Genomic DNA, 72,089 nt, shown 5'->3' on the forward strand with positions numbered 1-72,089 from the left:
TTGAATGAATTTGAGCATTAGATAAACCCGGGTGATCTGTGGAGAGAAGTTTCTCCTATCCTATCTCTTGGTTGGTCTATACAAGAGGATTAATTGTAAATCGATCTGTTCAAGCCTTATGATATGGGAACATCCCTAACCTTTGTATCCCCTGTTTTTTTAGTTCTCTTCTGCAGTTATGGAGTTCTAGACACTTAGGTCATGTGATGCATTTTTTGGGGGTCAATTTCTGGGTGCCAAGAATCCTTTTGCTTGTATCTTCTAGTTTGAAAAGTTTTGATCTCTGATGAAGAAAGTGAAACCACCTTAAAGGGCTGTTTCTGTTCATTTGCAGTTTGATAATTTGGATGAAGCTTTACTTTGTATGATCGCTTGTCACCCTTTTTTCCAAACTGGTTGCTCAACTTTCATTGTTTCAATATTGAAGCATTAATGGGTGATAAGGTTTAGGTTTTGATTCGCTGGCATATTGAACTTGAGAGTCCTAAAACAACATGATTATGATGCATATCAGCTTGGGTCAACTAGTTAATTAAGCACTCTATCTACCTGTTGCTATGGTTTGAGGTTGTTTCCAACATATGTCAAAAACATAAAGAAGTGTAAAGAATTTTGTAGTCCCTGAATGAATGTAAGTTATGATTTGTTGTTAGGTGATGGCGGACAAGGTAACTGGTCAACCACGTGGATATGGGTTTATATCGTTTGGAAGTCGTAGAGCAATGGAAGATTCTATAAGGGAAATGAACGGTAGGGAATTGAATGGTCTAGTTATTACAGTGAGAAAGGCACATGATCGCAATAGTGGTGGTTATATGGAAGAAAGGTTAGTTGGTCATAGAGGTGGTGGTGGGGGCAGTTACAGCGATAGTTATAGAGGAGGAGGAGACAGACATGGGTCTGGTAGTAGTAGTATTAGTATCGACTGTTCCAAGTGTGGGCGTCACGGCCATAACTCTAGCCAATGCTCCTATGCTGGCGGTGGAGGAAGTGGTGGTGATAGACATAGATACGATTCTTACTCGGACAGGGGTGATCGTTTTGAAGATCAAAGTCGTGATAGGTATGTTGATAGGGAGGATTTGGGTTTCGGTTTGGGTTTGGGTTTGGGCGGCGGTGGAAGTGGAAGTGGAAGTGGTGATGGATATAGAAGTGGCGGCAGACAGGAGGATCGACATGAAAGAGGAAATAGGTACAGGGAGAGGCCGGGGCCTTATGACCGTTCTGGAAGGGTTGGAGGAGATAGGGACAGGGAATGGAACATGAGGGACAGGGAATGGGACAGGGACAGAGACAAGAACAGGGACAGGCCAGCTCCTTATTATGACCGTTAATGATGAGATATAATAGATTTCTTAATCTTTTTTCACACGAGATGGTTATATTCACGAATACTTGTTATTGTTTTTCTTAATAATTGACTATCCCCCAATTCTCTTCAACTCTTCCTACATTTCAGTCTATTTGATACTCCTTTAGTCAAACCATTTTGAGTATGGGATAATTCATTCATCTTCACTCCTCCTTGAAAGAATCAAAGTGTTTTAGGAGAAGTCGAAATGGTGACATTTTAGTTTTATTCGTGGTGGAATCATTTCGTAATCTTAAACGCTTCTCTTAATCCATTCATCTTCTCTTATTCTCGCCCCTTCCATTAACTTAATAAAATCTTCTCTATCTCTTACCCATTTCTATTTGAGTCCATATCTAGTTTTAGATTGTTTTTGATTGAAAATATATATGTAGTCAATAAAATAAGAACCCACCACAAAATATAACTTGGATCATGGACAGGAAGATGACCTATCAACATATATCACTTTTTTTAACATGTATTTTTTTTATATATAAATGATAGTAGTTGATAAATTAACTGAGTTTTAAATTTACAAAGTCCGAAATCTCATTTAACCCAAATAAGGAGACTCAATTTTACCATTCGAGATAATATATTGGGCTAGATTATATCTAAATTACTTATTATATAATTTAATTAAATTAATTAATAAATAATATAAAATAAATACAAATAATTAATGATCTATATATATTAAATGTAGGACAAATTATAAAATTAAAATTCTCAATAGTGATATAATTTGTTAATCTTAACAAAATATTTTGAAAGTAGTTGAATTTATCCTTAACCGAGACTTTATAAACAATGTCGAAAATGTTTATATATATATATATATATATATATATAACAAAATAATAAGATTTTCGTACAAATAATGAGAGATAAATTTAAAAGGACAATTCATATGGAAGATTAAATCAAATAACTCATTATTGAAAATATGTAAATTAAACAACATCGTATTTAAGGCTGACAATTTGAAACTGCCCCGCGAAAACCGAACCAAATTGCCCCATTTGGGATGGGGCGGGAATGATATTTGTGTCCCCGCCCCGATTTCACACCGATTCTGCTCCAAACACCATAAACATAATTAAATATATTAAATCACAAATATATTTATTTATTCACTATATTTTATAAGAGTAGGAAGGTTATTTCTTTATAATAATATAAAATTTTAATATATTACAATATATATTATATTACAAAATTAATTTATATAATTTTATTGTATAACTTTAATTTATTTAATTTTAAAAAAATTATTAACAGTGTCCCGTGGGATTCTCTGAAACCGAAAAAACTGAACGGGACGGAGATGGTATTAAAAAAATCCCCAAAAGTAAAAGTGGGGCGGGAATGGTAAATGCATTCCCCGCCCCGAACCGCCACATTGTCATCCCTAATCAGATCCGATAATTATGTGTCATTTGATGCTACGAAGGAGTTGGATACGGTTTACCAACACAGTCGAATAGTATAAGCAGTAAACGACTAACCGACGATTGTGAATTTTATTCGAATCACAAAAATTCAAGATAAAAATTTTGATCCAAATAAATATGATATCGCAACGATAAAAACACAAAATGTGAAAATAAAAACGAGACATCTTCCATGTTAGAAAAGTCACTAAAGAGGTGAAGAGGGAATGCATTTTTTTTTTATAGAGGACATAAAATATATATATATATATATATATATTTAAATTTTTTATTGTGTAAAAAAGGAAATAAAGAATTTTATTTAAGAGATTAAAATTAAAATTATTTAATTAATAAGCTTTTTTATAAAAGTGTTCCCTATCTCTAGATCTCTAGAGTGGAGGGTGGCAGTCTTGCGTAATCAAATTTATTTATGATTGTGTTAAAAAAAAATTAAGGTGTGGCTGAACAATTGAATATGCATTTTTTTAATCTGCATTTTTTTAATCTGCATTTTTTTCGGAAAATTTGAGGAAATGACCCTAAAGAGGGGTCAAATAGCCGATGGTGCGGGCCCATGTTTTTTATAGCGCTGGTGACCCCCAAAATTTTTTCTGCCGAAAATACCCTTATTGCGTCACGCACCCTCCAGTTGCGTGACGCACCCGAGCTATATAATTAAAAAAATTCTAGTTCTTCATATTTCTTTCTTCCCTGTTCTCTCTCTTCACCTCCTCTTCTCCCCTTCTCCTCCTTCTCTCTAAAAAGACCCCGACCCCGACGTCGGAATCCCAATGAAGACGTCGGAATCCCAACGAAGGAAGGATGTCCGCTGCTACTAGTATGCTTACTCCTTCCTTTTATTTCTTTCTTTGAATGCATTGTTTGTTAGGGTTTAGAGATTATGGATTCATTAGGTAAATGACACAGTTGCGGCGGAATACGGGTGCGTCTCGTGAATGCGGGTGCGTCACGTAGCTGCCTCACGCAGGTGCGCAAGCTTGTGAATGTTGATGTTGTAGAAAGCATAAGGAGAATAACTGTTCAAGAAATGAACAGAAAGGTGTAAAATAATTAATTCTTTGTAGTATCATACATAGGAATCTCCGAAAACTCTAATAATTGTATTCTCCATTGTCTGTTGAAAACTCAGGATAGAGAGATTGATGTGTTAAATGAGCAATTGGAAGAGGATGCAAAATGTGTTGAACACCTGGAAGCTCAGCTGTTGGAGAAGAGAAATAAAATGTCTCATGTAGAAAGAGAGAACGTGAGATTGCAGAGCCAGATCGACATGTTAATCAGTTTGGTGCAGGAAAATGACGAAGAAGAACCCTAGTTTCTGGATCTGATCGATCTTTTTTATGATCAACAAAGATCAGATGATATGTGTCTTTATACTGTCTTTTATAAATTGTTTTTTTCTTTGTAAAGAATTCATGATATTTTCATATAGATGGGTAAGTAAATATGTAATTACATTGGTTTGTAAATCAGGCATTACTCAATAATGATCACCTTATGTTGGGAATTTTATAAATATTTGAAATTTGATTTATACTGAATTTTCGAAGTTTTCGCGGACCGAACCATGAAAAAATCAAGTCGAGTTTGGTTCGAAATAGGTAGAATCGAGTCAGGTTAGAATCGTTAACCCTGCCAACTTAAATTGCCACCCTTATATTTTTACAATTGAAACTATACATATTCCTTGTACATTTAAAAGAAAGATTAAAGCAGAAAACAGTAGACCTATTATCTATACACAATTTATTAACGTCGATTTCAGAATCCTCTTAAGAACCATTCATTTACTAGAACAAGTTTTCCCAACAACAGATTCAAGGTTATCTAGTTTGGTTCATCTTGGAATCCTCTGGAATGTTGAACAAGAACTATGGGAGAGAAGCGATTTTCGGGAGATTAACCAGCAGTTCACCAAGTGAATCTATTCTCGACATCTTTTGAGCAGGTTTGGTCATATTTTTCTATTGCATGGTTGTCCATTACTGCATTATGATCAGAAATTTTCAATTAATGAAATGAAAGGACAACAAAATAATTACTTTACAAACTATAATTAGTTGCACTCTACCTGATGAACTATGAGAAGGCCCACAATGTGGAAAACTTCCCATATGTCTAGAAGTGGACTGTGTTTCCCCTCCTTTGCAGGAGAAGTTTGAACATGAAGAAATTATGATCCACAGTTGCTCAAATCTAAGTAGTTCTAGTTTGCCCATATGTAAAATCTGTAAAGAAATGTACACATCGTTGTCATACAAATCAAAAGTTCACCAGCAGTAGTTCAAAAGCCATTCAAACACAAAATCGAACCAACAACAACAATCAAAAGAAGCAAGTTAATTACCACTAAATCCCCTTCATGTCTTGACTTATAATGCATCCAAACAAAACCAATGAAATACCCACCTTAAAGTAATAACTAAATCCAAAAAACCTCAATAGTTTATATACCTCCCAGAAACCAATCCTCAATAGAGAACCAGTAAAATTAGAAGCTTTCAGCTTCTTAGATGTAGAAGATACTGCAGCCTTTTGCTCCTCCTTAGTTAATGATTCAATATTATTAATATTCTCTTGAGTAAGCCTCATCTGTATCAAATCCAGAAGCGAAGGACTCTTCCTTAGCCGTAAACCCAATGGACTCGGTTCATCAAGAGGATTGTACTGAGATGAAGGCATTAGAAACCCACATGTTCCTAAACTTTTCTTCTGCAAATAAACAGTACCATGACGATTAACGATCAACAGAATCAATAATTCCTCATCAAAACGAATCGTTCTAGTCAACCCAATTCTCTAATTAAAGCTAGAAATTGAAAAAACAAATGATAAATGAACTAAATCGAGTAATCGAACTGAAAGAGAAGAGGGTTACTTAGATCTCTTGCTGGGATGGCTGTATTCTTCGAGAAAAGCATCGTCCACAATTTCCCGCTTCACTAGAGCCATTTTCCGGCGCTTTGTATTGAATTTCTGCCTGGAATTCATCAAGTGAACCATCTAAATTAATAGAATTTCGAATTAGTAAACGGTCAATTCAACTAGAATCTGAATCGATAGTAACCCTAGTGAGAAGTTCGTCGTCTTTCTCATAGTAAATGAAAGAGCTTTACAAAAATGGCTAGATTTTCAATTGTCGCTGAAAATACAAATAAATTTGACACGTGCCAGCGTGACGCACTTGCGTGACGCACCTGCGTGACGCAACCAACCAACCGAAGAGCCCATATACGAATCAACCTACCAACCAACCTGCATTCAACGAATCAGGGCGATTCAAAGACGTTCTATAAACGAAATCAACACAAACAATCATATGTAAACGAAAACAACACAAAATATAAACGAATATAACGAATATAGTGGAAATTTTATCTTTTGGCCGTCGTCGTTCGTCGTTGGAGCCGCAGTTCGCCGTTGGAAGTTCTTCGCCGCTCTACGTCATTGAATATAGTGGAATGGTCCACGGTGCCTCTTCGATTTGTTCTTCACCGATGAAAAGAAGAGAAAATCTTCTCCGCCATTAGGGTTTACCGGCGGAGAAGACATAGATGAGAGAGAAAATGAATCGAAAATGAAAAAAAATTATGACTTTATAGGGTTTAGGGTGCGTCACGCATCTGGAAGGTGCGTCACACAGGAGTATAATAGTCATTAAAAAATTTGGGGTTCACCAGCGCTATTAAAATTATTGGGCCGCACCATCGGCTATTTGACCCCTCTTTAGGGTCATTTACTCAAATTTCCCATTTTTTTCAGGTATTTGAAATGGTTTGGAAACATTTGAATAATAATTACATTTTAACAATATTTTGATTTATTGATTTTATTTTAAAATAATAAGTAAAAATTATAATATATTTTAATTTTATAATTTTATTTTAATTTTAATTTTAATTTTTTTAATAAAAATAAAAATTATAATATATATATATATATATAATTTATTTATTTATAATGGTTAAAATCTATCATAATTTTGAGTAAATAATTATGTCATTTAATTTTAGATTGATCCAAATCTACATGAAAATCTTGATTGGAAACATTTAATTTTTTTATAAACTTTTAAAGGTGATTTTGGCGCCTTGTAAGAAGAGTTTCGAATCTTTTGTAATTATCATTTTAATAACTCATGTTAACTTTTATTCTATTTAGCTCTTTATTAAAAAAAAACTTACAAAGTTAAAAATTTAACCATTTGAGAAAACGCTACCTTAGTTAGTTAAAATGTACTTAAACCTACGATCAATATGTTAGATGGATGCTATAAGTAGGTCCATTATCATATTCTATTTTAAAAATAAAGTAATTGAAAGAAGAAAAATGATTGAGAGAGAAAATTTTGGTGAAAAAAATTGAGAAAAAATGACGTGGTGCAATTTGATTGGCCCAAAAAATAATAATTTTTTCCCCTCTTCACTCTTCTCACTTTTTATCATTTTTTCAATCATTTTTTTAATCAGTGATAGTGATGTGTTGCCACGAACCCCATAAAACAGGAAAAGAAAGCTCCCCAATTAATTTTGTAAGAATAAATATCAATTTATATAGATAAAGTTGTAGAGTTGGTTCTATTTGAGTTTATTAAAATAAACTTAGATTATTTAAAAAATATTAATTTAGGGTGATTTTATTGAATTTATATATTTTTTTATAAAAAAAACTTCAAATATTTTTTTTTTTTTAAATATAGGATATTTTAGTATTTTAATTTATGAAAAGAGTGATATATAATTGATAAAAGAGGGTATAGAATTAGGAATGACAATGAGTACTCTACCCGCAAGTAGTGAAGTACCTGTCCCTAATTCCAATTTCTATTTCACTAACCGACCCCGACGAGTATCTCTATTTATATTTTTACTTTTTATTTGTCGGGTACCCAATTCCTAACAGATATTATATTATTTGATTAAATACCTATAAGATTATAGATTTAAGAAGAAAAAACATAACTGTAAAAATATTAAAGATGATAAACCCGATTATTTACCAACTTAATAGATGTGGAAGGATATAACAACTTTATTGTTACTATCGTGAAATGAAAAGTTGAGATGGAAGTTGAAGAAAAAAAATTAAAAAGTCCGGATTGAAGATGAAGTGTGAAAATTGAAATACGCTTGCAAATATTGAAATAAAGTTAGAGTGGAGTATAGATAAATCAAAATAAAGTATTCATTTATTACGTTGTTTGTAATGATATGGTATGTGAAATGTCACATTAAATCTTAATAAAAAAATATATTTTAATTTTAATATTATTATAGTTGAGTATAGGAGGATATTAGGTTTGAGTTTCGCACCCTCCTCATTAGGGATGACAATGGGGCAGATAGGGGAAGGGGTGCGTTTACCATCTTTGTCCCATTCTAATTTGAGATTTTTTTTTCACTATTATTCTCAACTCATTCGATTTCGGGAAATTCCCGCGGGACACCATTATACTATATCCTTTAAAAAAAATTGAAAAAATTCTTTTGATAAAATTGTGTAAATGATTTTTGTAAAATTATATATATTGTAATATATTGAAAATATATATTATTATAAAAAATAAACTTAAAATTTTTTAAAAATATGAAGAATAAATAAATAAATTGGTAATTTTATATATTTAAGTGATTATTAGTGTTCAAGGTGTAATCGGGACGGAGAACACAAATATCATACATGTCACATCTTCGGTCAGCTACCGATCAAAACAGATAAAAACTTCTCCTTACAGGGTAATTCAAATAAGAAACCGGGGTGGTTTAGAATTGTCATCTCTATTTCCCATCCCCATGTTGACCGAGTAGCTTCTCCACTCCTATGTTCAATCCGACTAAACTCCAAACCCTATTTAAAATACACAAACTCGGAACATTGATACTAGTCAATATTAGGCCTACGGGTACGTCTCCCTATATAATATTCATTACTAATTCTAATATTTCGGTTATTATAGAACTGATGATGTTAAGTAGGACCGGCATACTAAACACTATTTTACTTTTCTAATAATAATGAAAGGTTGTTTTGCAAAAAAACAAATTACTTTCTAGTCCACACAATTTTAATTATCACTTTATTTTGTTAATTAGATGAAACTTTTGCATCAGTCTCACAAACCCCTAAAACATATAAATAATGGCTTAGCTAAAATAATTTTGTTGGAAGGATATATAAAACTTATCTTGTTAATTTAACAACAAAAATCGATCACAATAAAATTGTAAAATTCATAAAAATATTAAAAAAACAATATCAGTTCAAATTATGTTATTATTTATTATAAATATATAATTCAAGAGTTAACTCGAGTATAAAAAAAGAGTGCTAATATTTTATTCACAAAATTTATATATACTAAGACATAAAAAAGAAAAAAAGAAACCTCACCAAGTAAGAGCATCAAAAGACATGTAGAGCAATAGCAAACCCTAACATATATTAGATAGCATTGGGGATTCGATTGAAATATATAATGTTTTTAATAAAATTTCAGCTAAAGGTATATGGTATATCATGCATAGGTGGTCGAATATGTTGCATTACCGTGTGGTCAGCTTTCACAAGGAGAGTTGATAGCGACTTCCTTCACGATTGAATCGTCTATCGAGCTAAAATATTTTTTTTATTTTTGAAAATATCGAACTCATCCAAATATTTAAATTGTTTTGAGAAGTGAGTACTATATTTTCTTTTTCAATAGTAGATGGAAAAATCTCATTAAAAGTGAGAAAAATCCAAACTTTATTTAGCATGATTAATTCAAAATGGTACCATATAAAAATGAAGTCTTTATGATGACATTTATTGTCATGACTTCAATTCTTCACAGTCACAAGTCACATCATTTAAAAATATATATGACCTATAATTAGATACATAAACTTTAAAGTGACCTAAATATGATGAAAACAAAAACAAAAACAAAAACACAAAAGCTTACCAAACATGCAAATTATGAAGCTATTGAGATGCAAATAACTTCACCTACCTTTCATGTGGAGGGTGGGTATCTTTTACTTTATTTTATTTTTTGATCTTTTACCGTTCTTGTTTTTCGGTGGCTAACATGACACTTTTAATATTTTTAGTAAGAATTGAATATGACACCTTTAATTACTTATATATATATAAGTTTGTAGAATCATCAAATATTGATATAGAAGCAATACTAGCTAATACACCATGAAGAAGAAGAACAGCACCATCCTTGTCTTCATCTTTCTTACAATTTTCTTCTCCTATATAACATGTGATCAACAAGGTGTGTCAATTAATAAATCACGAATTACAAACACTTTTTTCAAATAAATTTTAATCTTCTAATTGTACATGCATGGTTTTCGACTTGATGGTAATAGAAGATGAGATCGAGTTTGAGTACAATGAGAAGAGCGAAAAGGGACCAAGCAAATGGGGTGATCTCAATAAAGAATGGGAAACATGCAAGAACGGCACGATTCAATCTCCTATTGATTTGTTCCCTGATAGATTAACAATTGTTCGAAACCGACAACATTGGGAAATGAATTACATCTCTACTCAAGCAACTCTCAATAACAGCGGCCATGATATTTCCGTAAATTATAATTCTTCATGCATGCAACACAATCATATATAACTTCATCATCTCGTGTGTTTTTTTTTTTTTTGTAATGTTTCATTTATATTTATATCATATTACATAATCCTTTAAAAATTAATTCAGCATCGTATATATACGTCCAGCTTCATTGGGTGTTTGGCGAGGCTGGATCAATCAAAATCAACGGCACAGAATTCTTCCTCAAACAAACACATTGGCATATTCCCTCCGAGCACACCATCAATGGCATAAGGTATATATATATAAATGGTCGATATTATGCCAAAAAAAAATAATATTAATATTTATTAAATGTTTATGTATCTAAATATTTTAAAATTTATAATAGACTAGCTAGTAGTTTAGTGATTTCTGTTTATGTATAAACAGGTACGATATGGAGATGCATATGGTTCATATATCGACCGATAAGAAGATAGCCGTTATAGGGATTTTTTACAAATTAGGTTTTACAGATCCTTTTCTATATCAGGTACAATTAATTATAACTCAATTCATTAATAAAATTTACATATTAAGATTAATTTTGATTTCAGGTGATGAAGAGGGCCTCGAATATATCAGAAAAAGGGACGGGTAAAAACATTGGAATAATTAACCCTAATTTGATTAACATTTGGAAAAGACACATGCATTACAGGTATATTGGCTCACTTACAACTCCTCCTTGCACTGAAGGTGTAATTTGGACCATTAAGAGAAGGGTATGTAAAACTTTCGATTTTCGAAAAAAATAAACTCGGGTCAAAACAAAAATATTTAAAGATTTTATTTGAAAAAAATATGTAGGTTAGGACAGTATCGGATAAACAAATTGAATTATTGCGAGGAGCAGTGCAAGAGGTAATTAACTAAGTAATTAAGCATGTATATTTATGATATTTTTATTTATTTATTTTGAATAAAAAATGGATTTGTTTGATTTTGTAGTATGCAAGGATGAATGCTAGGCCTATACAAGCTTTGAATGAGAGGGACATCAAGCTTTATGTATATTAGATAAATAAATAAACAAACAGAGGACTTAAATAATGTAAACAATAACATGAAATTTGTAATTGTTCTTATCTTTTAAGTAATATTAAATAAAGTAATTCAACTTCTATACATATATAAAAATGTATGTTCCAATTCTTCTGTTTGTGGTTGCTCTAATCTTTGTTGACATGTGATTACTGATTAGGGCTTATAATTTATAATGATTTTAGTATAAAAAAATTACTTTTTCTATCTAATGCAAATTTTGAAATTTATCCTTAAATTATAAATATCTTTAAAATAAAATATGCATATTTTGAAATATATAATTTTCAAACAGAAAAAAAAATAACTATACATAAATAAGCCCATGTTATTAACATTTTAATAAAAAAAAAATAATAACTTAATTTCTTTTTTCTATATACTGCCAACTCATTTTTCAAACTATAAAACTTTAATTGTATATTTTATTTTAGATTGAAAAAAATACTAATTAAATAATTAAAAAAGGTTTAACAAATAGTTGACTTGAAACTAAAATGTTATAGGTTTTATTTTCGGTGAGAGAGTTATTGTTCTAGTTCTTTTTAATTAAAAAAAAAGAAAATAAAAAATCTCAAACAAAGACTTTATTTTTAACATTTATCATTTTTCAAAACTTGGTCTTTCTATATTCTAATGGAATGCTATTATTAATTTATTCTTATTAGTAATTGAATATTCTTATTAGATTGTTGATAATTTTTTTTAACATTTTTTTAGTATAACAGAATGTACAAAAACTGATCTACAACAAATTAAATTTTCTTTTCTTATCTTTTAATTAAAAAATCATTCAATATGTTTTATAAACAATCACAAATGTTATAATCTTGTAATTTTTTCTACTAAGATTTTATTTTTAGTAAAAAAGTAAGGATAGAGAGGTACTAAAATATGGGTTGTGAGAAAAATTAAATTAGTTCAATACAAATAACAACGAAATACCATCCACATTAAGACCATTTCACATTTCTTCACCTAGTCAAATGGAGGGTATGAACTATATATCAACATATCAACGACAATAATAATAATAATAACTGCTCTGTTTTCATGGCTCTCCGTTTTGGAATACATTGCCAACAATAATCTCAGGTTCAGGCGACAATTGGAGGGAAAACCTTAGCCCGAATGAACTCCAAGAAGCGTTGAGAGTAGAATGTCGGGTCAACAGCAGATATCGATATGGAATCGAATTGAACTGATTTGTATGCATGCTCGATCCTCTTCCCTATGGTGTAGTCCTGCAATATGTCTATAATACCGAGGTACAGTACAACATCGTACACTTCGTGAACAAAATCGTCCTCTTTTCCTGGAAGAAGTTCTGCTCTTGATGGCATGTTCACTCCAAGTTGGATTTGAAGCCTGAAACAAGATGAACAAGATACAATAAGATTTCATTTCTTTTCAATTTTTCATTTTGTAATCATTTCCATACCTTGCAGTACCAGGAAGAAGTAAATCTACTTCTTCCTCACCAGTAGCCGAAGCAGCTCGCAATCGGCTACCTCTTATATGTGGGCCTACCACGACACTACCATCATCCGATCCCCTCGGAACCAGAACTAGCCCTTGCGGGTAGCTCGATATTTCGTCATCATTTGGTTCTTCTCAATTATCAAAAACAAAACAAATAATAAATAAGAGTTGAGTTACTAAATAAACAAGAATAATAAATATTAAAGATGGAATGTTTTGAATGTCGAAAATTCTATTAATCAAGAGATTTTGGAACAATACCTTCTGCAACACTTCCCAACCCATCAGCCGTTTGACCTCTGTTGTTAGAGAAGCGAGTCGACGTCAAGTGCTGAGGTGCCCGGTAATGAACACCCAATAGAAGACTATAATCCATTATATGTTGTGCTTCCAAAAACTTACTGTCTGTTTCGATCTGCCTGCATTACGACGCAGATCCTTTTATTAAAACTAAAACTGAAAATTAAGTGTTCAATAATTAAATGAAATATTTTCCAACTTGTGTTTGAATTTAAGTTAATTTAAATACCAAATTAACTTAATCAAATAAGCACCATAACCAGTACTTACTTGAAAAGAACCTCTTGCCATGTTGGTTCCAAATAAAAGCAATATTTCAGATCAAGATCTTTAAGTATTGTATTTTCGTCAATTTCAACTTTGTCAGCAGAACGTCCAAGGGAAGATCCTTTTAAATCAAACCTGCGATGGATCCGTAATTCTGTGCAGAACATGTTTCCCATGACCACAAAGCGAAACTGCAAGCATAAGAAAAAAATCAAAAGAAAATTCATCTTGACTCTTGAGAGAACAAGAAAATAAGTAAAAAATGAAGAATCAATCTGATCACCATACCTTTTGACCACTAGAAGGTTTGATCCTGTGTAGACCGAAGAATTTTGTTATTAGCGTGTTCTCATAGGTTCGCACATGACTATGATAAGCAGGAAGCATCCGCAATAGAACCTACACAACATAAGAACCTTCATTGTTTCAAAATTCCATTAAAAAATTTCACATTTAATTTAGTACTATAGATTATTGGTAATTGAAATGTCACACCTTTACTTCAGATTTTCTTAATGTCTTGATCATGAATCGATCGTCCTGAGACAGAAAGAACACACTTCCACTTTTTCCAGGAGAGGAAAGTTCTCTAAGAGCGTCATTTCCACAGATGGACATCATATAATCAGCAGCATCAATCTTAAACATCTCCCTCAGGTTCCTATAACAAGTAAAACCATTTTTTTCGTTTAGACAACTTAAGGAAAAACATTACTGCAGCCCAAAGAAGAACTCAATGAAATCCAAACAACTTTACCTGAAAACCATTGGGCAATAATCTTTCCACCTAAAATCCTCGGATTGATGAGGCGGTGTCAATTGTGAACCTTGACTAGGAAAGTTCATCCAAAAGCTTGCTCGAGGGGCAAAATCTGATGTCCTAACTTCTCGCCTTGGTATGGGTGTTATTTTCCCAACTGTATACCTGCCATGTATTGATGCATTCTCAATGTGTTTATTTAATCGAAAAACAAAGTGCAACTAACAGCATCTATGATGGTGGATTGGACATGGAATAGCTTCAGCATTTCATATGATGATACATCAGTCAATTTGAATGTCATCCCAAGTAAACAAACTTCAAAAAGCATTAAAGAAAACTTCTCAAATTTGAGAACTAAGATTTTAAGAGGAAAATCTTGTTTCACTTTAGTGTTTGATAATCAAATTATTAGTGCTTATTCGAATTAAGTTCATTTGATAATTGTCATTTAAAATCGCTTAATCATTTTGATTCAAATCAAATTAAACTAGCAAGTCTAGCTTCTTAACCCTTAAAAGAGCGTCCAAAATACAACTTTCAACCTACACATTAATTAAATTATAACATTGCAAGGGTAAAATAGTTTATAAGTACTTTCTCTCCTCACTCCTCGTTTTATCAAACCAAACTTAATTTTCAGTTTGATCAAAAGCTCACTTAATCACTCCTAAGATGCATTAGAAATATTAACATGAAGGAATGACCTTATCCAACATCAAATGCAATATTCATCAAAAAAAAGAGAAATAAACATATCCTCTAAAAATGAATAACCTGTGAAAAACAGCAAAGCAAAAATCAAGACCTGATTCCAAGCTGCAGATTGAGCATCAAGTCATAACTCCTATGGCCTTTGATAATTGCTTCACCGGGCCTCTTAACCTCCTTCGACAGTTTCCTTTGTCGCCTTCTCGCCCTTCTAGATGACGAAGAAAAACTATTATTTAAAACAACCTCACTAATCAAAACACCTTGCATATACTCCCTTTCGAGAATAGGCGCATAATCAGAGCTATTATTTTCACCACTTTCTCCATTTTCAGAAAAACTCCTTGATAAATCATGACCAATAACTTTCTCAATAGAAACCTCCATACTCCATCGCCGTTCCAAAGACACATTATTCCTATGTGATTGCTGAAGATTTATCAAGTTTCCTGTACCTTTTCCATTTCCAATATCAACAGAAGTATGTGAAACTTGACTATGCTTTCTCAAATCCGGTAACAAACCTTTTTTCCTCAATGCATTCAAGTAAACTTCTTGAACAGCCTGAAGCCTACTTCCTTTAGGATAAAACGCGCCTTTTCCATCTTTTAAACCTCTAGTCCAAGTTCCAACATAACAACCGCCATCACTCCAAGTATACGCTCCAAAACCATGCATGATTCCATTTAACCAAGTCCCTTCGTAAGAATCCCCGTTTACCCAAGTAAGTTTTCCTTTACCCGACATTTTCCCTCCTTTCATATTTCCCAAATAGACGTTTCCATTATCCCAAGTGTACTTGCCAGGCCCTTCCGGAGTCCCTTGAATCCACGAGCCCTCGAAAACATCTCCACTAGGATAAATTTGATATCCCAATCCATGTTTCCTATTCAATTTCCAACGACCCTTGAACAAAATGTTGTCAGATCCAATAAAGGTTCCTGTTCCATGCATATAGTTTCCGAAGAATTCACCTTCGTAATTGGCTCCAGAAGGCCAATGGAGTTTCCCAAAACCCTGCCTCATCCCACTTGTCCACTCTCCTTCATAAGTACAACCGTCAGACCAGACATATCGACCTGAACCCTCAGGCATGTTACCATTAAGGGAACCGGAATAAGATTCCCCATTGGTGAGTAAGACTTCTCCAACCCGAAAGGCAACTGTTTCTGAGGATTCAACATTTGTCAGTAGAGATAAAGAATCTCTGTCGAATGAAATGGCGTCAAGAGATCTTGTTCTGTCGGAAAAAGAAAGTCCGCCTACACTACCATCAATGGCCACGGGGCCAGACATGCATAATGGCAACAGAAAGCTAGAACTTTCACAAACCAGAAATGCTCCTATCATCGGAATGGAAACAGAAAAACATCAAAAGATTAAATGAAGAGTAATATCACAAAAAAAAGGGCATGAAAATTCTCCTACACTTGTTCTAAAAGGTTTTTCCTTTTCTCATAAAAGAAAAAAAGCATGTAGTTTTGTTTATATCATTTGCAGAACAATCAGGCAGGTTAAAGAACAAACATAGCATAAGCAAGTTAAATTAATTGGATTAGGTAATCCCAAAAGCTATCTATTATTGAAGAACTTGATCATCTGTTTGTTGACCATTTCCATCTTCACAAACAATGTTCTCAATAAAGGAATCATGAACAACCCAAGATAGAGCATCTTATTTACAAATTTCTAATCTGATCTACCGCATCAAATTCCTCAACAACATGCTCCTCTTCGATGACTACAAGAATCTTTAATTCTTCAATAATGAATACTAAGCTAACTAGAAAACAGATGTCTGAAAATGAATTAGAGTATACCCACAAACTTGTTACTCAAAGATCAGAAAAACCCAATTTCTACACATTCTTCCCTATGCACAATTCATAAAAACATAAATGATTCTACACGTTCATAGAATTAAAAAGCACGGGGAAGAGAAGATGAAAGAATCCAAAAAGATGTTCAGTTACGCACACATACTTTTGGGTTTGGAGTAGAAAAGCTTCGGTCTTCGCTTCGCTTTTGGATGATGCTTTGATTTGCTTTGGAAGTGGAAAACTGGGGTTGAACAAAATGATTATCTCTCTCCTCAAACTCAGAGGAGAAAAATGTAAAGATCTGAAATTTTATAGTTCTAAGTGGTTATAAATATATCTTCATTATAGATGCTGACATATTATAGATGTTAATTGACATTTATACCCATCTGTTCTTCATTCATCTATACACTTAGGCCTTGTTTAAATTATTACCTTGTATAATATATATATATATATATATATATATATATATATATATATATATATATATATATATATATTATATCCATATCTTTTAAATATTTTTATCAAAAAAATATTAACAAAATATCATCGTTTCAAAATCATCACCAATTATTATTTTTTCATTCTCTAAGTTATTTCAATATCCTTAAAGGGATTTAAGATTTTGGTTTATAAAAAAGAGAAATGATAAGAAGGAGATGAGGTGGCTTGATTGACGAAAAAAGTAAAATGATTTATCTTTTTTTTTTCTTCACATTTTTTTCATTTTTAATGTCTAAGTAATTTCTTTCTAATTTCTTCCCTTAATTTTTTTTCCCTTATTACTTTTCTTAAAAAAATAAAAAAAAATTGGTTATTTAAAAATTAATAATTTTTAATGATTTTTAAAATATTGATAAAATGATTTGAAAAGTATAATGAATTGAGTGATATGATCAATGAGAAAATAGGTGAAACAGTGTTTTTCGGATTGAATTATTTAAATAACTCAAATCAAACAAAATTTGTGTCCTCATTTTTTATTTTATTTTTTATATGATTTTGATAAAATTATTATATTTTTTTATAAAAGAGTTAAAATATATTAATAAATATAATAATAAAATAAAAAATATTAATTTAAAATAGAAAGTATGTTATTATTTTAATTAATGAATGAATGGTGTGATTAGATAGATTAAAAAATAAGTAAATTAGGTTGATGTATTTAAAAGTGGAAAGAATCCTTACTTATGCCCAAGTTGTTTCAATGTAAAGTCTTGTTTGATCTAAGATTATATAATAAACAAGTTTTAATTTTAAAATAATGCATGTTTGGTCACTTTTGTCAATAGTGTTTAATTTCAAAATAATGCATAAGTTTGGTCACTTTTGTCAATAAATTGAACTTTCTATATATATTATTTTTTACATTTTAAGTTTTAGACTTTATAAAATATAAACTGCTAATGTCGAATTTGTACATTTCTAGTATATTATATTCATAAATCGCATTATCTATAATCAAAATTTAACATTTTTAGTCTACAAAGTTTATCTCTATTTGATCTCAAAGAGCAAGAAATTCATGTTTTTTTAATTAATAAAATATTTAACATTAAATAATTGGGTGGTAAAAAAATATCACCAAATAATTAAAAATATATATATTACAGTTAAAGCAGCATATTAAGTTCTAGCTCACGTGATACAATCATAAAAACGGCATAAAGAGCATTGTATTTGTACATAAGTTTTTGAATGTAAGATCTAGTTTGATTTGAGTTTATTTAATAAACAAGTGTTTAATTTTAATTTTTAAATAACTTTATTTTATGTTTATAATAAAAATTTGACTATTTAAATAAAAAATATTAAAAATATAATTTATATATATATAATAACTTGTTCTAGAATAGAAAGATTGATTTTGCCACATATTTACAAAAATGTCAGCTCATTTTGTCTCTTTAATTAGAAAAACTTCACAATATATTATTTGGAACTTATACACACAGCCACTCATTTTCTCTTCATTTCACATTTAAACATTATATAATCTGGTTTGGATCTTATTTACAAAAATGTCTAAATTTTCTTAATTCCAAATTTATTAGCTTATTTAGTTTTAGTTAGCTTAATTTTATTTATGATTTTGAGTTTATATATTTACCTATTAAAAACGACTTAACATCTTATTTATTTAATATTTAACAACATAGTATCATTAATTTATTCTAAAATTAAAATGATTTTAATTGGGTGAATTAATTTTATAAAGTATTAATAAATAATATAAATAACTCACTAGCTAATTTAAAAATATTAAAAACATATCTTAAAGATTAAAAGTTTCGTATTCGATTTCTATTAAAAAAAATACTCTACAATAAAGAGATCATATAATTATCCTAACATAATTCAAAAAATGATTTTGATTCAAAATTTAACTTTATAACAATTTCATCTCATCTTATAAAAGAGTTAACCAAAACTCTTTAGTGAATTATTATGATTTATTTGAATAACAACATTATAATAGCTATAATTAAAAGTAGTCTTATTTAAGATATTAAACTCTTATTAGGTCGACTTTTCGATAAATTTACCTCTACCATATTATATTAGTTGTATTTTATTATCTACAAATGTACATTAAACATATTTATGAAATAATAACTAAATAAAATCAAATACAAACTTACCAACAAACTTACTATTAGTCTCATATGTTAGTGTTACTTGCTATTATCAATTTAATTATTTAATATATTATGATTTAATTAATAAAGTAATTGATAATGAAAAAAGAAGTTATAATAAAGTAATCATCAAACAAACTCCATTAATATTGGTAGACAAATTAAGAAATCCTTGGAATGACTTCCATAATGATATAGTATGTCATGCATGTCTTGTCTTGTATGATTAGTTCATGATCATTATTTTTCAAATATTTGATATTTTAAAATGAAATAAATATATAACAGCCCATTCCCACTGATTATATATATATAGAGCACATGACAGGACCACACATATACAATACATTTCTTGGAATTATATTGACAGAGTCTAGTCGACTTAATTTAAAAATCTAGATTTAAATATTCTATTTTACTATATTGGTTTGTTGTTTTCTAGATTCCCCTTATAATATATATTTTAAGTTACAACTTATTGGATTGAGTTTTATCAATTATATATTAGTTATCCATTTTATTATTAATTGTATCATTAAATTTATTAATTAAAATATTAAAATATTTTTTATTTTATCATTATATATTAATATTTTTTTTAAAAATTTATCAAAAAATACATATATATATGTAAAATCATCGCCTATCAACATTTTTTAAATTAAAATTTATTTAAGAAAACTATGAAATAAGCTCTAATTAGTTTATAATGATATTTCACACTTGATGTAATTTCAGCATTTACTAATTAATAAGTAAATTCATAAAAAAAACATTAATATATCATTTATTTAGTTAAAATATCAAGTTAATACTTAAAATTTTATAATTTAAAAAAGTTAGTGAATCTTATTTAAGTAAAATTTTATGATTTTAAATTTTTTATTTCAAGATTTTTATTTATTCTAATAAATTAATTGAGTTAATTGATTTTATATTTATTTTTTAAAATATATTTATTAATTATAAAAATCACTATATTAATATATTATATGTTTCAAAAGATTTGGAGCCAGTATAATTCTATGTTTCTATTCCTAAAATCACTATTAATCTTATTTTTATTAAATTACTTAATTTACTAAATAAAATACTAAAATATACTTATTCTAATTTTTATTAAATTTATATTTTAAATACAAACACATTTTAATTTATCTTGAAAACATATATTTTTTTTATCAAACAATTGTTTTTGGATAAAACTAAAAAAATCATTAAAAAACACACGATCAAACAAACTCTTAGGGTTATCATAGTTCTACTAAATAGTATTATTATAAATTGTACGACGGCTAGCAATAGCATGTTCACTAAATTAAATTAAAAATTATGGTCGGTTGAACATGAAAATGACCCATCTTTCCAAGTTTAAATCTTCAAGCATATCTTCAATAGGAACTACTGGATCCTAATTATTGAGGATTTCTGAATCAAAGATATTATTGTCTTTTAATATTAAGAATATCCATTTTCTTATTTCTAAAGATCTAATGTTAAATATTAATTTGTTAGTCCATAATTTTATGAAAATATGTGAACTAAAACTTACATTCCAATGTCAAGACTCCTTTAAATCTTACTAGCTAGTGCTCTTATTAGAAAATTGCAAATTATTTGTAACAAATTAAACAACAATTAATCATAGAATTAACAATGAAATATATATTTTTTAATATATAGAACTAGCATGTCACCTCACCTCACCGCTATAGTTTCTCGCTTTATTATGTGTTCAGATTGAGATTGATTTATTTGGAAAATAATAATTGTGGTGATTTTAAGGATGTGTAGATATTTTTGGTAAAAATATTAAAGAGTACTAATATATATATCATGATAAAATAAATTATTAGATTTTAAAAAAAAAATATATATTTTAATATTTTAGTTAGTAAATTGAATAATGTAATGAATAAGAGAGAGTGAAATAATAATTAATTAAATTGAATTATTTAACCAAAAAATACCTTTAGTGTTTTAGCTTTGTACATGCTTTTGTCTTTTTCTTTATGCATGTATAATTGTTTATAATATGTACAATACATGACTTATATATGTTGGAGGCTCTATTTGTGTTTTTAAATAAAAGTTACTGTTTATAAATATATGTAAAACCATATTTATATGAGAATAGTTTCATATGATATAATTAATTTAAATAAAATTATATCCGGACAAATTAAATTTTAGTTTAATAGATAATGATATACAGTCCAATTTTTGTATGTTATTCAACAAATATTTATTTATTTGATATTATTATCAATTCTATGGAATGATAGAACCGGTCGACATCTATATAATACTAAAATAATGATATATATGAGAAGGCAAATTTTATAAAATGAGAGGGATAACGAAATTTTGTAAAATGATGACGTGTAAATCTCAATAAACAAATTAAAATAAGAGAAATAATACGGGGCAACAATAATATAAGGAAAACAATGCCACGAATTCGACGTGGCATACCACATGTGTAGGAAAGAAAATATAAAATAAAAAATCTATAAATTCATTTTCTGCACGTTTCTCATTTCATCTCTCACTCAACTCTTTTCGGCGAAAATCGTCTCCAAACCCAAAACCCTAGATCTATACATTGTGTGAACTCAAACACTACGAGATGTTTGTCATAATGGTAGGTTTTTCAGTTTTAGTTATGCAAAAGACTTTTTATTTTGCATAGATAACGCTTAACTTCTTCAACTTTAATGTTCAAGAATGCAACAGAGACAACGTCGAAGAAGATGAATAATTGAACAAATCGTCCGTTGAACCCAAAAGGTACTGAACAAAGGACATATTTTATCTGAAGAACATACAAGTACATGACCTTGTAAAAAACAAGAACAATGCCATGTTCTCGTATTTTTATTTATTTTAAAAGACTGTATTTTTTTCTAAACAATTTCATGTTTAGGAAGTAAATTTAACATAAAAATACACAATATGAAGTGATATTACTGATGTTGGTGATATTTAGATTAATATGTACTTGAAGAACATAACCATGTTTTTACAAGGCCATGTTCTTTTAACTTTTCAGTTTCAAAAAAAATTGAATTTTGTTTTCAAACCATTTTCATGTTCAGCGCCTTGCAACTCCATGTTCAATGCCTTGCAACTCCATGTTTAGCGCATTTTTTCAGTTAAAAAACTTAGTTTCTTTCAAACCAATTTCATGTTCAACGCCTTACAACTTCATGTTCAGCGCCTATGAACTCAATGTTCAACGTCTATGGACTCCATGTTTAGCGCCTTTTTCAATTAGAAAAATTTATTTTTTTTCAAATCAATTTAATGTTCAACGCCTATAAGCTCATTGTTCAACGTCATGTTCTTTTAACTTTCTAGTTTAAAAAACTTTCTTTTCTTCTAAATAATTTCATGTTCTTTTTTTAAAAGAACATGGTCATGTTTTTATGAGACCATGTTTTTGTAAGTTTTCAGTTTACAAAACTTTCTTTTTTATTTCTACACAAGTTCATGTTTTTTAAAAGAATATGGTCATGTTTATACAAGGCCTTGTTCTTTTCGCAGCATTAGAAGTTAGAAGTTATTTAATTGGAATGATTTTTGCAAACAAAATTCTCAATGTTGGAATGATCTTTTTCTCCGAAGAAGAATTTCGTGAATTCTATTCATCATATGCCCAATCAACTGGATTCGACATTTGCAAAGTAGGGACCAAAAATGGTGAAATGGTAAGAAGAAATATTTCACTATTGTTTTTGCCAAAAGCGGTATGAAAGCATCAAGGTCAAAGAATGTTTTACAACTTAGACCTACAACTAAGACAAACTATAAAACTAAAATTAATGTTGTTATTCAGAATAAAGGATAATTTGTGATAACATGCGTATGTCTTGAGCATAACCATACATTAAGCCCTGGGAAGACACGACATGATAGATCCTATAAATTAATAGACACATGCAAAAAGGAGATTAAAATTAAACGTTGAAGTTGGAATAACTTTGTCCAAAAGTTTTTAATAGTTTGTAGTGGAAGTTGGAGGGTATCATAACTTGTCTTTTGATGAAAGAACATGTATAAATTTCATTATAGAAGTTCGAAGTTGAGGTTGGGGAGTGGGAATGTTGAAACACTTAGTAATTATTTCTTAAGAATACAGAGCAAGTACTCCTAACTTTTTTTCTACTTGCTTGATTTGGATGAGGAATCCCGAATTAGAAACGAATTTTTGAAAGATGGAAGGTGTATGGTTGCCTATGAGTATTTCTATGATGTTATCACTTTTGATACAACATATTTGACTAATCATATGACATGTCCTTTGCTTCATTTTTGGGGTCAATCATCATGGTCAATTCATTTTACTTAGATGTGAATTATTGTCAAGCGAAGATTCAGAGTTTTTCACTTGGTTGACATGTATGATCGGTCAAGCTCTAAATACCATAGTCACATACCAATGTTGATCCATGACAATTGCAATTGAGTAGGTATTACCTAAAGCTCGTCATCGTTTTTGTTTGTGGAATATCGTGAAGAAGATTCTTACAAAATTAGGAAGCCATGCTGAATACAAACTAATAAAGAAAATGTTGAAAAACATTGTATATAACTTCATTACTATTCAATAATGCGAAGACGATTGAATGAGAATGATAAAAGATTTTCTGTTAGAAGATAATGACTGGTTGAAGTCTTTATTTTTAGAAAGATCTAAATGGATACATATTTATGTGAAATGCCACTTTTGGGCAAGGATATTCACATCTCAACGGAGTAAAAGTATGAACTCCCTTTTTTTTTATGACTTTATGTACTCCAAAATATCTCTCAAACAATTCGTGGAATAAAATGATAAGACTTTGTTGAAGAATATTAAGAAATAAAATAAACTAGATTTTTAATCATTTAATTCTTTCAAACCAATGGTCAGTTGTTATGTTGTTGAAAGACAATTTCAAAGTTTGTACACTCAATACATATTTAAGTTGTTTCAACAAGATATTAGAAGGTTGATGTTTTGCAATATCTACGTATTGAAAGAGAAAATGACAACTTTTATATTTGAAGTTGTGGAGAACATTTTGGGGGTAAATGAAGAACATTTAAGAGATATTTCCTACAAGGTGCACTATAACGAATTAGACTGCAATGTTACACTGATGTGTTGAGAAATATGAAGGTGAATGATGTCCCAATGTGTTATATCATGGACTGGTGACGTAAAATATTAAGCGTGGGTATCAAACTGTCACCAACATTTATGATTCTTATATTATTATGGTCCATAGAAGAAAGAAAATGTTACAATAATCTAACTCCATTGATGCAAAATGTTCAACACCTTGAATCAAAATCTGAAAACAATTATTATGTTTTGTTGAACAACATAAAAGCCTTAAAGGAGCAATTTATGTTTTTAGAACTTAATCATCGAAGGAATGACAAAGTCACAGAAGTATTTCCATCAATAAGAAACGTGCTACACTCTCATGTGAAAGTAAGAACTCGAGGTCGACCACCAACTAAACATAAATAATCTTTCATTGAGAAAATTGTGAGGAGGTGGCATCGAGATCCCGAAAAAAGGTTTGACTGCATTATTCTATATCTTAATTATTTTTCATGTGATTTATGTTATGTTTGATAAAAGTTTTGTAATTGTTTCAGCTTATAACTTCAATCCTAATATCAACTCCACAACTTTGGAATGAAAGTTTGAGTATGCCTGAAACCTCATTGACATTTCTCATGTCATCTCAACTTTCACAAGTAGGATCGACATCGAACGCACAAATATACGTGAATGCCTACTACCCCATTCAAAGAACACAATATTATGATATTTCTTTAAGAGTCTAGTATTGACCGGAGATCTAGAAAACGTGTATACCCTCTACTTGTACACCCTTTGCATGTACACTCTCTACTGGTACACCCTCCGCAGGTACACCCTCTACAAGTGTTGTTGTTCTTTGTGTAGAGGATGTTTCAAATGTTCTTCTCTTTGTGAAGTATTCTTCGAGGGCATCCCTAAGTAATTTATTTGTGTCCATGACTTCGTATAAGAATTGTTGCTTTTGTGAGGTCCATAGAAAGTTGTTGACAACATAAATTACAAAATCTATCTTAAAATTGTTGTCAGGTGCTCGGTTCTCTTTTATCTTATGTGGCATGTCACTTGTTTTGGGAGCGGCTGTTATGGAATTCCCATCTTCTCCTTCGCTCCATAAAAAAAAATGATTGTAATGGAGGTCAATGTTGACGTTTCAAGTAGACTCAACAATTTCGATCTCACTCTAAGGATGTCCAATACGTACTCAACATTATTTTCTTCTATTGGAACTTCATCGTCGTTCTTGAGGAAGAGGACACTCCTCCTGCAGTCGAATGACATGATATCATTTCGAGAGAATTCGATTGGGCATTTTGAGATAGTAAGTGAAAGAAACCCTCCAATGCCAATGGCCTTCACGACCTCTTTTTGTTCATCCGACAATTGTTGAACAACAATTGTTGAAAAGGATTGTAAAAGACACTTAACGAAACGAAGTCCTCGTCATGAAAAGGCTTCTTCATCTTCTCCTTTTGACTTTTTAGAAAGAGAAGAAAAGACAAAGAGGCGCGCAATAAGTTTTTTAATTTATTTCTTTTTTCTCTATCGGAGCACATCATATACGTGACTTTTCTTTTCGTTACATTGTCGTTGTCCGTATCATTTCTCATCAATAATGTGAAACTTAATTTCTCTATTAAACTTTTTATTATTAATAATATAGAAAGTATATTAACTCTCATTCTCAATTTTATTATTAAATATTTTAATATTTTAATTAAATAATTTACAGTTTAATATATATAAATTATTCATTTTAATTATTCATTTTTTTTAAAATGATATATAAATTAGAATAATTAATCTTATAAAAATCAAAATAAAATTATTGTTTAAAAATATTTTATTATAAATTAATATTATTATTAAATTTATATTTAATTAATAAATATTTCATTATTTATTCTAAATAAATGTATTTTAAATAGAATTATATAAATTAAAAAAATTATTTTAATAAAAAGTAAAATTAATGTTTAAATTAATGATTTTAATAATTATAATTATAAATAAAAATGATTAGTTTTCTTAAAAATTCCAAAATATTTTATTGTTTAAAAATAAAAAATAAAGTTATTATAAAATAGTTTATTTTTAAGTATATATGTTTTCTAGATGGTTTGTGAGGTAAAGTTGTTTTTTTAATTAGTTAATCTTTTTGTTTTTTTAATTATAATTTATTGAGTACTTTTTATATTATTTTTGTTTGTTTTTAAGATTATGAATTAAAAATGAATTGAATTTTTATCTAGGTTTTTTTCATTATAAATATTTGTTTCTTAATACATAATCAAGTTATGCTTTTTTTCTTAATACATACTTTAAGTGATTTCTCTAGGGTTTTGCGTAATATTTATTACACTAAGTTGATTAATAAACTAAAGTACAAAAATTATAATAAAACTCATTTTGCGTGTATAAACTAATTTTCTCCCTCTTTTCCTCCTATAATTGAATACATTGAAATGAATAAATTAAGTATAAATTAAAACTTATTAAATATACTTGAGAATAAGTTTGAACGAATAAACTGAATTAAACTTATCATATATTTATAAAATATTTTTTTAAAAATAAATAAATTTAAGTAATTCAAATATAATTAAACATCACATATTCAAATCATTAACTAAAATATTAATATATATATATATATATATTAAATTATTAATTTAATTTTATTATTATATATTTATATATTCATACCTCTTAATTATTTTTTAAAAAATATTATAATTTTTATTTTATTATTATATATTGCATTTGCATACCTTTCAAATTAATTTTATCAAAAATAAAAATCAATTTATCAAATTCATTATCAATCATAATCTTTTAAATAATAGTTTGTTCAGAATAAAGTTTTTTAGAAAATTTGATTATTTAAAAAATAATAATTGATGATGAATTTGAGAGGAGATAAATATTTTTTTAATAGAATATTTAAAATGTATTATTATATAATGATAAAATAAAAGTTATAAATAAAATAAATAGTATTTAAATATTTGATGAATTAATTAAATGAACGTGACTAATGATAAAGAGATGATGGTATATCTTGAATTGAATTATTTAAATAACTTGAATAAGCTCCTAATTCTAAATGCTATTAAATGTGAAAGAAAAACAAATGTTAAATATGAAAACGAAATTAAATAAGTAGAAATCAACAGGATCTTTGATAATAAATAAATATATACGTACGTACACTAAAATAAAATTATGTCGGCAAAAATAGTACAATTCAGAATGGAAGAATTTAATATATGAACTTTTTTCTATCCAAAAAAATATGAGGAATAAAATTCTCACAATATTTTGTATTGGCCGCCAAATTGTTAATTATAAAAGAAAATTATTAGAGTAATTTATTGATAAATAATAATAATACAAATAAATTCTTTTATATAAATTATTCTTAACAAATACAAATTATTTGGGCGGTCCTCCAATTACTCTGATCGCTCACTTTTGACCCTCAAATTAATTTATGAAACAAATCGCCCATTTAACTCTTAGAAAAGTCACCAATGGTCATTCCGTTAACTTTTTTTTTTTTAAACATAACAGTTTAGGCTTAAATTTTTTTTTATATATTATCTTTAATCATTATTTTTTATATTTTTATATATATAATTATTAAATCGCTTATATATATATATTATAATTAATTTTTATATTTATATAATTATTAAATCTATTTTATATAGATAATATATATATATATTATTTATTTTTATTTATGCATATATATCTCCAATTTATGTTGGACAACGCGTGGAATCTCCTATCAATTATAACTCACTTGTAATCAACGGCCTAAATAGGCGCTTTCTATTTCTTCTTCCCTAGAGAAATGATAGGATAAATATGTATGGATAAAAATAAAAAATATATATATATATATAAATAAGTGATTTAATAATTATATAAATATAAAAATTAATGATAATATATATATATAAAAGCGATTTAATAATTATATATAAATATAAAAAATAAATATTAAAGATAATATATATAAAAAAATTATTTTAAACTAACCCGTTATCTTTAACCAAAAAGTTAACGGAATGGCTATTGGTGACATTTTTAAAAGTTGAATGTACGATTTGTTTCAAAAATTAATTTGAAGGCTAAAAGTGAACGATTGAAATAATCATAGGACCGCTCAGATAATTTACCCTTATTTATTTAAAATGAAAGAAAGAAAATAGAGAAATTCATATAGAACAACCTTATTTTGATATCAATTCCTTTACTGCTATATCAAACAACAACTTATTGTTTGCACAAATATTGTTTGTGAATATTCTATTATCTTCTTAGGATTAATACAAATTAAAAAAAGTTAAAATAGAAATCATTTATTATTTAGTTTAATCCGTGTTATAATACAAATTTATTGTATTTCACATCATAACAATTACGGAATAATTGTTCTTTCCATGATCGATTTATTAAATATTTTGTTTAAAATTTTATCAAATACTTTAACAATTGTATAGAATATTATGATAGTTATATACTTATGCTAATTAATGTTGTTTCGTATATAAATTGATTGGCTCATTAATTCTTGATCAACACATCAATAATAACTTGATGTAAACTACTTTTTCATTATTGTTCTCTATTATATTTCTTAAGTCTCAACTTCAATTTTGTTTGTGATCTGTGATCGATCTTAGACTAATAACACATTAAAAAATTTTAAAATTAAATTTGTAATTAAAGTTTATAGTAAAAAGATGAAATTGATTTCAATCAATATTTTGTGCATATTGCCAAAAATAGTATTGTTAGGCTAATTATTGCCCTAACATCTAAAAAAATATTGTTTTTATACCAAATGGACATCTATAATACATTTCTTCATTAAGTCTGGAATAAAACTTGTATATAATTATTTCTTTCTATAATTATTTTTGAGAAAAAAAATGTTGTCGTACAGTAAAAACCTTAACTCAATTTGAACAAAAATTAACACGATTATTTAACGATCAACCACATATGGTAGAAAAGAAAACGGGATCAGACAGATGCTCTGTATCTACATGGAGGAGAATCAATTATTCTCACATCAACGATTCTTACTTGACTCAACTACTTCGAATGAAGTATTAATATTCGACTTCGTCTTATTCTACTATTGAAGATGAAGACACGCTTCATTGACAGTTCTTGCAAGATTTTGAGAATCTTATAAAGCAACTAGGGGTGAGCAAACGGGTAAACCCAACTCGTATTTCTCAACCCAAATTAAATTTACCCAACCCATAATTCAACTCATATTATTTACTAATATGGGTTATATGGGTTGGATAACCTAAATTATTTTTTTATATTTTCATTTAACATGTATTTGACTCATTTAACACATTTTTATCCGTTTAACACATTTTTAATATATTTAACACATTTTCATGTTTTGGCACGTTTTGACATATTTTGACACGTTTAATACGTTTCTTACGTTTTGACACGTTTAATACGTTTTTTCACACGTTTAACACGTTTTTCACGGTTTGCCACGTTTAACACATTTTGACACGTTGAACTCATTTTCATGTTTTTAGCATATTTAACATGTTTAACACGTTTTAACACGTTTGACACATTTTTCACGATTATGACATATTTAACACATTTTGACATTTTTTTTGGCACATTTAACACGTTTTGACACATTTAACATGTTTTTTTATGTTTTTCACATTTTTCATATTTTTGACATGTTTAACATATTTTAAACATGTTTAACATGTTTTTCTACGTTTTGGCATGTTTTTCACGTTTTTGGCACGTTTAACACATTTAACACGTTTTTGATATGTTTAACACGTTTTTCACGTTTTTGGCATGTTTTGACACGTTTAACACATTTTTGATACATTTAACACATTTTGACACATTTAATACATTTTACACATGTTTAACATGCCAAAACGTGTTAAATGTGTCAACAACGTGAAAAACATGTCAAAATGTGTTGAACGTGCTCAAAACATGTTAAAACTTGTCAAAACGATATAACGTGCAAAAAACATGTTAAACATGTTAAACATGTCAAAAATACGTTAAATGTGCAAAAATGTGTTAAACGTATTAAAATGTCAAAAATGTGTTAAACGTGCCAAAACTGTAAAAAATGTACCAAAAATATGAAAAACGTGTTAAACGTACCAAAATGTGTTAAATGTGTTAAATGAATCAAAACCGTGTTCAACATGTCAAAAACGTGTTAAACGTACAAAAAATGTAAAAAAAACGTGTTAAACATGTGAAAAACGTGTAAACGTGTGAAAAACGTGTTAAACAAGTCAAAAATATGTTAAACATGCCAAAAACGTGGAAAACATGTTAAATGTGTGATAAACGTGTGAAAAACGTGTTAAACGTGTTAAACATATCAAAAACATGTTAAACGTGCCAAAAACGTGAAAATTGTGTTAAACTTGTCAAAAACGTGCTAAATATATTAAATATGTCAAAAACATGTTAAACATGTCAAAAACATGTTAAAAATGTCAAAAATGTGAAAAACGTGTTAAACTTGTCAAAATGTGTTAAACGTATTAAACGTGTCAAAAACGTGACAAAAATGTGAAAAACGTGTTAAACAAGTCAAAAATGTATTAAACGTGTTATGAATGTAAAAACATGTTAAACATGTCAAAAACGTGTTAAACATGCCAAAAACATGTTAAACGTGTAAAAAACGTGTTAAACGTGTGAAAAACGTGTTAAACTGTTAAAATGTGTTCGACTTGAAGTTGAAAGATGATTAGTTTATATTGGATTAATAATAGAGAATTAAATTAAATTTATATAATTTTGATAATTTGGGTAATTTGGGTAACCCTAACCCAAATTAAACCCAACCCAAATTAACTTACCCAAATTAATATTTTGGGTTTGGGTTAGTGTTGGGTTTGGATAAACCCAAATTATGCTCACCCCTAAAAGCAACACTTTGAAGGATGATTGATTCAATAATAAGGAATTGGATAATGAACATAATAAAAAAAAGATTTACTTTAAAGCACTATAACTTCACAGGAACTATGAGATGATATCAAAGCTCGATATGAAGGCAATAACAATCCAACACAATATCCATTGAGGAAGAATATCTACACTATACAACAAGTCTTAGATGATCCATTTGAGAACATTGAGGATTTAATTATGATGATGGATCACAAATAAATAAGAATGTAGTATGTGGACATTGTGAGATGAAAGGACACAACAAAGATTAAAGTTTCAGAATTTTATAGTGTCTAAGTTGTGAAATAATCCTAAGAGAAGAATGCATTAGTTAATACAACTAATACTCTATTTTTAAATGACAAAGATTCACCAATGTTAGATAACAAATGATAGTATAAAACAATTCAAAATCTGCTCAAAAGAATGATGGATCAGAGGGTCAACATCTTTAAAAATTCATCTAGAGCAGTGAACTTCAAAGGAAAGAGCATCGACTTTGAATCAGATATTTTTTAAAGCTTGTGATTTTCAATATTTAAACATCTTCGATCTAAACTTTCCTTTAGAGGGGATATTGAGACATCATCTATTTTAGAAATATTTTATTTAAAATTTTATCACCTACTTGAACAATTGTATAGAATATTAGGATAGTTTTATATCTTTTCTAATTAAGTTTGTTTCCTAAATTAATATATATAAATTGATTGGGTTATTAATTCTCGATCAACACAACAATAATAACATAAACCATTCTTTCGCTTTTTTGCTCTCTACTATCTTTCTTAAGCCTTAATTTCATCTTCGTTTATGATTGATTTTTGATAAAGGTATGTTTAATCTTCCGTATAAGATCTTAACACATCTTTGTATACCACAATAAGATAATCAAGAAAATCAAAATCCAAATAGCAAGCAATAAAATCAAGCTTATAAAAACACATCAATTTTAGTGTGAGAAATAAAAAAAATAAAAAAATCACGGACCCGTAAGCCTTTTAAAAACACATTCACTCTATTATAAAGAGTTACATTAAAGTCTAGAAACATTGTAGATGTTCACTAATACAAATATTTTACCGTTAATGATGGATTACAGAAATAATAATATATCTCATCGAATTGGAATATTCAAACGAGTATCTAAGAGAAGTCGAAACAAGGATATTGACTTACCAGATTGTAGAGAACGCCGCAATGATTCACTACATGTGATTCGAGAAAAAAAATTGATATTGTTCTAACGATTCAATACTTTCACCGAAACTCTAATATCTAACCTCCTTATTTTTTTTTCTCATTTTTCTTCTCTTATATCAATTTATTTTACAAGTTATTACTATTTTTTTAAGAAAAGAGTTGTTAAGGAGAGTTCAGATCATATTGTCCCAACCAATAACATGAGCTAACCCAATATATATATATATATATATATATATATATATATATATATATATTTATATATATTTATTTATTTATATATAACTATAATAATCACTTAAGATAGAAATTAATTTTAAAAAAAAATTAAGTAAACAACTTTTTTTTTTATAAAAACACTTCAAATCGGTTTGTCACACAAATATAGATATAGATAAGACCCTAGTTGTAAACTCCACATATTTGTCAAATTTTGGATTTAAAATTAATTTCTTGGTTAGAGACTATATACAATTAAACTTGGTAATTACTTTTAAAAAAAAAATCTTAAAAATACCTACCAATTATCAAAATTTGAAGGATAATCAAAAGTTGAGGAGTTTAAAGCTATACAATTTTCAATGTATGAAATAAATCATATATTTAAATAAAAAATGCTTCTTCTCTATAAGTTAAAGTTAATCCAAATACAAAACTTATTACAAATACAGTTGTCATTGTAAGTAACAACAATTTTTGTTTGAATTGTTTTAAAACTCTGCTTATATAATTAAATGTTACTGTTTTTAGAACAAACACACTTTTAAAATTGAATAACTATACACTTTGGGCTTATTGGGAAACCTAATTTTTCTCTAAATTATATATATTTGAGAATTAAAAAAAACCGCCGACCAACCGGCTCTCCATTAATAAGTCAAACTAATTTTCATCTTAATCTCTAGTTAACCGACAATATTATATGATAAGATTGTGACCTGACATCCAAGCAAAATCCAAGGCTGTTGATAAAGTTAATAATTATTTGGTTAATCAATAATTAATTGTAATTATATTATTATTATTGTGTAATACTTCTCAATTGTAGTTTGTTTATTTTGTTTTTCTTAAATTACTTTTTTTTGCGTGTGAAATAAAATTTTAAAAAATAAAATAAATAAAAAGCAGTGATTTATGGATGTGTTAATTTTATAATGTTATAATTATTATGTCATCGGAGGTCTCATCAAGAAAATCAATGTAAACCGTAGTCAACTAGTTAACTTTCTTAAAAAAAAATTATTAGGTTCTAGTTGAACTTGTTTTAATTGTTATTTCTCAAATATGTATTTGATGGCATTTTGGATCACTTATTTGTTTTTTTATATTATTTATATAGTTAAATTTAAACAAATTTTATATTGCTTTGATTATTTTCAAATATATATATATATATATATATATATATATATATATTTATTTAAAATAAAAAAATTTAGAACCAATAATGTAAATTCATCCAAAAAAAAAAACAATTTTAAATCAAAATTATATATATATATATAACCCCTTTTTCATTTTTCTACCAAATTAATATACAAATATTTTTGAAAACATAAATTTATTTTTGTCTATTTATTTTATTTTTAGGTATTTTAAGATATTTATTTAATTATTTTAAACTATAAATTACATATAATTTATGTCTAAATTTATAATTAAATTATTTCAACCCCTTTTTAGGTTTTGGGTTGGATAAAATGAATACAATATTTTAATCTCAAATTAGTTTAATTTTTTTAATTAATTTTTTATTTAAGGTTTAATTATCACAATAATTAATTCTAATTTAATTTTGGTCTCTCCTATTGGATTAATTTGAATTAAAAAATTATAAATATTATTTAAAAATTATAAATATTATTATAATTGGAGTATGTCAATATTTTTTATATTTACAGAATTCCTCTCTCGAACCGAGTTAGAATAAAACAAACTTTGTTTTTCGAAAACTTGGGTCCGAGGTTGAACATTTAAAATTTGTACCCCAACCTATAAGGTAGAAGGATACAACCTGAATGGAAACAAATGTTGATGATGAATTATAATCATAATTCATAGGTCGGATCACTTCAAGATCATTCTTTATGTGTTGAATCTTGTTGGGGATAGACTATCACAATAGTCTTACTATATGTCTATAAGATGACATGGCCTTAGTTGGGAATGGATTTTTGTAATAACCCCGAATGTTGCCTTAGTTAGGGCTTTATCATAAAAATGATCGATAATGCCTATCAAGAGATAGGACTTGACTGAGTAGTCTTATCGACTGCAGGTGAGACATCTTTTTGGATACCTATAAACAAATAGGACTCATGGGGAATATTGATAATAATCACGCTATATCCATCAAAGTACTGCTCGACAAACAATCGAGATAGGTGTTCCCAAGACATGAGAGAGAAGTAAACCACCTCAAGGCGAGACCGGTGAGGCTCTTTTTTAAGAACAACACAACATGACTCAATTACATCGATTCTCTCCTTTTAGTCGAGCCAGATCACCGCAATGCGCCCTAAGATGGGAAATCGGGCATCCCATTGATTTTACTTTTTAACTCAAGCAAGAGCTACGGAACTAAAGCACCAACGGCTCCTTTTCCGGCATTGGCTAATGGGTCTGAACTCCTAAATCCTTCTTGGCTTACCAACTCTATTGCTATTGTAGCCTTACAACCGGGTGGCTTCCTGCCTTTCCTCCCTGCCTACATAAATAGCAGCCCTTCTTCCTTCAACGCGACGATGCCGCTTTTTTAAGCCCAAAGGCTAGTTCAGTCACTTCCGGATGAATAAGAGTTCTCTTCCGGATCGACCGAATTGGTACAAAAGTTGTAACATGGGAAAACCACGGAAAACACGACTTATTTGAATAACCCGGTGACCTACCAATTGTAGAAGTAGGATCCTTGGCAAGCAATAAGCACTTAAATAATACAATTCAAGTGTACCATCATCTTTCTCATTTCGAGGAAAGGGTGTGGAAGGAAAATGAATTTACCGCTAAAGATTGGTCATAATAATGACTTCTATGGACGTCTATCATAAAATAGGACTTACTTTGGGGGATGGTGATAACAATCATCTAAATGGATAAGTTATGAAAATGACCTACCTAGATGCCTATTTAAAATAGGGCTTTAAGAATTATAACAATGACCTATTGTGCCTATAAATAGATAGGGCTTGGGGAGGTCTTATACAAAGTGACCTTCATAGTTGACTGAAAAATCATAATTTAGTTGGGGATTGTTTATGATTAATAGATTATCTCTTTCTGGTCTGACAAAGTGTCTTCGCAACTGGGTCATCGACCGGTTTGTTAAGGGGTCCTTTGGCTTTAACGTGGAAAAATATCGCAACTAGACTAAAGCCGTAGATTTTCAAGGAACTTCTATCGTTTAGGAAATATTTCAACAGAATCTTTTTCCCTTTTATTTTACGAAGTGACCTTCACAGCGGGTTGAACTGTCAACCATGCATTTTGTTATCTCCGATTACAAGGAAGTGATGCATGTTACTTTGTTATGCTTTATGGTGCCTTATTTGTCTGTGGCATGGGGAGCTTTGATAAAAGCTACATGGGGATGGACTATTCCCATTTCTGTTTTGAGAGGTCAAATACTAAGAGATATACCTATATCTCTCAGTATTACCATTCAAAACTGAAAGATGTTTAGATATCTTTCGGTATTTCACTTCTTTATTTTTTTAAATTTAATTGTTGTTTAACTTTCTAATTAGCTTGAACAACATTAATTTAACACATTTCATATCCTTAAAATATTACACAATTCTCACACATCTAATAATCAAACTCTACACATATTCTTAATATAATCAAACACAAACTTACACTTCTTTATATAATCATACACAATCATATACATTTATATAATTAATCACAATCTTTATACTTCAAAAATAACACACACTTGATTAGCTTAGTTAAGAGTTTAAACAATCTAATTAAAACCAAGTAAATTAAAAAAATGAAGAAATCAAATACCGAAAGATTTATTAATATCTTCGGTTTTGAGAGGTCAAATACCAAGAGATATACCTGTATCTCTTGGTATTACCATTCAAAACCGAAAGATGTTTAGATATCTTTCGGTATTCACTTCTTCATTTTTTTTAATTAATCTTTCTAATTAGCTTGAACAACATAAATTTAACACATTTATATCCTTAAAATATTACACAATCCTCACACATCTTTATTATAATCAAACTCTACACACACCCTTAATATAATCAAACACAAACATACATGCACTTCTTTATATAAACAAACACAATCATATACATTTATAAAATTAATCACAATCCCTATACTTCGAAAATAACACACACTTGATTAGCTTAATTAGGAATTAGAGCTTAGACAATCTAATTAGAAAAACAACCAAATTAGTGAAAAATAAATACCGAAAGCTTTAATAAATCTTTCGGTTTTAATATTAAATAGCGAGAGATTTATTAAATATCCTTCGGTATTGACTTTAACATGAGTTTTTTGGGGAGAGTCAAAACCGAGGGTTTTATGAAAAACTTTCGCAATTACTCACATCCCAACATTTAGAATTATTTTTTGTTTTTTTGGGGAGAGTCATAATCGAGGGTTTTTTTGAAAAACTTTCGCAATTATTCACATCCCAACACTTAGAATTATTTTATGTTTTTTGGGGAGAGTCAAAATCAAGGATATTCTGAAAAACTTTTGCAATTACTCACATCCCAACACTTAAAATTATTTCTGTTTTTTGGGAGGAGAGTCAAAACGAGGGTTTTTTGAAATTTTTTCGCAAATACTCCATCCCAACACTTAGAATTATTTTATGTTTTTTTTGGAGAGTCAAAACCGATGTTTTTTTGAAAAACTTTCGCAATTACTACCATCCCAACATTTAGAATTATTTTCTGTTTTTTGGGGAGTCAAAACGAGAGTTTTTTAAAAAACCTTCGCAATAACTTAAATCCCAACACTTAGAATTATTTTTTGTTTTTTTTAGAGTCAAAATCAAGGATTTTTTAAAAAGTTTTGCAATTACTCAAATCCCAACAATTCAAAATATTTTTTGTTTTTTTGGGAAGAGTCAAATCCGAGAGTTTTTTGAAATTTTTTTGCAATTACTCTCATCCCAACACTTAGAATTATTTTCTATTGTTTGGGGAGAGTCATTACCGAGTGTTTTAAAAAAAAAAATCACAATTACTCATATCCCAACACTTAGAATTATTTTATGTTTTTTTTGGGGAAAGTCAAAATCGAGGGTTTTTAAAAAACTTTCACAATTACTCACATCCCAACACTTAGAATTATTTTTTGTGTTTTGAGGGAGAGTCTATACTGAGGATTGTTTTTAAAAATGTCCGCAATTACTCTCATCCCAACACTTAGAATTATTTTCTGTTTTTTTAAGAGTCAAAATCGATGGTTTTTTAAACATTTTCGCAATTACTCACATCCCAACACTTAGAATTTTTTTTTTGGGAAAGTAAAAACCGAGAGTTTTTTGAAAAACTTTCGCAATTACTCATATCCCAACACTTAGAATTATTTTATGTTTTTTTTGTGTAGAGTCAAAACCGAGGATTTTTTGAAAATCTTTCGCTATTACTCCCTTCCCAACACTTATAATTATTTTCTTTTTTTTTTTTTGGGGGGGGGGGGGAGAGTCAAAACCGGGTTTTTTTTTTGAAAAACCTTCGCAAATACCCCATCGAATTATTTTCAATTTTTTGGGGAGTGTCAAAACTGAGAGTTTTCTGAAAAACTTTCGTAAATACCCCATCACAACACTTAGAATTATTTTTGTCTTTGGAATTGGTGGTATTACCGAAATTATTGTAAAAAACCTTCGGTGAAAAATCACATTACCGAAGGTTTTATACACCTCTCGGAAATTAATTTTAATAACAAAAATGTTCTTTCTGTCGGGACCTTTACCGATAGTTGTATAAAACTCTCGATAAATTTTATTGGTAAAAATCCATTTTTCACTAATGGATTGATAAAATAATAGGTAAAATTGAACTTAACAGAAACAAATTAACCGGTTGATTTCTATATGATCTTCGTCTCTAAATTCTAATGGTAGTTCTCACGACATTGTAGACCCTTAACGAGAGAAAAATAAATTAGGTTATTGATTCTCCTAAATAAAATAAAAATAAAAAATACTAACGTGTAAACAATATTTTAAATAAATAAAGTCAAAAATGTTTAACCCATGAACATAAATTAAGAAGGACAAATGATGTGACTTAAATAAGAAAAAGTTGTAAAATGAGTGTTTTTAAACGATATATTTAAAAAAAAAAATATTTGAAGAATCTTACCATTTTCATTTCTCTTATAAAATATATATATATATATATATATATATGAGTTGTAAAATGAGTGTTTTTAAACGATATATTAAAAAAAAAAAATTGAAGAATGTTAAAATTTTTATTTTTCTTAGAATATTTTTATTACTTTTTTGAATATTTATGTCAAAATTTACAATATTCTTTCATAGTTAATTTATTTTATATATAAATATTTATATATACATATATAAAATAATAATACAATATATATAAATATAATTGTTTACTTAATTATTTTTATGTATATATATAATTTAATATTAATATATATATAAATATATGTAAAATATTATCTAATCATTTATTTTTTTTATATAAGAGTATTTATTTATATAATAAATATATATAATAGATATTTTATATATATACTGACTTCTTATCTTTTCACTTATTTCTATTAATACATATACCCAATTATATTTAATATTAAATTGCTGCATAAATATTTATATTATATATATTATCTCTCAATATATTTATATAATTTATTTCATTATATATATATAATAATTTATTTATATTTATTAAAATTATATATATATTAATGTGTATATATATTTTTTATTTTTACCTGTATATAAATTATTATATATATATATATATATAAATATATATATATATATATATAATATTTATTTCTGTATACATATATATATATTTATATGTATATATAATAAAATAAGATCATAAAATATATATATATATATATATATATATATATATATATATATATTCTCCTTATTTTTATTTTTATTCACTTATTTAATTCTTAAACTAAATATGTAATTGACGATAATATTGCATTGATCATAATATATATGACAATAGATCTGTCTAAATATGTAAGTATTAGTCTAATTTCCTTACAATAAATGTATTTATTTTAAATGATTCGGATGTGAATACATTGAGGTCATAAATTTATATAATCTATCACTCAATTATTACAAGTCTTCTCCGTATATTAGTCACATTCGTGTATTTAAAAATATATATATATAATAATTGTCTATCAAATTTAAATATTTACAAGGAAACCCCGAGAATAGTTAAAAATAAAACTCTTTGAGACCATTACCAGATTTATTTATTTTTTGGAATATTGCATATTTAAACTATTTAACATTATATGTTTTTTATGGGTGTAAATTATAATATCTGAAAACATAATTATAAAAAAAAAAAACATGTTTTAACATTAATTTTTGTTTTTCTTTTCGTTTAATTCATCCTAAAAAGGATTCAGGATAAAGAGGTTTAGTAACCCGGGTTCATTAGCATTTTACCCTTCAAGCTTGACAATACCAAAACTTACAATTTCAACAAAAAAACTCTATTCCCCTTCAATCCCGTCCTAATTTCATTAGACTAAATTTGATTCAGATAAATTCGAATAAAAATGATAGAAAACTCAACATTATCATAATTTTCTGTTATAGGTTTGATACTATTATTATTCTTAGTATTGACTTTTTTAAAGGAAAACTTGTGGTGATCTTGTTTTTAATTATATGATTTATTTATTTTTCTTAGTGTTTGTGAGTAATTTTTAACAATTTTTTTAAAATCTTTATTTTTTGATGAATTCAGGGACGAATATGATCCAAAAGGAAAAGTGTTTTTATAATTATGTTTTGTTTACAAAATGGTGTACGTAATTTAATAAATATTATAAAGCAAAGAGAACATTGTAATGAGACTGGGACTAGTGTAAAGTTGATGGCATAATATTAGTGCCTTTGTAACTTTTAATGCAGTCCGCAACTATTAATTAATCGAGCACTTTTTAATTTAGTTTTAGTCATCAAATCGTTAGCATTTGTCAACACAACATTAAAAGAAGTTTGAACTTTGAAGATAGAATCTAATTGTCCTTTCATTTCTCTATCTTATCTCTTTTTGAAAGAAAAAATTCATACAAATTGCAAATAAATGTAAAGTTTGCATAGACAAACAATATGCAACTAAAATAAAGAGCATACAACCTTGATATAGAAAAAAGGAGACCTTAAACCCTTACTCAATCTTTTAATATGAATAAAACATTTCCAAAAATATAGAACTATATAAGATTCTTGTCGAAGGAGCATCACCATGTCACACTCAAAATCAACATGTAATCTCTAATATATAATTCGTAGCATTGAATTCGCGGAATCTCATGCCCCACTAGATTTACTTCTTGCAAAAATTCCCAAAACTTCCCCATGAATATATAATAATATATGTGGGAGAATAATTTGGACACCAATAAAAGTGGCTCAACAACTCTTTTTAGTGGCAATACTTTAATTATAGTTTTCTAGGTATGGTATCGGACCCATTCGGAACAACCATGCATATAAAATATATGCATGCAATTTACAAACAAAATGAAAACTTTGTGAGGAATGTTTTAATATTTGGTGTGAATGAAATATTCAACCGAATTTGAATTTTATTTTCGGTTTTTAAATTGAATTCAAATAATGTTTCGAGTTGGGTTTAACTCGTAAACTAAACCGAAAACCGAATTTATTTTTATTATTTATTTTCATTATATATTTGATTATATATTAGATAATTTATTAAATATAATTAAATATATTAATAATTTAATTGAAAAATATATATTTTGAATTCGAATAAATTCAAATTTAAAATTGATTTTGCAATAAAAGCAAAAAATTAGAATTTGGTTTGAATTCGAACGAAATATCATATTCAAATCAGATCGATTTTATTCGAATTTGGTTTGCGAATTGGCTTAAATTTTTTTTAAAAAACGAAAAACTCGAACTGAGGAACTCGAATAATTCGAAAATCAAACCGTTAGAACAAAATTATTTATGATCATAAGTGAAAAAAAAAAAAATTTATTCTTATTTTTTTTTATTTTACTTTGTATATTTTATGTTAGGTTGAATATATACAATAGTATTATAATATTATTAATAAAAATAAAAATAAAAATAATTTAGTTAGTATAGTTGGTTAAATATTATGTTAATATATATATATATATATATGTTAATATATATATATATATATATATATATATATATATATATTATTTTGATTTTTTTTATAAAACAATATAAAGATACATATTATTTTAATGTTAAAATTAATAAAAATAAATATAATTTATTTAGTGTTAGTTATCTTGTTTATAAAATTAGTTTTATAGGTAAATGATTCAAATTTTGTGAGAAATATATTTTATAATTTTACAAATAGTCCTATGAGAAGATGACCACACCATATGCTAATCCATGTGTTGCATAAGTAATTAAATATATAAGTAATTTAATTTAAAATATTTTTATAATTTAAAATATATTATAATATTAAAAACTGAAAATGACCTACATAAAAACTGAAAATGACATACATAAATAAAATATAACTAATATTACTATATTATAGAAAAATTTGAGAATATATAACTAATATTTTTATATTATAATAAAATATAAAATATTTTTATAATTTAAAATATATTATAATATTATTATAATTTAATATATAATTATTATTATTATAATTTAATATATAATTAATATTCCTATTTTATAGTAAACTTTAAAATATATATTTATTTAATGTTATTATAATGTAGTAGAAAAAAAATATTCCTATATTATATAATATATTATATTATCTAATCATGAAAAAGTCAGAAGAGGGCATGACCGGCATAGAGGGCACTGCCCTCTTTTTCCTTTTATCTACAATGCAAAAAATGAAAAAAAACCAATGACCTGCCCTTTTCCACGCTGTCCGATGCGGGCACAGGTCATGCGTTGGAGATGCTCTAATGGATGTATACTTAATTAAATATTATTAAATAATACTACTAGTACTAGATTAGATTCTTCGTCAGCATAAATGCATTTGATTACAAATAATTAGAATGAGGAGTGCAAAAAACATCTTGGTTTGAAAAGCCTGTTTGGTACACAACCACTCCACTATGAGCATTATCAATCATTTTCAAACAACAATTTGATAGAGGAAAAGCAAGATAATCGTTGAGAATGGGAACAACAATTAGCTACTCAAGTGTAATAGGAAATTAAGATGGACAACACAAATGGATCCATGACCTTTGATTGTCATATATACTTTACAGTTGTTATCAACCACATTTTAATATTGAGAGATGTACCTTATAAAAACATCATGATTAAGGTGGCTAATATATCTCTTTTTTTTTCAAATTTATTTATTATAAACATGGTAGGAATAATAAATTGTTCTTAAAAAGTCATATAAAAGAAAGCAAAAACGACGAAGCTTGTGCGTAGAAAATGAATAAACGGGAATGAAAATAATAAGAGAAAAAAAACTAAGTAGTTAGACATATTGATTATCTAAGGTCTCCTTTGATTTTATTTCAATAAAATGATATAGTTTGAGCTTTCATAGAAATAGTAATAAGAATCAAAAACAAACTAACCAAAGTTTTCATCTCCTTATACATAGTCTCGAGAGTCATACCCTACATAGTTCCAAAAGATCAAGTGGAGCCTATTCATTTCAAAATATCTTTAATCGATCAATCCTTTATCTCTTTATTCTATCTTCTTTAACTTTAACACAGCTCCATCATTTGTACCTTCCATTGACAAAGACAATACAAATTATTTTTGTGTTTTAAATTTTGGATTTGTCAATACAAATCAATTTTATAAATATATATATGTATTCTCATTGTTATCATTAGCTTCTTTAAGTCTTTAACTGAGATGCAACAATGTGGCCCTACACTTTTGGTTGCCACATACACAATCTAAACTACACACCCCACATCCTGATATTTAAACTTTCTTAAATACATATTAAATTATTTGGTATCTTAAAAGCATTTTACAAAAAATTAGAAAAATGGAAAAAGAATTTAAAAAAATGGAGTTTTTTTTTGTCTAAGATGTATATAAGTTGGGCTTTAAAATTGTTATGGGCTGTCTTAAGGGTGTCTACTTATAAACATAAACCCTTTTTCACATGAATGACTTGTGATCTCCACAAGATAGTTAGTTCTCTTTCTTGAGTTTAATTGTAGTGGTGAATCCTAGACACATTGTTGTGTTCTATAAGATTAACCTTTTGAAAACGAAAAGACAGCATATGATTTCATGAGTTTTATATTTTTCATTAATGAACAAAACTATAAACAATTTTAACCAACTAAGGTAGCTAATTTTGGAAGGATGACTTTGGAGTTTCAAAAATACAATAAAAAAAACAAAAGAAGAGATATTTAATTAAGTGCCTAATTAATTGAAGATAATGCTAACTAATCTCCTTATTTAGTGCAACTCCATTGTCACCATTGGGATTGATACTTAATATTAGTCCTTGCAAGATGCTTGCTAATTACTTAGAACATCTTGTTTGAGCCCAAAAAAACAAAAGAGAAAAAGCCCACATTTGAAACTCTCGTTTAAATTTTAAAAACTAATAAAATTTAAAGTTTATTTAAAATAGTAAAAGATTAATTTAAAAAATATTAGTTAAATATTATTATTACTTTTATATATATATATATATATATATATATATATATATATATATATATATATATATATATATATATATATATATATATATATATATATATATATATATATATATATATATATATAAAATTAAACATTTTAAACCTATTGAATTTTAAAATTTTATATATTTAAATATAAAATTAATTAAAATTTATAATAAGTAAATAACATTTTAAAAAATTTATATTTATGAAATTAATTACATTAATTTATTTATTTGAATAAAGAATATTTTTTAATTTATAAATACAATTTATTTTAATGTAAAATAGTATATAAAATCTTGAAATTGAAATTATTTATAAACTAGTGAAATCGTAAAATCTTATTCTTATAAATTTAAAATCTAAGAGTTTACATATTTAAAAATTTACTTAAAAACAGATTTGTTAACTTTCACTGAAATCGTAAACCGTATAATTTTAAGAGTTAACTCGATATTTTAAACGTTTTGTTCGTAGGATAATTTAAAAAAGAGGCCTTTTAAAGTAGTCAGTTAAATTTAAACTCAGTTTATATCATCTTTATAGTTCAAATAATTTTTATTTCAAAAATAAGTTATAGTCCAAAATATCATTTATTGTATAATTTAGTTATTCATTTTTTTTAAGCAAAAACAAGTTATTCAGTTTTCAATCAAAGAAAAGTAACTTTATAATTAAGCAAAAACAAGTTTTTTTTAAGCAAAAATAATTTGAAGGAAAAGTAAATGAATGATAAAGCGGAAAATAAATTTCTATTACAACTCGATTTAAAAAGAAAAGTAACTTTATAATTAATCAAGAAGGAAATATAATTTATTTCTAAGCAAAGAAAGTATTAAAATACATTTTTTTTTATTAAACATTCTATTCTATTAAATTTTCTTAAAGATATACAATTTTTTTTTATAAAAATAGAATTCAAATAAAATTATTAAAATAATGATATTTATTAATGACTATAGTCCCTTTATCATAATAAAAATTAATTAAAAGTGTATATAATAAATAATATGATTGAATGAAAATATCAAACACTTATCTACAATATATTTTTACGATATTGAATATATGAAAAGATTACAAAAATTTCATATTTTATAATATTATATATAAATAATATAAAATACTTAGTTTTAGAAATTTAGAAATAAAATTATTAAACAAAATATCTGATTTTCAGATAGTTATAATATCTTTCTTTATATGTTCAAATACTATATTTCAATTTTATAATTGATTTTTGATTGTTGACCAAGTTGTTAACTTTAATATCTTTATCAATATATTATATTATTTTATAATATAATTTTCTATAATCTTACGATATAATATATTTTGATCAATAATAAATTAAATATCATTGAATATCTAAAATACAAAGTGTTATTTTCAAAATCTATTGTTTATTGTGGTTTTATATGATATTAAAAAAAAATCTTTCTGTAAATAAGTTGGTAATTAAAGAGAATAATATGGAAATTGAATATTTAGTAACAAAATTTGATTTATAAAATATATAGTTATGTAAATCAGTATATATTGCATGTCCATTAGATTATAAATACAACCCTTATTTTTTCATATTGCATATTAGAAATTGCTCAACCTAACAAAAAACCTTGCAATGGAGATTCAAATCATTCTTTGCTTCCTCTTATCAACTCTTTTTTTCATAGGTAATATAAATTTTTACAAACTTATATTAATTTTAACTTTCTTCTAATTCTCTTGACATTGTATTTGATAGGGTCACATTCCGCTACCTTTACCATTACTAACAACTGTCCATATGTAATATGGCCGGCGCTTCTAACTAGCTCGGGACCTATAGCTTCGACAACCGGCTTCGAGCTTCCGTCTCAATCAACGTCAACCATCGTTGCCCCGGCTCCATGGTCGGGCCGTATGTGGGCACGTTCATATTGTTCTGGTGGAAACGACTCCTTTAACTGCCAAACTGGAAATTGTGGATCGAAACAAATACCATGCAATGGTTTAGGCGGGGAGCCACCAGCGAGCCTGATTGAGTTCACACTCGCTGGGGGTGGAAATTTGGACTTTTATGATGTTAGCTTGGTGGACGGGTTCAACCTTCCAGTGACAGTTACAGCTCGGGATGGTTGCCCGTCCACGAGCTGCCCGGTTGACTTAAATGCCTCGTGTCCCGATGAGCTTGCGTTAAAGGACCCTTCTGGAGGAAAGGTCGGGTGCAAGAGTGCTTGTATGGTTTATGGTACCCCTGAATATTGTTGCAATGGAGACCATGCAACCCCTTCTACATGTGGTCCATCTAAGTATTCAGAGTTTTTCAAGAACAAGTGCCCACAAGCTTATAGTTATGCGTACGATGATAAGACTAGCACATTTACATGTCCAACTGGGGGTGACTATCGTATTACGTTTTGCCCTTGATGATATGTCACGAAAAAGAAGAGTCTTTTAACCGTATTTAATTTTTAGAAATGTTTATTACTTTATTATTCCCTTTATTTTTAATATTTTGGATCTTTAAATATAATTCTTAATTTGAATTAAGTTTTTACTGTTAGAAAATCTTATGTTTTATTGTTAAATATTGGTTTTTATTTTATTAAAGTATATTTGATTTATTTTATGGCATTACGTACATTCTCTTTTATTTTATTTTTGTTGTGAGAATTCTAGATTAATGAAGTTTCACCCAAAAATATATCTTAGAGAAAATAAAAATTGTGTATTTCTTTCTTTTTCTTTTTTCGGTAACACAAACATTTACAAAAAAAAGTTTATATTAAAAGAAAACTGTTTTTTTTTTTTTTTAAATAAAAACAATTGTTTGGATAACTTAATATATATATATTTATATTTATATAAGAGCTCAAAATTTGACTCTCTTACTATTGATAAGAAAGTACTTGAGAGTGGTGGATATTAAGGAGATCCTTCCTATTAGGTTGTGCTTTTAAAAGAACATCAATAAATACATAGTAAATTTAAGTATTAATGATTTTTTAAGAGATAAAAAAATTACGAAATCGATTCTCATCTAATATATTTTAAATGAACGTAAAAATCATGATTGTATGTATCATTCTGTTACGACTTGATTTGTAACTAGCGTTTTGAGTTTTTAATCTCTAGGACTGGACGAGAATTATATATAATCAAAGTGTAGCGGAAGAGTTTTGTGAAGAAGAATTTGAGACGAGAGAAAAAGAAGAATCAAGAATGAGAAAAGAATACTGCTGGTCTATACCAAACAGTCCAAAACATAAAATAACATAGGAATGAAAAACATTCACAAGAAATTTCATATATTCATTCATAGATGGGCCCTTGGGGAAGAGGGATCAACCTTATATAAGTGCTGATTTGCCCCCCACAATATTCAAGACTATTGTTGCAACAATATAACATAATTCAGTTTGAGAAATAATAGAAAATAGAATCAAAACAGAATATTAAACAAAACACATAAATCTAGCCTAAGTGCACACTAGGACCGTGGATGGTGCTGGAATTATTTTGGGACCGTAACATTATCCACCCTTCAAAATTCGTCGCCCTCGACGAAAAGACTATGGCCTGGTCAGCATCTAATTCGCATCCTCCAAATTTCAAAGAGAACTCTTTACTCTTGCTGTTCGGTCGGATTTTCAGCAGGTCCAACAAGGGACGGAGTCTAGGACCACAATCCTTAAAAACCTTCGGCAGCATTCTTTCAATAGTGGAGTTGGTCGGGACCTAGTGCAGATGTAAAAATAACTTCTTTCAGCTCTGCTCATACACTCGAGTGTTATCAAAATTCTAGGCCCAATCCTTTTTCCAGACCAGCACCATAGGGACGGCAAAATAACCATTCTTCTTTCGGTTATACTTAGAGTGTCATCAAATATCCAAGCACAGTCCTTCTTCCGAACCCGCACCCCAAGGGAAACAAAGGAACCACGACTTCTAATTATTCTCCTGACTGGTGGTCGGTCTTCGGGTTACTGGAATAGAGCATTGAATCCTTCGATTATGTGCTGGAGATCTTCAGGAGTGTCTTCCAATGTCATTGTTGCGTGTAAAACAATTGGGCCTTCGTGCTTACTCTTTATTTGCACAATGACGTGACAACAACGCTATATTTTTCCAAGGGCTTCTCTAGTTGGTCGCCTTGTATCATGTGGACCTGTGCCCAAGGAATACCCTACAAGACCGTGAATACGTGCAAAGAATTGACAGGTTCATCCCCTGCCTTACATAGAAAAGGTGGATCATCAAAAACTGATTCTTGGGTGGGTTCTTGTGCGTACGTTAAGACTACTTGATGATTGGTCGAGACCATGAATAATTTGGATTTGCACCTATGGTTGGGCTCCCAATTTTCATTGAAAATATAACATAGGTCTTTTTTCCTCTTTGCATCCATTACAGCTGGGTCTAATTGCTTTATGTAGCCCTGGTTTGTGCCGGAAGAAGACGCCAATGCAGAATTCTTGGGGTCAGTGGCCCGATTGGTGCTCGGTCAGGCTGTGTTAATATTTGATGGCTTGGGCAGTAGTGGTGCTTCAGCGCTGTATAAGTGTGCATCGTCATCAGGGACCTATATGTTGCTTCTTGGACAATATTGACCTACTTCAATTTCATTAGTTGTCTCATGGGTGTGTCATGTATGGGAGGACTAAATCGCAGCAAGAGGTCCCTCTTGAACACATCCCACGACAAGGCTTCTCTATGGTTGTGGTTCTGCAAATACGACCCATACCACATTCTTTCTTCATTTGTAAAGTGAATGGGGGCGATGTCCAGCTTATTGTCATCATTAGTCTTGTCCACCCTAAAGAATTGGTCGACGGATATCAGCTAACCCTCCACATCGGGCCCATCAAACCGAGGAAAATCGACCTTGGTGAGCCGGATTGGAGGAACATAGTGTTGGTCGTGGTGGTAGGGCCGATTCGAGGGAGGACCATGGCAAGAAGGATCATCATAGGGTCTGGTGCGGAGATCTTGGACATTATTAGACGCACCACTTTCAATGGCTGTCAATCTTTCTTCAGCAGAATTGAACCTTTTATCCATATTTTGTTGAAGGGAAGCGTGCATAGCAGCCAATTCGGTCATGTGTTGTTGCAGGGTAGCTTGCATAGAGACTGACTATTGGGACAGACCTTCGATTAGGGTCTTTAGAGAATCCATCTCTACTTGCTGGCGGGTTTCTATCATATTAGAATCATCTTGCTCTAATACCAAGATGTTACGACTTGATTTGTAACTAGCGTTTTGAGTTCTTGATTTCAAGAATTGATTTCTTGATTTGTAGGATCGGGTGGGAATTTGTTGGGTCAAATTATTTTGACTAAGTGTTGAAATAATTTAACCACTGATATTTTGATGATGAAACAACTTATGAATTTTGATACAGGTGTATTAAGACAATATGTTATGAGACTTGGATCTAATGAGGGTCATTAGACCGATTTTGACTTTCATTACATAGAATTAGACGTACAGTTTAACTCATCGGAGTTAGACGTGTAGCCTAAAAGATGTAAAGAATTAGACGGATGGTCTAATGAATACACGGAATTAGACGTAAGTCTAATAAAATTAGACGTACAGTCTAACTTATCGGAGTTAGACGTGTAGTCTAATAGATGTAAGGAATTAGACGGATGGTCTAATGAATACACGGAATTAGACGTAAGTCTAATAGAATTAGACGTACAGTCTAACTCATCGGAGTTAGACATGTAGTCTAATAGATGTAAAGAATTAGACGGATGGTCTAATGAATACACGAAATTAGACGTAAGTCTAATAGAATTAGACGTACAGTCTAACTCATCGGAGTTAGACGTGTAGTCTAATATATTTGTAATTAGACGGGTAGTCTAATTGAAATGAAAGTTAGACGTGCGTCTAACTCCTTCAGACAAATTTGAGGTAGAATCGGAATTAGACGTACAGTCTAACTCAGTGGAGTTAGACGTGCCAGTCTAATGGTTATTGAATAATTAGACGTGTGGTCTAATTAATGAAAGTTAGACGTGCGTCTAACTCCTACAGACAAGTCTGAGGTAGAACCGAAATTAGACGTGTAGTTTAACTCAGTGGAGTTAGACGTACCGTACAATGGTTATTGTAATTAGACGCGAGTCTAATTCTATTAGACCAGGCGGTCTAATAGATGTTTTTCTATTAGAAGGAGATGACTTATTTCATTAGACTGATTTTCACAATCCATCTAACTGAAATACGTCTAATGCTCAGTTTAAGCAGTACGCTTGAATCTAGCATATCTCCTACCCACGTGCTATAGCTGTACCCTACTTCTGCTCCACTTTCTAGTGAAGATTAGTACAGCAACTATACGCATCCAATCAAGGAATGCCACGTAAGAGAATTTTCCTCAAATTACTTGTTTTGTAGGTACATATCTGATGGAATATTTGACGCACTACCAGTTCTGTACGGCCACGATCCTTGTACTCAGAACCTGCTGTGTACAATGGAGGCTTGCCAATAGAAGAGTGCCACGTATCATTCTTGAAGTTTCGACCGTTAGCTCCTGCTCAGTATTTAACCAATCCTAAGGACAACGGACGAAGCACCAAGTCTAACGAACAAGCGAATACAAAGAACAATCAATCTGATTTTGCAGAGAGAGAAACTACTCAAACATCTTGCTTACTGAATTCAAACTGTGAAGCTTCTTTCTGATTGTACTGTGTGTGAATCGAGAGAGAGCTAGAATCAAAGCACCTTTAGCTGAGTGATATTCTTCATCTTGTAATTGAACATAAAGTGTTTTGTTCAATAGTGAGCTAAGTGTGTGTGTAAACTGTATTTGATTCTAATCATCTTATAGTGAATCCTTCCGGTGGTTGGAAGAAGGGGTGACGTAGGAGAGTTTCTCCGAATATCCATTAACAAATTGTCGTGTTTTTCTTTTCTATCATCTTTTCATATTTCATCTTGTGCTTCAAACCCAAGTAAACAATTCCGCCTTGAATCCGTTTCAAGTGTTTACACAAGTTTGCGTAGAATAGAAAGCGAATTAAATCCCTAACAGGATTTCTTTCAAACTGTTTTTCATAAGCCTTCATCCTTAGCCAGACCCCCGTCTCTATCGATAAAGCCGATCCTATCAGAATTATTTATAATCAAAGTGCAGCGGAAGGGTTTTGTGAAGAAGAATTTGAGATGAGAGGAAAAGAAGAATCAAGGATGAGAAAAGAATATTGTTCGTCTATACCAAACAATCCAAAACAAAGGTTCAAAATATAAAATAACATAGGGGTGAAGAACTTTCACAAGAAATTTCATATATTCATTCATAGATGAGCCTTTGGGGAAGAGGGATCAGCCTTATATAGGTGCTGATTTGCCCCCACAATATTCAGGATTATTGTTACAACAATATAACTGAATTTAGTTTGAGAAATAACAGAAAATAGAATCAAAACAGAATATTAAACAAAAACAGAAATCTAGCCCAAGTGCACACTAGGACCGTGGAGGAAGCTGTAATTATTTTGGGACCGCAACATTATTTTTTGGACCGTAACACATTCTTCTATTAAAAAAATAATATAGAGAATCAAATAAAAAAAAGTTCTGATATTGGCTAATGAGTATTTGGAAACTGTGAGATTAACTCATATAAGCATTTTTGTGAAGTTGAATATGAAAAGACCAATGATGAAGTTAGTTATGAATTTTAAAAATTTATAATTTAGTGTGACATATGGGGAAATGTGGGTGTGAATTTGTTTTTGCATATAGAAGACTTTGTTTATTAGTTATAGTTCATAGTATATTCAAGAGTTTTCTAATATTACTTGGAGAGGGTTAAGAGAGGATGGCACTCTCATTTGTGATGAATGCATTCTCTAGGATTTTGAAAAAAAAAAGTTGGGTGTTTTGATTGATAAGTGGAAATTATTTTTCTTCTATTGTCATTTCATATATTGTTTTATTTGTTTGTGATACTTTGTGTTTATTATATGCTTTTAACTTTTATTTTTCTTTGCTTCGTAATTCTTTTGGTGGTTTTTTAGGGACTCAAAATTAATATTGACAATTTAAAAGTTATTTTGTGTAAGCCTATCAAAATGTTGACACGCATTGAAATTTTAAATTTTAAGAAAGACTTTGTTTCCCAATACTCATATTTGATTTTTTTTTTAAAAATTGATTAACAATTTCAATGTCCAAATAAATATAAGATAATTCTGTAAATTTAGGGATTTCAGAAGAAAAAAAAATAGATATGTGTGAAAATAATTTAACAAAAATTAATAATACATTGTGGATGTTAATTTGTGTAGATTGACCGATATGATTTTGTATGGGAGTAATAATTCTATATTCCTTTCAAAATTTTCTTATTTTGAAATGTAGGAGGGATATGTTACGAAAAAAATGTAAATGACTTATCACTTATTTTTGCATTGAAAATGAGTGGAAATGATTTGGAACCTAATTTAGAACATTAATAACATTGAGTGAGTGATTCTTGAGTCAAACGTCGGTTGTTGGGATGTTTGGATAATCGTGAACTCAATTGGATTGAGTCGATAAGTCACTATCCTGATTATTTTTTGGCGGGCTATTTGACTCGAAAAGAACCGTAGGACGTTTAGTGATCGTAGTCGACCGGTGTGTTTACTCCACAATGCTATTATTGTGACGATAATTAAGATTTCTATTGAAAAAACGGTGGAGGCGATCGGTGAACTAAATGATTTTTTTGAAAATTTCGAACTCATTAATATTAGATTTTATGTTATGTTTATTCTTTCGTTAAAGAATATTTTTTATTTATACTACTTTTTTCCTAAATGATTAATCTCATTATATTTTAAATTTGTTTGATGACAATGTAGATATATACTTATTGACAATGTAGATATATACTTATTAGAGTGTTCTTCTAAGAAAATTAATAATACATTTAAACTATTCATTAGTCACAAGACTCACCACTTAAAATTATATAAAGTTTACATAATGTTATTCTAGCCACTAGACTTACCACTTAAAATTATATAAAGTTTACATAATGTTATTATAGTCCTTCAACTTATTCAACTCGTTTAATATTTATTTTACACTAATTTATCCATAATAAAGCATATTAGTCTATAATTAATATAACTAGTATACTCTATATATTTTGGGTATTCCATGTCAAACATAAATTATAAATTTTATACAGCCCTTTAGGATAAAGATTAAGTTTGAACAAGAGATCATTAAAAGGAGAAAATTGTAAAAGTTTGGTGAATAAATTTGCAAAAGTTGTTAGAATTTGGATCCCCAAATCTGACATGCTTGAAACAATATATAGAACGCAAGAAAATAAAAACACAAGACGACGCAGATTTATAGTGGTTCACTCAAATGAGCTACGTGCACTTCAGTCGCCATCAGATTTTAATATAAAGAAGAAGAATGAATGCAGAGTTTTTGTCTTACACTTTATCTCTCTAAAATTCTGTTTTATCAATGTAACCCCTTAATAATAACATATTTATATAGTAAACATTCAGGTAATGAAACCTAAATAAATCTTGGTTAAGCCCAAGTCCAAACCAAATACAAACCCAATAAACTATAATTAACTATTGTAGACTTTATTATACATATAGGCTCCATAACTCAACAATATCTCACACTTTAAGACTAACTTCATCATCTCTCGATCGGTAGCGGCTCTCCATCTGATTTCTTAACGAAGAAGACCAACTGAAGTTGCACACAACTTCAGTTTCTCGTTTGTCACAGTTTTCGTCAACATATCAGCTAGATTCTCACTCTCGGGAATATTATCAAGAGATAACACTCGATAACAAACTTGTATATGTTTCATCCTACCATGATAAACAAGATTCTTTTCCAAATGAATGTCATTCTAGTTGTCACATCGCAACACACTTCCCTCGTAGTCTTTACATAATTCTCGCAAAAAGGGTTGTAAGCACATCATCTCCTTAGTAGTCTCTATCACAACAACATACTCTGCCTCACAACTAGAAAGAGCAACAATCTTCTACAATTTTGAAACTCAACTGATTGCAGTACCTCCCAAAGTATAAATGTACCATGTTGTGCTTTTCCTACTATCAACATCACCACCATTTTCAGCATCAACATATCCTTCCAAACCCATATTAGACTTTCGAAAATATAAAGCGAGACCCATACTTCCTCTTAAATATCGTAGTATTCACTTTATTTTTTCATTATGTTGTCTACCCGAGTTGCTCATTAATCTACTAACAACTCCCATTACATGTGTTATGTATGGTCTTGTATAAACCATCGCATACATAGTACAACCAATGGTAGAGGCATACAGAACGACGTCCATGTAATTTTTCTCATCCTCTATTGAAGGAGATTGATATTTAGATAGTTTGAAGTGACTAGCTAAGGGGGTAGTAATTGGTTTTGTATCGTACAAGTTGAATCTTCTAAGAACTTTCTTCACATATTCTTCTTGTGAAAGTTTGAGAACTTCTTTATCCTTGAAAGTTTCATTCCAATGATTTGTTTTGCAGCACCCAAATCATTCATTGCAAACTTTTCAGACAACTCTTTCTTTATTTTCTTGATCTCATACAAGCTTGCTCTAGAAATCAACATGTCATCAACACAGAGTAGCAAAATAATGTATAATTTATCAAACCTCTTGATATAACAACAATGATCAACTTCACACCTCAAAAAATTGTTACTTTTCATGAAACTATTGAACTTCTTGTACCATTGCCTTGGATATTATTTCAAACTATACAAACTCTTCTAAAGTTTACACACAAGCTCATATTTTCTTTTGATTTCAAAGTCTTGTGGTTGTCGCATGTAAATCTCTTCATCCAAATAATCATGAAGAAAAATAGTTTTGACATCCATTTGTTGAATATGAAGGTTTTCTTTTATAACCAAACTCAAAATAGTTCTGATTGTCATCAATTTGACTATTGGAGAGAAGATATCATTCTCGTCAATACCTTCCTTATGTTGAAATCATTTCACAACCAACCTTGCCTTGTACCTCATAGTTTTCTTATTTAATCATGAAGATTCATTTGTTGTGAAGTTCTTTATTTCCATTTGGTAGATTAATGAGCTCCCAAGTCTGATTCGACGTCAAAGAGTCCATCTCATCTTTCATTACAAACTCTCACTTAACTGATTTATCAGATTGTATTGCTTTCTCGTAGCATTCTTGTTCACCTCTATTTGTCAATAAGATATAGTTTATAGATGGGGACCACCTCTCGACTGGTTTTTGATTTCTTGACGATCTTCTCAACTATATAACTGGTGTTTGCTGATTTACCTCTAGGGTCACGTTCTCAACGATTTCATCTTCAATAACACATTGGTCTTCTTCGATAGTCGGTATACATTCAGCAGAAAAATCTCTCAAATCGACTGTACCACTCTCTTCTAATTTAGAATCACCATCTGATGTCTTCCCAACACAATCTTTGTAGAGAACATGTTCATTAAAGATAACATTCCTTCTACGAATGATCTTTCGATTTTGATTATCCCATAAAAAATAACCAAATTCGATATCACCATAACCAATAAAAAATATTTATTAAACTTTGGATCAAACTTGCTCCTATGACATTCATTAATATGAGCATATGATAAACATCCAAACACTTTAAAATAAGAAAGGTTTACCTTTTTTATTGTTTCAGACTTATTCAGAAATTCCGAATTCAAGAGGAACATAGGGTCCTTTGTTTATAAAGTAGGCAAAAGTTTTGATAATTTCTGTCTAGAAGGTTTTAAGAAGCCCAATATGCAATCTCATGCTTCTAGCACACTCGTTCAATGTTCGATTCATCGGTTCAGCTATTTCAATCTCTTGAAATATTCGGGGAACATTCTTCACCATACTGATCTCATTCACAACACAATACTCTCTAAAATTTGAATTGATGTATTCAGCTCCGTTGTCGGATCTCAAACACTTAACCTTCTGGTTTATTTCATTTTCAACCAAAGTCTTCCACTTCTTGAAAATAACAAATACTTCAGACTTGTACTTCATAAAGAAAACCCATATTTTTTAGAATCATCTATAAAAGTCACGTAGTAGTATGATCTGACAATAGAAGAAACATGTGTAGATCCCCACACATCAATGTGTGCCAACTCTAGACTTTCTCTCTTGAGCTCCTTCCTAGTTTTTAAGAAACACACCCATTTCTTTATCCAAGAATGCAGTTTTTGCATCACTGATGTGTTAGGATCGGGGACGCACTTGGAGGACCGGGGTGTTTCCAGTTTCTGGAAGGGTGGCCGCTTACAACACACACAACACTTTGGTGATAGTCCGGTTAAAGACTATAACCGTTCTCAGCACTACACAAGCTGTCACAGACTCTTGAACCGGGTTCAAGGGCGGAAATGTCTGTTTCAGTTTGAAGCAACGTATGCGACTTAGATGATGTTTTAGAAGGAGTCGGTTTTATAGATGTGAGTGGACCGGTTTACGGAGTATGATTAATTTGGTTTGAGGTTAGGTTAATTGAGTAAGTAATGAAACGAAGGAAAGAACACGAGACAAAGATTTTTATGGATGTTCGGAGCAAACCCTCCTACGTCACCCCTTCTTCTCAGGTTATGAGAAGGATCTCCACTAACTTTTATAGTTACAACAACACTGCCGGTCGAGCCCAACTCGCTACTCGCCGGTTACACCAACTCACTCTTTGATGTAATACAATAACTTAACACAACAAGACACATAAAGCTTCCGGTTTTAGACACACCGGTTTGGATTGTAAAAGTTTATCTCTCTAACTTATCGCTTTTCTTAGAAAGATGTGATTCGTATTTTTCGCTTGATGATTTCCATTAAATGAGGACGGTTCATCTTCCTTTTATAGCTGATGAGATCCAACGGTCATTTTCTTCTCTCTCCTCTAGATTGGTTGATCATTATCACGCCAGTGCAGAAAGGTTACTTGCACGTTTCACCTTCCTCAACACTTGGCAATCATGCAGACAACTCTGAGTGTAGGATGACGTAATCGGTTTTCAGATTTGGACACGTGTTGGGCATGCACCTTTGGTTGTCAACTTCGGATCAGTAAAGCATCATTGCTTTCCTCGCATGTTTCCGATCGGATCTGATCTTCTTTTATTCATTCGAGACACGTCTATTTCGTCATGTTACGTCACTCTTGTAGGTTGAAGTTTCCGGTTTTATCTCTTGTGCAATATGATCCGGCTGGTATGTGAGCTTTTGTCTTTGCTGGCCGGTCACTTGAGAGAGTGAAAACCGATTCCTCTGATCTTTGACTTGATCACTTGGAACTGGTTTCTTTGAAGTATTTCAGCAACCGGTTTATGAGGCTCCAGCCGGTTCATACGATTTGGCCTGCACCTGCACATGAAAGTTAACACCTGTTTAGTTTTTCTAGCCGGTTCCAAAAATTAACTTTACTTAATTTTTCTTATCAATTTCTCCCTTTTTGATTATTTAGAATAAATATTCAAAACTTGTAATGTGTGGCCGGTTTGAAAATTAACTTTCTTAATTTTTCTTATCAATTTCTCCCTTTTTGATTATTTAGAATAAATATTCAAAACTTGTAGTGTGTGGCCGGTTTGAAAAACTTGTTTAGCGATTTCTCCCTTTTGATTATTTTTCTGTTTGAAGAAAATTTTTCAAAAACATGTGTTTGAGTTTTTCAAAAGGTATGTAGAGACTAATAAATTTAAAAGTATGATAAAACGACCGAGTTCTGAAACAAAGTTGAACATAAATTGTTTTTAAGGAAAGAAAAAGAGACTAAGGCTTGGATGGTCCCCCCTTTTCAAGTTCTTTCTCCAGTTCTTTTTCAAGCCGTCTTCTTTCTTCCTCTTCCCTTGCCTTCCACTCCCTGTCGCGTCTTTCAGCGTCAATCTGAAATCCGGCCCACACACTTGAGATGCCGGGAGTCTTTTTGCCGAATCCAAAACCAGTACAGACTGGTTTTGGTTGATGAGGCGGTTGAGCAACAATTGGTCTAGAGCTTGGAGTTGCGGTTGACCTTTCAATTGTCCTCTTCTTGCGCCGGTTAAGTTCTTCGATATTCTCTTCTTCTTCATCCTCTTCTTCATCAGCAACATGTTGCACGTTCAGCCCGACCGGTACAATTACTCTTTGGCTGCTTTGTTCTGCCCGTTTTATTACCTCCGCAACCGCCTTCCGTTTCTTCTTGTTTCGTGTTTTCATAGCATGAGACGGTTGAGCCGGTGTGGGTTCCTGGATAGCTGCCTGTTCTTCCTCGTTGCATTTCTGGGCAAACTCATGATCTTTCTCCTCAATTTCCTTCTGCAACCGTTCCCTTTCCCTTTCTTCGTCTTGCAGCCTCTTAGCGGTTTCGGCATCAGACTCGATTTGCTCTTGAGTCTTGCTTACTTGGAGTTTGGACAACTCCCCAATTTGAATAGCCATTGCCTGCAACATATCTATCAGAGGAGCGGTTGCGGTTTGGATGGACTCTGCGATCAAGGATTTGACGGAGGTTTGCACAGCCTCATCTATCATGGATTTGATAGATGTTTGAACGGTGTTGGCTATTTCGGTTTGAACAGATCCTCGTATAGTGTTTGACAAATTCGCTTCAGCTGTTGCAATCCTCTCATCGGTTGCAGTTTTGTAATTTCCAAGACATGAATCAATGGTATCAATCACCGCCTGCTTCATTTGATCAATTTCCGGAGCCTTAGCAGTTTGAGGGGGATCTCGTTCCCGGTTTTCCACTGTTCTAGATGTCTCCCCGACAACAAAGAAGGGCTTACTCTTATATAGGTCGGCATTGCTAAGTTGGTGTCGGCAGCCGTTTCTCCATTGTGCATCAAGATGGTCAAGGCTTTGCAGGAGCTTTTCCCGCACCAGATGAAACCGTTCAGACATTTTCATTTCAATCGGAGTTAGCGCTGCTCCTTCCACTTCCTTTAAAGCATCCTCAACTGCTTGTAACCAAGCGTATTCGCGAATTACCGCGGTTTTGCTGAAGGCAGGTTGAATAAGATTGGTGTGTGCCAGCTTGAGGGCCATTTCTTCCGATTTTATGAGTTTATCCCAATGTTTGTTGCCGCTCATCCCTGGAACCATATCCGACAGCTTTGTCTCACGACGAAGCTGTACCCATAGGAGGTATGGTGAAATCACATCACTGACACTTTTGTTCATATCCCTGATGAGCCCCTCGAACAATTCTTCCTCTTGTTCTGCTGAAAGATTGACCGTGTTCCCGGTTAAGATTTCTGGTTGGGGGCCAGTTTGCAGAGTACCTTTTCCCATCACCGTCGAATCTTCAACAAGGACCTCTTTTCCTTTGTTAACCTGAACTGACCCTTCAGGTATGAATGCTGAATCGGTTGGCCCATCTTGAGCCGATTGGTTTGCTGTGTCATCTGGAACTGACTTGTTCCCTGCGGAACCAGATGGTTCCTATTCTTCAGAGCTACCCTCCTGAGCCGGAGAAGTAATGTTTGCGGTTTTGGCCGTTTCTTCGACCGGTTGAACTTCACTTTGATCGGGTATCTCAACCTGATCAACTGATTTACGACGACTTGACACATCGTCTTCGGTTTCCCTTGCAATATTTTGGACTACGTCCACAATAGTTTCAGAGGTGTTTAAGCCTACATCGACTATTACCTCTTCGATCCTTTTGCTTGGGGACTTGGAGTTTTCAGAGTTGATACTAACCTCTGCTTCCTCCTTTGACGCTGACTCGGTTTTGTGCCTCCCCGAGGGTTCGGTTTGCCTTGGTGAGTTAGAGTGAACAGGAATAGGGCGAACGGTATTGATGGGGATGGGTTGGAAGATGTCTCCGGTTCTCTCTGGTGGATTATCCGAGGAAAGGGTTTTCTCGGAGTCCGCCGGTTTGCTGGAGCTCTTCTTTGCAGAGGACTTCTTCCTCCCATTTGTTTCTTGTGCGGCTTCGGTTTCAACCGCTTTTCTCTTCGGTTTCTTTTGTTTTGAACATTCTTCAGCCGGAGCGGAAGAACTGGTCCCCTTGGAAGACTTCGTTCTGGAGGACTTCTATTTAACTGCTTTATCGGGCTTCTCAATCATCGACCCGGAGTTGAGAATATTGTTGGGTGGGAGCGGTTCACCTTCACCAAGATCTAACTTGAGAAACTTGACAATCTGCATTGCGAAGGCCTGAACCCGGCCATCCTTCTGAATCACCATCTCACAGAATTCTTCGAAGATGACGGCTCCCCAATCTACCTTGTCACCGCGGACAATGGCCATCATCATTTTGAGCTTAAATTTCGTCAGGTTATCGAAGTTACCTCCTCTTCCCTGAATTGAACGAGCGATGATGTTCAGAAGCCACCTGAACTCCGGTTTCAGCTTGTTCTTCCGGCTTGAGTGAATCACCAGATCTTGATCTTTAGCCGATATCACCAACCGGACAGCATTAGACTCTGCATCGGTTAGGTCGGTTTTGAGATCCAAACCGGTGTTGGGCAAACCGAGGGCTTCAGAAAATAGCTCCTCGGTGATCAGAATTTCCTTGCCGTTGACGGTGGCAGAGACCTTCCTCTTTGTTAGCGTCGCCGTCGCCAGAAACTCCATTACCACCGTCGGATATACAATGAATGGACCAGATAAGAACTCCTCTAACCCCGAATCTCTTAGAGATTGAAGAACAGCCTTGTTTTTGTCTCCAGCGTGTTCATCAACGTCTGCGAAATCGACCTGCAACATCCATTGGAAGGGTGCTTTGCCTAGAGCCATGGTAGATTTTGAGAAGAAAAGATGAAGAACGATGATGATCGGAGTTTGGAATGCCTTTGAAGATCTAGAAATTTTAGAGAGAGAAAGTGTATGTGACGAATGGGCTGATTTGAACTTATATAGACGACGGTTCCGAACGGTTGGAAGACGAACCGTCACTTGATAGTGTTTTGCCGCCAACTTTCCCTCCAAAAGTTACTGCACTAACTTTCGGCGGTAAATGCGGAAAACCAATGGGCGGTAAATTTTGGGAGGTAAAACCGTGGGCGGTAAATTTTTTTTTTTTTTTAAACTTTTCGTTTTGCTTGAGATTCCGGTTTTACTTGAAGCGTTGTTAACCGGAAGTTTCGTTTAACATGAGGTTTTGTGTTTATTAGATTTTAAAACCCGAAAGGAAAGATATGGAAGGAAAACCGGAGACTTTGAAAATTAGATATTTTATAAATGATAAAAGGTTAACATCAAGCGGTTTTGGTCGTACAACAAAATGTCCAAAAATCGGAAAGAAATACAACTGACTTTGTTTTCTTTAAACCAATCTTCTTCCACCATTCTGTCGAACCACTTGTTCACGGTGTTGTTGGGTGTCCGTTCCTCAATCCTAGATATCCATCTGTCCAGCATGGATATGGTGATGGTGTTGGACGGTCTGACCGGAACACCGGGTTCAAGGTAACGGCGCTGAGCCATCAGAAACCGGGTGATTTGAGGGGCGAAACTGGTCCTTCCCCTTGAAGCGGTTATGAGCGACTTCAGGTTGTTGAAGAGGTAGGTTGTCCAGTTGATTGACGAGTTGCGGATGATGGCTATCATGATGTCGAAGGCCTCCCGGTTGTAGTTCTGGTTTGGCATTCGGCCCATGATAGACCTTTGAACCAAATCATGCAAGACTTGGTAGTGAGGAGCAAGCTTCTCTTTCTTTCCAAAGTCCTTGATCGGTGCGTTGGAGGAAGAGAAGATCTGGAAGAAGTCTTCCTTAGCCGGAAGGAATGGCGTTGGGAAGTCCGAAAAGCCTTCGGTTGGAAGGTGAAAGAAGTTTGCAACGGACTTCTGTTCTCGAATCTGAATATTCTTAAAAAAAAATCATCCATTTTTCACTCATATGGCCCAACCTGCAATTCCATAACTCACTATCCTTTGAGTCATTATCTACAGCATCAACTATTTCTCTAGAAGTTGAAGTCATGTATAATGTTCCAGTTTTGTGACCTCGAGCAACAACTATCGCTATTTTAGTCACTTTCCATGCACCATTTTCACAATTGAAATTGTGACATTCTTCATCAAGTTGTGTAATAGTAATCAGATTGCGCATTAAACCTAGAATCTAAGAGTTTAGTTATTTAAGAATTTACTTAAAAATAGTTTCGTTAACTTTCACTGAAATCGTAAACCATATAATTTTAAGAGTTAACTCGATATTTTAAACGTTTTTATCGTAGAATAGTTTAAAAAAGAGTCCTTTTAAAATAGTTAGTTAAATTTAAACTCAGTTTATATCCTCTTTATAGTTCAAATCATTTTTCTTCCAAAAATAAGTTATAGTCCAAAATATCATTTATTGAATAATTTAGTTATTCATTTTTTTTAAAGCAAAAACAAGTTATTCAGTTTTCAATCAAAGAAAAGTAACTTTATAATTAAGAAAAAAAGAGTTTTTTTTAAGCAAAAATAATTTGAAGGAAAAGTAAATGATTGATAAAGCGGAAAACAAATTTCTATTACAACTCGATTTAAAAAAAAGGTAGCTTTATAATTAATCAAAGAAGGAAATATAATTTATTTCTAAGCAAAGAAAGTATTAAAATACATTTTTTTATTAAACATTCTATTCTATTAAATTTTCTTAAAGATATACACTTTTTTTTTATATAAATAGAATTCAAATAAAATTATTAAAATAATGATATTTATTAATGACTATAGTCCCTTTATCATAATCAAAATTAATTAAAAGTGTATATAATAAATAATATGTTTGAATGAAAATATCAAACACTTATCTACAATATATTCTTACGATATTGAATATATGAAAAAATTACAAAAATTTCATATTTTATAATTTTATATATAAATATAATAAAATACTTAATTTTAGAAATTTAGATATAAAATTATTAAACAAAATATCTGATTTTCAGATAGTTATAATATCTTTCTTTATATGTTCAAATACTATAATATTTCAATTTTATAATTGATTTTTGATTGTTGACTAAGTTGTTAACTTTAATATCTTTATCAATATATTATATTATTTTATAATATAAATTTCTATAATCTTATGATATAATATATTTTGACCAATACTAAATTAAATTAAATATCATTGAATATCTAAAATACAAAGTGTTATTTTCAAAATCTATTGTTTATTGTTGTTTTAGATGATATTAAAAAAAATATCTTTCTGTAAATAAGTTGGTAATTAAAGAGAATAATATGGAAATTGAATATTTAGTAACAAAATTTGATTTATAAAATATATAGTTAGGTAAATCAGTATATATTGCATGTCCATTAGATTATAAATACAACCCTTATTTTTTCATATTGCATATTAGAAATTGCTCAACCTATCAAAAACCTTGCAATGGAGATTCAAATCATTCTTTGCTTCCTCTTATCAACTCTTTTTTTCATAGGTAATATAAATTTTTACAAACTTATATTTATTTTAATTTTAATTTTCTTCTAATTCTCTTGACATTGTATTTGATAGGGTCACATTCCGCTACCTTTACCATTACTAACAACTGTCCATATGTAATATGGCCGGCGCTTCTAACTAGCTCGGGACCTATAGCTTCCACAACCGGCTTCGAGCTTCCGTCTCAATCAACGTCAACCATCGTTGCCCCAGCTCCATGGTCGGGCCGTATGTGGGCACGTTCATATTGTTCTGGTGGAAACGACTCCTTTAACTGCCAAACTGGAAATTGTGGATCGAAACAAATACCATGCAATGGTTTAGGCGGGGAGCCACCAGCGAGCCTGATTGAGTTCACACTCGCTGGGGGTGGAAATTTGGACTTTTATGATGTTAGCTTGGTGGACGGGTTCAACCTTCCAGTGACAGTTACAGCTCGGGATGGTTGCCCGTCCACGAGCTGTCCGGTTGACTTAAATGCCTCGTGTCCCGATGAGCTTGCGTTAAAGGACCCTTCTGGAGGAAAGGTCGGGTGCAAGAGTGCTTGTATGGTTTATGGTACCCCGGAATATTGTTGCAATGGAGACCATGCAACCCCTTCTACATGTGGTCCATCTAAGTATTCTGAGTTTTTCAAGAGCAAGTGCCCACAAGCTTATAGTTATGCGTATGATGATAAGACTAGCACATTTACATGTCCAACTGGTGGTGACTATCGTATTACGTTTTGCCCTTGATGATATGTCACGAAAAAGAAGTCTTTTAACGTATTTAATTTTTAGAAATGTTTATTACTTTATTATTCCCTTTATTTTATTAAAGTATATTTGATTTATTTTATGGCATTACGTATATTCTCTTTTATTTTATTTTTTTTTGTGAGAATTCTAGATTAACGAAGTTTCACCCAAAAATATATCTTAGAGAAAATAAAAATTGTGTATTTCTTTCTTTTTCTTTTTTCGGTAACACAAACATTTAAAAACAAAAAGTTTGTATTAAAAGAAAACTGTTTTTTTAAGTAAAAACAATTGTTTGGATAACTTAATATTAATATTAATATATATATATATATATATATATATTTATATTTATATATATATATATTTATATATATATATATATTTATATTTATATAAGAGCTCAAAATTTGACTCTCTTACTGTTGATAAGAAAGTCCTTGAGAGTGGTGGATATTAAGGAGATCCTTTCTATTAGGTTGTGCTTTTAAAAGAACATCAATAAATACATAGTAAATTTAAGTAATAATGATTTTTTAAGAGAGAAAAAATTACGAAATCGATTCTCATTTAATATATTTTAAATGAACGTAAAAATCATGATTGTATCTATCATTCTATTACGACTTGATTTGTAACTAGCGTTTTGAGTTCTTAATCTCTAGGATCGGATGAGAATTATATATAATCAAAATGCAATGGAAGAGTTTTGTGAAGAAGAATTTGAAATGAGAGAAAAAAAGAAGAATCAAGAATGAGAAAAAAATACTGTTGGTCTATACCAAATAGTCCAAAACAAAGGTTCAAAACATAAAATAACATAGGGGTGAAGAACATTCACAAGAAATTTCATATATTCATTCATAGATGGGCCCTTGGGGAAGAGGGATCAACCTTATATAAGTGCTGATTTGCCCCCCACAATATTCAGGACTATTGTTGCAACAATATAACAGAATTCAGTTTGAGAAATAACAAAAAATAGAATCAAAACAGAATAGTAAACAAAAACAGAAATCGAGCCCAAGTGCACACTAGGACCGTGGAGAGTGCTGGAATTATTTTGGGACCGTAAAATTATCCACCCTTCAAAATTCATCACCCTCGACGAAAATTCCATGGCCTGGTCAGCCTCTAATTCGCATCCTCCAAATTTCAAAGAGAACTCTTTTCTCTTCTTGTTCGGTCGAATTTTCAGCAGGTCCAATAAGGGACGGAGTCTAGGACCGCAATCCTTAAAAAACCTTCGGTAGCATTCTTTCAATAGTGTAGTTGGTCGGGACCTAGTGCATATGTAAAAATAACTTCTTTCAGCTCCACTCATACACTCGAGTGTTATCAAAATTCTAGGCCCAATCTTTTTTCCAGACCAGCACCATAGGGACGGCAAAATAGCCATTGTTGTTTTGGTTATACTTAGAGTGTCATCAAATATCCAAGCCTAGTCCTTCTTCCGAACCCAAACCCCAGGGGAAACAAAGGAGCCATTGATTCTAATTATTCTTCTAACTGGTGGTCGGTCTTCGGGTTGCTGGAATAGAGCATTGAATCCTTCAATTATGTGCTGGAGATCTTCAAGAGTGTCTTCCAATGTCATTGCCGCGTGTAAGACAATTGGGCCTTCGTGCTTACTCTTTATTTGCACAATGGTAGCATCACTATATTTTTCCAAGGGCTTCTCCAGTCGGTCGCCTTGCATCATGTTGACATGTGCCCGAGGAATACCCTACAAGACCGTGAATGCGTGCAAAGAATTGACAGGTTCATCCCATGCCTTATGCAGAAAAGGTGGATCATCAAAAACTTATTCTTGGGTGGGTTCTTGGACGTACGTTAAGACTACTTGATGATTGGTCGAGACCATGAATAGTTTGGATTTGCACCTATGGTTAGGCTCCCAATTTTCATTGCAAATATAACATAGGTCTAATTGCTTTATGTAGCACTGGTTTGTGCTGGAAGAAGACGCATGGGCAGAATTCTTGGGGTCGGTGGCCCGATTGGTGCTCGGTCAGGCTGTGTTAATATTGGATGACTTAGGTAGTAGTGGTGCTTCAGCGCTGTATAAGTGTCCGTCGTCATCAGGGACCTATATGTTGCTTCTTGGACAATACTGACCTACTTCAATTTTATTAGTTGTCTCATGGGTGTGTCATGTATGGGAGGACTGAATCGCAGTAAGAGGTCCCTCTTGAACACATCCCACGACAAGGCTTCTCTATAGTTGCGGTTCTGCAAATACGACCCATACCACATTCTTGCTTCATTTGTAAAGTGAATGGGGGCGATGTCCAACTTATTGTCATCATTAGTCTTGTCCACCCTAAAGAATTGCTCGGCGGATATCAGCCAGCCCTCCACATCGGGCCCATCAAACCGAGGAAAATCGACCTTGGTGAGCCGAGTTGGAGGAACATAGTGTTGGTCATGGTGGTAGGGCCGATTCGAGGGAGGACCATGGCAAGAAGGATCATCATAGGTTCTGGTGCGGGGATCTTGGACATTATTTGACGCACCACTTTCAATGGCTGTCAATCTTTCTTCAGTGGAATTGAACCTTTTGACCATATTTTGCTGAAGGGCAGCGTGCATAATAACCAATTCGGTCATGTGTTGTTGCAGGGTAGCTTGCATTGAAATTGTGACCTTCATCAAGTTGTGTAATAGTAATCAGATTGCGCATTAAACCTAAAATGTGTCTCACCTTATTAATCTTCCAAACATAACCATTTACCATCTTCAATTTGATGTCTCTTATGCCAACAATATCTAGTGGCTCACCATCTGCAAGATAAGTTTTTCCACAGTTTTCTGCCACATAATTCTCCATTGATTCTTTGTGGGTAGTGGTGTGGAATGACGCTCCCGAGTCCAAAACCCATGAATCTATCGGGCTATCAACAGACAAAAGCAATGCATCAGTGATAGTTTCTATAACTGCGTTGACTGCATCATTTTTATCATCACCGTTTCTCTTTAGTGATTTTCATTTCCTCTTCAAGTGACTCTGCTTACCACAATTCCAGTAATCAAATGTCCGCCCAGACTTGGACTGACTCCTCTTATTCCTCGACATAAATATGCTCTAACCTCGGTTAAAATTTCGATCATTACTTCTGCCCCTATTTTCAACTTTTAGAGCAGAACCTTTGAACGTTTCACCAGAATAAATTTTACAAACCTTTTCAGCAAAAATACGATCTCTAACTTCAATAAATTTTAGTTTAGAATTTCCAACATAGCTGCTAATTGCTGCCCTCATAGGTTCCCGACTATTTGGTAGAGATGCTAACAAAATTAGGGCACTAACTTTATCCCCAAAATCAATATCAACAGATAGCAATTGATTCATAATTTTATTAAATTCGTTCAAATGAGTAGTGACGGAAGTACCATCAACCATTCTAAAGTAAAAGAGTCTCTTCATTAAATGTACCTTGTTGTTAGAAGATGATTTCTCATACATATCATAATGAACTTTCATCATACCCATGGTGGTTTTCTCCGTTGGTACATTGTGAGCAACCGTCTTGGCTAACGTCAATCGGATAACTCTCAAAACCTGTCTATGAAGGAGTTTCCATTTAGCTTCATCCATCTTCTCACTCAAAGAACATGAATCTTCTTTCCATAGAGATAATCCTTATTCTGCATCCTCTAGAAGGCATAATATGTTCCATCGAATCTTCCAATTCCGTGTCATATACTATTCTCGATTATCATTGTTTCTAATACTCTGATCTAACCTAAAAGCTCTGATACCACTTGTTAGGATTTGGATCCCCAAAATCTAACATGCTTGAAACGATCTATAAAACGCAAGAAAAGAAGAACACAAAAAGACACAAATTTATAGTGGTTCAATCAAATGAGTTACGTCTACTTCAGCCGCCACCAGATTTCACTATGAAAAAAAAGAAGGAATACAAAGTTTTTATCTCACACTTTATCTCTCTAAATTATGTCTTATTAATTAAACCTGTAATAATAATACTTATAGGGTAAACATTAATGTAATAAAACTTAAATAAATCTTGGTCTAAGCCTAAACCAAATACAAACCCAACAAACTTTAATTAACTATTATAAAGTTTATTATAAGTACATGCTTCATCACTGAATAAAAGAAATATATTTCAAAATTACAAAACATTTTTTCAATTTATCTCTTAATAATCAAGTGTCAGTAAATTTCTAAATTTTGAATGATTATATTTTTTTTAATGATATAATAGAGTTCTCATATTTGATAAAAAAAAATCAAGATAGATCTCTCTAATCCTGAATTTGTTTTTATATTTTTTTTTAAACATATATATTTTTTTATTATTCTCACATAATAACACTTTTTTTTTAAATATTCAACCTATATTATGCTATTTTGAATGCATATATCTCAAAAATACTCAATTTAAACATATCATTATCAAATTTGGTATACTATACACAAAGTTATGTTGAAGTTATTTAAAAAAATAAATATAAAATCTATCTCTATTCAAATTTTTTCAAATTTTTTCTTTCTATTAAATATTTTTTAGTCATTCAACCCAATTTCGACAAATTTAAATGTGTAAATCTCGAAAACAATACTAATTTTTAAAAATAATACGTCCAAAACGTCCAAAACGTCCAAAACGTCTTTAATAATTATTATTGCACTGGTGACCACTTTATATTATTTTGACGAAAATACCCCCATCGCGTAACGCGATGGGCCTTCTCGTAACGCGATGGAAATAAGCTTTTTATATAAATACTCAATTTTTTTTTCATTTCGTTATTTTCCTTTCTCTCTCTTCTCTGTCTACTCCGCGTTCTCTCTCTCTCACGATGACACGACGGCGGAACCCTAAACGAACACATCATACAAATCGACAATAAAAACACGTTCTAATATTAGGTGATTGGATCGATTTATATTCTTATTTCCATTATATTTATCTTCAAACCTTAAACCTTGAGCTTGTTCTTATTGTTCATCTTGTTCATCTTATTAATCTTGTTCATATTGGTTGTTCATCTTATCGGTGATGATATTTGTAGATAATGTTTTGAATCAGTTCTGTTTTAGGGAAGATTCATGTGATTCCCGCGAAGGGCCGTCCCTAATAGCGAAGGTCCATCCCCATGTAGCGATGGGCTATCCCCATATAGCTATGGGCCATCCCCATGTAGCGATGGGCCATCCCCATGTAGCGATGGGCCATCCCCATGTAGCGATGGGCCATCCCCATGTAGCGATGGGCCATCCCCATGTAGCGAAGGGCCATCCCATGTAGCGATGGGCCATCCCATGTAGCGATGAGCCATCCCTTGTAGCGATGGGTCATCCCTTTTTTGAAGAAGGAAATGACTTGATTGGGGAATTTCTTTTTTCCGTTCTTCTTTGCTTTAAACATTTGTTTGTCGTGGTTGCGCTTGTGTATTTTGCTATAAGAATAGGAATGCAATTTGGGATTGAATAAGTAATTGCCCATTTCATGTTTCAATTGTTGTAGTGATTGAATAAGTAATTGTCAATTGTTATTTGTTAGTAAGAATATAATGTGCTTTCTCTCTTTTGGACATCTTGATTTCTTTTATCGGATAAAAATTCATATAGTGTACAAATTTGTTTTATGAAATGGTTTAGAACTTAATTTGATTGCATAAATTGAATAAATTAACTCTAGACTAATTCAAGTCATTCATATCAATGTCAATAATTGTACAATCTTATTGAAGATTTGACTTACCTTGTTTAGAGAATACAATGTATGAAAAATAGTCTGTTGTGCATCTGATGATCATTGATGACATTAAATGTATCGTCTTGTAGAAGAAAAGAGAGCGAAGAAGCGTGCACGTCATTAATTTTTGGCTTTAATTAAACAAACTTAGAAATGTGCAGAATATCCTTAAAATAGACATGACAAACAAATAATGCTAGTTATACAAAAGAAACAACACATGAGATTACAAGCAAACAATGTCGATGTCATCGCCTTCTTCTTGTAGCATCAAATATGACAAACCTTAACCTACCAATTTGACAAACTTCCTTCAATAATCTAATGGATTTCAACTTCCCCATCGCTACATGGGGATGGCCATTCGCTACATGGGGATGGCCCATCGCTACATGGGGATGGCCCTTCACTACATGGGATGGCCCATCGCTACATGGGGATGGCCCATCGCTACATGGGGATGACCCATCGCTACATGGGGATGACCCATCGCTACATGGGGATGACCCATCGCTACATGGGGATGACCCATCGCTACATGGGGATGACCCATCGCTACATGGGGATGACCCATCGCTACATGGGGATGACCCATCGCTACATAGGGATGGCCCATCGCTATATTGGGATGACCCATCGCTATATTGGGATGTCCCTTCGCTACAAGGGACGACCCTTTATGAGAATCACATGAATCTTCCTTGAAACGAAATCGATTCAAAGCATCATCTGCAAATATCAGCATCGATAAGATGAATAAGATGAACAATAAGAACAACCTCATGGTTTAGGGTTTGAAGATGAACATAATGGAAATAAGAACATAAATCGATCAAGTCACTTGATATTAGAACGAGTTTTCATCGTCGATCTGTATGATGTGTTTGTTTAGGGTTCCACTACCGTGTCGTCGCGAGAGAGAGAACACAGAGTAGAGAGAGAAAAGAAAATAACGAAATGAAAAAAATTGAGTATTTATAATAAGAACCTATTCCTGCGCAATTAAAATTATGTAGTGACCACCGGCGCATTTAGAGCATGTCCAGCCCACAAGACCTCTGCCCATTTATTTTGTCAAATCATTTTTCCACCTCAATTGAAAGCATGTTGTACTTGGGCAAAACACTGCAATGCTTTTGCCCTTTTCTCTGAATAATTAAAATGTTATTTTTATTTGATACTATTTTAAATATTATAAAATTACATTTTTAAAATTATTACAAAATTACATTTTTAAAAATAATAAAATATAAAATATTTTTATAATTTAAAATATATTATAATATTAAAAACATTACTAGAATAATGCAAGTACAATAAAATACATAAAATTTTAAACATTTTGACGGATATTATTGCATTGTGAAATATGCTCCACCAAATCGGTTTGTAATTGACAATATTTTTGTCTGTCACAAATTTAAATATTTTTTTCGATATAATTCTCATACGGAGCAAAAGGTTTCTCTCCCAAATCTGTTTGTGTTAATCCGTTTGTCGTGTCATCGTAAGATGGTAGCGGACCAAATGGAGTAGCATATGTGTCTCTCTCGTCCTCGACAATCATGTTGTGAAGTATAATGCA

At 30.6% G+C, this 72,089-nt stretch overlaps 5 protein-coding genes and 1 pseudogene across 5 annotated transcripts in view; 4 read left to right on the forward strand and 2 right to left on the reverse strand.

Annotated features, from left to right (window-relative positions):
• Window positions 1-1,334, forward strand: part of LOC124938871 (glycine-rich RNA-binding protein 7-like) — a 1,657-nt gene extending 323 nt beyond the window's left edge. The window contains exon 2 of the mRNA XM_047479397.1: window positions 654-1,334. Within this exon, the coding sequence (XP_047335353.1) occupies window positions 654-1,334 (681 nt within the window). The remainder of the gene's footprint in view (window positions 1-653) is intronic.
• Window positions 1,335-10,147: 8,813 nt separating this feature from the next.
• LOC124938873 (alpha carbonic anhydrase 7-like) lies at window positions 10,148-11,416 on the forward strand. Its single transcript, XM_047479398.1, has 6 exons — window positions 10,148-10,390; window positions 10,540-10,649; window positions 10,787-10,889; window positions 10,954-11,121; window positions 11,207-11,260; window positions 11,348-11,416. Exons 1-6 carry the CDS (start codon window positions 10,148-10,150, stop codon window positions 11,414-11,416), a joined length of 747 nt encoding a protein of 248 aa, XP_047335354.1.
• A 919-nt stretch (window positions 11,417-12,335) lies between these two features.
• LOC124937554 (phosphatidylinositol 4-phosphate 5-kinase 9) lies at window positions 12,336-17,089 on the reverse strand. The gene is made up of 9 exons (XM_047477835.1): window positions 16,944-17,089; window positions 15,058-16,303; window positions 14,247-14,414; window positions 13,985-14,150; window positions 13,778-13,888; window positions 13,493-13,680; window positions 13,184-13,341; window positions 12,882-13,050; window positions 12,336-12,808 (listed from the first exon to the last, which is right to left on the reverse strand). Exons 2-9 carry the CDS (start codon window positions 16,254-16,256, stop codon window positions 12,538-12,540), a joined length of 2,430 nt encoding a protein of 809 aa, XP_047333791.1. The 5' UTR covers window positions 16,257-16,303; window positions 16,944-17,089; the 3' UTR covers window positions 12,336-12,537.
• Window positions 17,090-36,201: 19,112 nt separating this feature from the next.
• On the forward strand, window positions 36,202-47,044 carry LOC124938874 (thaumatin-like protein 1b). The gene is made up of 2 exons (XM_047479399.1): window positions 36,202-36,373; window positions 46,380-47,044. Exons 1-2 carry the CDS (start codon window positions 36,202-36,204, stop codon window positions 47,042-47,044), a joined length of 837 nt encoding a protein of 278 aa, XP_047335355.1.
• Window positions 47,045-63,975: 16,931 nt separating this feature from the next.
• LOC124938875 (thaumatin-like protein 1) lies at window positions 63,976-64,769 on the forward strand. The gene is made up of 2 exons (XM_047479400.1): window positions 63,976-64,027; window positions 64,105-64,769. Exons 1-2 carry the CDS (start codon window positions 63,976-63,978, stop codon window positions 64,767-64,769), a joined length of 717 nt encoding a protein of 238 aa, XP_047335356.1.
• Window positions 64,770-71,924: 7,155 nt separating this feature from the next.
• The window catches only part of LOC124938876, a 1,080-nt pseudogene continuing 915 nt past the window's right edge, over window positions 71,925-72,089 (reverse strand).

The sequence above is a fragment of the Impatiens glandulifera genome, chromosome 5, assembly GCF_907164915.1.
Source record: "Impatiens glandulifera chromosome 5, dImpGla2.1, whole genome shotgun sequence".
Lineage (NCBI taxonomy): Eukaryota > Viridiplantae > Streptophyta > Magnoliopsida > Ericales > Balsaminaceae > Impatiens > Impatiens glandulifera.

Excerpts from the sequence above, each read along its gene's own strand:
- LOC124937554 (XM_047477835.1), bottom strand. The coding sequence starts at position 16,256 with ATGTCTGGCCCCGTGGCCATTGATGGTAGTGTAGGCGGACTTTCTTTT. Across the intron at positions 13,342-13,492 it reads TGGCAAGAGGTTCTTTTCAA|GCAGATCGAAACAGACAGTA; the intron begins GTAAGTACTGGT and ends GTCGTAATGCAG. Across the intron at positions 13,051-13,183 it reads GTTGGGAAGTGTTGCAGAAG|AACCAAATGATGACGAAATA; the intron begins GTATTGTTCCAA and ends ATAATTGAGAAG.
- LOC124938875 (XM_047479400.1), top strand. The coding sequence starts at position 63,976 with ATGGAGATTCAAATCATTCTTTGCTTCCTCTTATCAACTCTTTTTTTC. Across the intron at positions 64,028-64,104 it reads ATCAACTCTTTTTTTCATAG|GGTCACATTCCGCTACCTTT; the intron begins GTAATATAAATT and ends TGTATTTGATAG.
- LOC124938874 (XM_047479399.1), top strand. The coding sequence starts at position 36,202 with ATGCATTTTGTTATCTCCGATTACAAGGAAGTGATGCATGTTACTTTG. Across the intron at positions 36,374-46,379 it reads AGATATACCTATATCTCTCA|GGTCACATTCCGCTACCTTT; the intron begins GTATTACCATTC and ends TGTATTTGATAG.
- LOC124938873 (XM_047479398.1), top strand. The coding sequence starts at position 10,148 with ATGGTTTTCGACTTGATGGTAATAGAAGATGAGATCGAGTTTGAGTAC. Across the intron at positions 10,391-10,539 it reads ACAGCGGCCATGATATTTCC|CTTCATTGGGTGTTTGGCGA; the intron begins GTAAATTATAAT and ends ATATACGTCCAG. Across the intron at positions 10,890-10,953 it reads CAGATCCTTTTCTATATCAG|GTGATGAAGAGGGCCTCGAA; the intron begins GTACAATTAATT and ends TTTTGATTTCAG.